At 43.0% G+C, this 71,890-nt stretch overlaps 1 protein-coding gene across 4 annotated transcripts; it reads right to left on the reverse strand.

Annotated features, from left to right (window-relative positions):
• Positions 1-950: 950 nt before the first annotated feature.
• DCAF1 (DDB1 and CUL4 associated factor 1) lies at positions 951-58,780 on the reverse strand. Of its 4 annotated transcripts, XM_067303281.1 has the most exons (25): positions 58,742-58,780; positions 53,239-53,356; positions 48,059-48,135; positions 47,253-47,326; positions 46,195-46,308; positions 44,122-44,259; positions 42,835-43,338; positions 41,550-41,651; positions 39,109-39,267; positions 36,351-36,530; positions 35,277-35,486; positions 34,154-34,323; positions 31,889-32,013; positions 29,480-30,740; positions 28,315-28,513; positions 27,510-27,592; positions 26,512-26,596; positions 24,906-25,139; positions 24,320-24,413; positions 23,573-23,677; positions 22,659-22,732; positions 21,484-21,588; positions 6,551-6,806; positions 3,167-3,220; positions 2,255-2,334 (listed from the first exon to the last, which is right to left on the reverse strand). In XM_067303281.1, the coding sequence occupies exons 2-24, from the start codon at positions 53,346-53,348 to the stop codon at positions 3,201-3,203; spliced, it is 4,479 nt and encodes a 1,492-aa protein (XP_067159382.1). In that variant the 5' UTR covers positions 53,349-53,356; positions 58,742-58,780; the 3' UTR covers positions 2,255-2,334; positions 3,167-3,200. The 4 variants fall into 4 exon arrangements, 3 of the variants coding, with proteins under 3 accessions (XP_067159380.1, XP_067159381.1, XP_067159382.1); XM_067303279.1 differs by lacking the exon at positions 3,167-3,220 and having other exon boundaries at positions 951-2,334; XM_067303280.1 differs by lacking the exons at positions 3,167-3,220; positions 58,742-58,780 and adding an exon at positions 55,869-55,991 and having other exon boundaries at positions 951-2,334.
• Positions 58,781-71,890: the final 13,110 nt, after the last annotated feature.

Raw genomic sequence — 71,890 nt, forward strand, 5'->3', positions numbered from 1 at the left:
GGCCCAAAACAGCAACAGATGCAGCTGCTCACAGCTGTGGGATAATGCCAGAACTAGCTATAAACATCTGGTACAGCATCTCCCCTCTGTTATTATTAATCGAGTACACTCTTCATAATTTTTTCTTTCCTCCTGAGCAGCACAATTGCTAAAGTGAGGTTGCATAAGGCTTTTTTTTTTTTTTTTTTTTTTTGGTAAGGCAGAGGCTGGCTTCCACAGCTCTTCCCTGACATATCCGATTTTCAATCCACTCATTTAATCAGAACATTGCTCCAGCTGCTGGTCTTAAATGCTGCAGCAATCGCAACTTGTTCAACTTACTCGACTCTGTAGGGTACAATGATCCATTAAAAGGTGCAGTTGAGCCTTTCCTTTAAATTATTAACACCTAGCTCTGAATAACTGCATTAAGTAGATGTGATGCCGGGGGAAGAAAAGCTATCCATCCCTGGTACTGGTTTAGAAAAGGAAACAAAACAAAACAAACTCTCCTCTTCCATTAATGAAACCTTGAGCCTTAGTTGAAACGAACATGATCCTTGGTGCAAAAGTTGCTGTAGTGTTGAGGAACGAGAGGCCACCAGCTCCCCGTTCCACCTAAAACGCTATTCTGAAAGCAGCCAAAACAGCAAAAAGGTAAAAAGTTACGACAGTGGATGTTTTCTGAATCCCTGGAAATAAACATTGCATTGAACGGCCTTGCCCAAGCAAGCAGTAGGTGTGCTCACCCTTTACTTCTGACTCACAGAAGTAGCTGTGCAGCTGTGTGCCGTAGAACGAAATCAAACACTTAACTGCTTTTTTCCCCCCCTTTTAAGGGCAGGGCCTCTTGGCACGTACAAACAAGAGCACCTAATTTGCCTTCTGCTGGGATAGCCACAAGGCAACGTACATAACGCCAAAGCGCACATGGAGGGGGAGGTCCAATAACCACTCCAGCGTCCCGACGCACCGCAGCAAGGCAGCGAGATTCCCCTGCGGCTCGCCGCGCTTCCTACCGTCGAAGCGGAGGGGAGATGCCGGTTCATCTTTAAACAAAAATCACAGCCTGGCAGTAGCAGCAACAAAGGCTGCCAGGCAGACGGAGGGATCTGCTTTGAGCCCCCAGGTGCCATGAAACATCACACAGCTCCCTGGGGAGCGGAGCAGGTGGAGTCCGCACCCTCTGAAATCTCAGCCCTTGTTTACTTTGCCCGCCCTTCCTTATTGCCGCTGTACCGTGCCGCTGCCCCGCGCAGGGCTGCGCCGCTTGGGTGCGCAGAACACGTGGCTACAGCTCACAGCCATAAACAGGAGACGGGACTTGTATTTAATTTTTTAATAAATACACTTTACATTAAAGAAAAAAAGGCCTTCAATTTGCAGTTTCCACACAGAGGGCAAAAGGAAGAAGAAGAACAAAACAAAAAAAAAGATTAAAAAACTTGAACCACAAAGGGGGGAGGGGAGAAAGAGGGCTCAAACTTCAATCCCAGATTCCCATGTCTCCAGGAATATCCAGGCTCCGACTAGGCCACGCTGGGATTTCAGCCGCCCACTGTAGCTGGTATCACAGCGGGAATCTCCGCTTGAAACAGCCTGTAAGTTCAGTTACCAAACGCCCCCAGGGCTCTTCCCCAGAGGGCCAAAGCATCTGAGACACATGGGCTCGCGAGCAGGTGGTGACACCTGTTTTCTTTTTTCTTTTTTTTAAAAATAAAATCATATTTAAAATAAAAATATTCTCACTCCTCAACAATTTTAGAAATCATGATCCTCTTATTTCATTTAGTAGTTGCATAAAAATGCCTCTTTTTTAATTTTAAACAATTTTTCTCCCCCAAACCTACCCCAAGGTAACAAGGTACTACATGAATACAAAGTTCATCCCCTCTTTACTAGAACACCTGCCTTTTTTTTTTCTTTTTTTTTTTGGTTTTTATATAAAACTATTTCTGTTCTTTAGGAAAGAACTTTATACAAAGAAAATATATTGTGAAATATCTTCAGAAGTTTCCTTGAAGAGGAGAGTCATCTCAGCCTAAAATAAAAAATAAAAAAAAAAAAAGCCAGAGAGAAAAGAGGCCTAACCCCAGGTCTCTTTATTGGGGAGCTTCAGGCTTAGCCCCGAGCCTCAAACTGACTCAAACCAACACAGCGGATGGGCTGGAGTTCCTCAGGTTTCACCAAGAGGAAAGGGGTTGGGGTGCTCAGGATCCGTTTCCGATTTGGTCTCCGGTCTTCTGCTGGGAAGGGAGCGCCTCCTCCTGCCAACACCCTGCCTGGCCACCGCTCCTCACTCGTTCAGCGACAAGATTATGTCGTCCTCCAAGTCGGAGTTATCCGAGCTGTCAGCTGAAAAGGAGACACACGGGTTACGTTTGGTGCGTGGAAGAACGCAGCTGTCAGGGCCGCAATGCCATGCAGCTCCTTCGTAGCTATAAGAGATGCCCACCACCTGCTTGAGACCAGCAACTCCTCGGCAACGACAGAGGCAGCCAGCACCATTAGCGCATCTCAAATCGAGCAAAAGCAGTTAGCAAATCCGCACCAGAGCTTTCGCCCCGGTTAAAACCCAGGGTCAGAAGGACTGGAGCAGCTTTAGCAAGCGCAGTTCCCATTAGCTGGCAGTGTTTTCCCGTGACAAGATGGGGAGAAGGACACCAGCAGCAAGTTACCCACGTAACTGTTGTGCTGCCTGCACAACTTAACTGTGCACATCTAAACGCAACAGCTCTTCATGCTGCAGGGGCAGGACAGCGCTGGCTGTCATTCCTCACGGCCAGCTTGACAGTTCCTCCAACCTGATGCAGTGAAACATGGCCTCTGTATAACATACACGGGGCTAATTCATTAGGCAGCAAGGTGGCCCCCGTATGCTCACAACCAGCACCTTCCTCTAGCAACCCAAAGGTTACTGTAGTAAATTTAATGACGTGGCACTCATTAAAGGTGACCTGCAGCCTGTTTGTGAGAACTGGGCTTTTGCTGGTTTTCTCCTTTGGGATACAGAATGAAGACATGAGAGGATTTGCCAGAAGTAGTCTCTCTCACACACACACACACACACACACGTGCACGCATATGCACACACTTGCTTTTTAACTTAAAAACAGAGAATCTCTCCTCCCTCAGCTGTGCAAGAGGGAGGCGGTAGCAGCTCCGGCAGCGAGGTCTCCTGCCTTACCTTAGGTGACGAGGGCTCTTTTTCTGAAGTGTATTCATTGGATGCTGCAGTTAACTAGGTGTTAAAAATAGTTAAGAAAAAAAAAAAAGAAAAAAAAAGACAAGACTTCCTCTCAGCCATCTCAGTTACACCGCATCTCTAAAATGCCTGTCAAGGTTAGTAAGGCCTTCTGGAAGGTTCACCCCCTTCTCAAATGCTTTCCTTAAAAAAGAAAAAAAATCACAGGCAAGCAGCAGAGGGCACAACCCCTTTCCCCCCACTCCCTTAAGAGCCCTCTAATGCAAAGAGAAAAACGGAGTGCCAAAGGGAGCCCGACACGTGCTTATCCCACACTGGCAATCTGCGGATGTAGCTAAGTGCGCGTGGGTCCTGCACGCTCCATCCCTTGCAGGCCTGCCGGAGCACTTGCAGGAAGCCTGTCCTTTTGCTGATAAGTTATTTGGAAGCCAGTGATCTCTGGTACCAACCCACCTAGGGTTTGCACCAGTTCTCTGATGCACCCACTTCTGGAGCCAGACTGGTTCAAGAGTCCGGTATTTCCTCACGAAGAATAAGCACTGGAAGAGCAACTGCTGCCCAGCTGCTTCAGGGGAGGTATGAGACTGTCCAGGAGCCAGTGCTCTTTAGAGGCTGGGCAAGGAACCGCAGCAGCGCTCGGGAACACTCCTCCCCACGCAGCCAGGGGCCTTTCCACTGTGGCCAGTGATTCACTCTCCAGTCTCCCCTTCCATCATATTGAGCCTCAACTGAGGGATATCAGTGCTCCCAGAGCAGCTACAGCAATGCAAAGGGGAGCTGGAAAACAGCAGCCAGTGCTGCAGCACACAACAGGAGGGTAGGAAGCACAAGGGAGATCAACAACCCAGAAGCTCTGGAGAGAAAGAGCAGCAGAAAAAAAACTTCTTTAACACTGGAGGACAGCTTTGAAAAGGGAATTCCTAACGTCTTACGCTCCAGACCGCAGTTATAACTGCTTGGCAGAAGCTTACAACTTGCCTGGAAGTTGTCATTGTAGATTATAAAACAAAAGCTCAGCAAACACGGGTGAGCCACACTGCTGCAAGACACCAAGCATCAGCAAGAGGTGCTGAAGGGCATCATCACAGACCCTCGAATACAGTGTAGTCCCAGGGCGGGTTCTCTCCTGGACACAGGTGAGTACTCCATACATTTCTTCCGGTGCTTCCCTTGTGTATTCCACAGGGACACCCACTGACCCAGGAACAAGCTCGTGAAAGATCTGCACAGTGCACAAAAGTGCCTTGGACAAGACAGGCACAGATCTACCCTCCCCAACACGGTGACATAGGAGGAGGAAGGCAAATTCATACTTAAGATTTATTTCCATAGATTGTTCCTGAAGAGGAAAAAAACCCTCTTACAAAGCATGAGGACCCAAAGTCACTCACTTCCCTCTTTCAACTGTCCTTTGAATTATTTTGTTCTCAAGCACAGCCACTGTATCTTATGGAGGTTCAAGCAAAATACACCAAGAAGAGGAAGAGTTCTACATTCATCGCCATGCCTCAGGCTTGTACTTTGTAACAGTGTCTTGGTCCTCAGTGCTCTTACAGCTTCTAATTCAGGGCTGCAGCATCAGCAAAGGAGAAGGAAGTTATAATCGTTCTTGCTGAGCGAGAAACAAAAGCAAGCCAGGTGAAGTTGATGTTACAGAGAGGAAAGCCACAGAAGCCCCCCGAACAAATCATGTGCAGGGACTGGGCATTCCTCAGCCTGGCAGATGCTGCATTCCCTGCTTTTAAGTTCCCCAAAATTCTGCCAAACAACCTCACGACCAAAGGATGGTTTGGCTTCAGCTCTCCAGAGATATCAGACCAGAAGTTCTGATCGAGTGGTTGTATCCATACAGGGTGTACAGACGTGGCCATTTCATAATGAGCAGCGCTTTGCAGAGCACACTTGAAATAACTATAAACGTAATGTAGCCTCCAGTTTTATTACCGGAATGGTTATTGAAATTACTGGCCTGAACTTCCACTCTGTTCTACCCCTGGATAATTCAAGTTTCAACACTCTGGGTGCTCCTTTTTAACAGCTCTGGCCCTGCACCCTCTGAGGAAACACAACTGGAGCTGTGTCAGGAAGGCTCCCGCCAGCTATTGGGACAGGCAAAAGTCTTGCTAAAAGCTTGTTTACTTCTTCCTCTCACAATATATAATGCCCAAACATTGAAGTGCAATGCGCTGTTAACGAATTAGAGCCATGAGAGCGTCATGTATGGTCCTGGATGGCACATTTACCTCCCTCAAGAGGGCAGCAGACTGACTGACCTACAGAAAAAACTGTCAATCTGACAGGCCATGTCCCCAAAAATCAGAGGACTGGGCTGCACCATAACAGAAGAGGGGAACACAGATGAGTCTGCCAGCCCCAGTGGTGCCAAAACAGAAGCCTGACATGCTTAATCCTCCATCAGATCAAGAGAGAAGCTTGATCCCCCCCATCATCACAGGACTTCAATCGCCTCACAAACTGTAATCGTTTACCCTTAATCTTCTAAGATAAGGCAATGATATTAACCCCATTTTATAGCTGGGAAATTAAAATAATAATAATAATAATAAAAAAAGAAGTGATACTCAAAAACACTGTTGCAGAAAAGGGAGCAGAATCTCAGGTCAAAGTCCTAAGACTGATGCTATCTTACTCACCTTCTCTTTCTAGTGAAGCCTTTTTCCAAACTGAATTGCCAGATGAAGAGTTTGGACTTTTCTCTGTCTTTTTTACACACACACACACACACACACACACACACTTTGTTAACTTTTCAAGCCTCTGCATCTCTGGACTATGGAATGCCAGAAAAAAAATTTTTTTTCAATCTTATCCCCCAAAGTTATGTTAGCATCAGAACAGTACAGCAAAAAGAAAGCAAAGTTAAAAATGCCCCGTTGGCTTTGCACTTTAAGCAACTGAAAAAGGAGAAAAAATAGCACCAAGGAAAAAAAAAGGCTTTTCTGTCCTTAAAGGTATAAAGGAGACAGAAGAGAGGTGAAGCAACAGTTTTACCAGCGTGCCCTTAAAGAGCAGGGCAGGCAAGCATTCAGAGAAGGCTTCTTCCCCTGGAGTTTTCACAGCCTGCCTTTAAGTTCTCACACATGCATCTGGGAGCACTTGATGAAAACAGGTATCTGCCTTTCCAGAACTCGCTGAAGCTTTTTTCTCAGTTCAGAGCTGTTCTTACCAATAGACTACTCTAAGAGACGATGGGGGAATAAGCATGAGAATTTGTGCCTTTTATACCAGGGAGGAGGGAATGTCATCTATGTCAATCCAGGGAAGACTTAGATGCTGCATATTTGTAAGGACATTACACAGAGGACAAGGTCACCTCCAGTCACCAAGCCGGGCATACACACTTACTGTCTCCAAGAATCAGCTCGACTTCCTCATCAGCATCAGAATCTTCATCTTCACCCTCATCTCCCTCTTCCAGAAGGTTGGCAAGCTCCTCATCATCAGAGGGAGAAAAATCATTTTCTCCATCCTCACCAGCATTCTCATTGTTCTCATCCTCCTCCAGCTCAGCTTCCAGCAGCTGGTCTGTATCTAGTTCATCAAGGTCGTCTGTATCGTCATCATCTTCATCATCATCCTCTTCCTCTTGCTCTTCTTCCTCCTACAGAGACAACACAAATAGTCCATTGCGGACATGAAAACAAATGCAAAAGGAATAAGGATAATTGAAGAAAGCAGATCGATAGTTTTCGCTTCTCCCCACACCCCCATTTCACCTATTCTTGTATTATTACACTTTCCCTCCACACCTATGGAACGTGATGCATGCTGGATTCATTTGCAGGCCTGCAGAGTCTTATCTGCCCAAGGCAAGTGTAATACAGATACCACTAACCCAAGCTCCCTTCCTAGCCATGAACAAATGTCATCAAAGCCTGCTTTTGAAAAGGACATGCCATAAGGCCCTGTAATCCACAGCTCTGTTGCCAGTCTTGTATAAACTGCTCCTGTTTCAACTGTACCAAAACCTCTATTTTGCATCAAATAGCATGCAGCATGGATGTTCAGTCTCAGTCATTCCTGACTTAGATGAGAAATGAGATGCAGGGAAAGATACTGTTTTCGACTCTGTATCCCATAACATCTTCATAGGCAAGTTAACGAATTATGGGCTAGATGAGCAATGAGGTGGATTAAGAACTGGCTGAACGGCAGAGCTCAGAGGGTTGTGATCAGTGGCACAAAGTCTAGTTGGAGGCATGTAGCTAGAGGTGTCCCCCAGGGGTCAATACTGGGTCCAATCCTGTTCAACTTTTTTTTTTTTATTAATTATCTGGATGATGGGTCAGAGTGCACCCTCAGCAAGTTTGCTCATGATACAAAACTGGGAGGAGCGGCTGATACACCAGACTGCTGTACTGCCTGCCATTCAGAGGGACCTCGAAGGCTGCAGAGATGGGCAGAGAGGAACCTCATGAAATTCAATAAAGGGAAGTGTAGAGGTGCAGCCCTGCACCTAGGGAGGAATAACCCTATGCACCAGTATGGGCTGGTGTGTGTGTGCGTGTGTGTGTGTGTGTGTGTGTGGCCTGCTGGAGAGCAGCTTTGCAGAAAGGGACCTGGGGGTCCTGGTGGACTGGTTGACCATGAGCCAGCAACGTGCCCTTTTGACCAAGGAGGCCAATGGTCTCCTGGGGTGCATTAGGAAGAGTGTTGCCAGCAGGTTGAGGGAGGTGATCCTCCCCTTCTACTCAGCCTTGGTGAGGCTGCATCTGGGGTGCTGGGTCCAGTTTTGGGCTTCCCAGTACAAGAGAGACATGGAGCTACTGGAGCAAGTCCAGCAAAGGGCCACTAAGATGATGAAGGGACTGGAGCATCTCTCATATAAGGAAAGGGTGAGAGAGCTGGGCCTGTTCAGCCTAGAGAAGAAGACTGAGGGGAGTATCTTATCAATGTGTACAAATATCTGAAGGGAGAGTGTAAAGAGGACAGGGCCAGACTCTTTTCAGTGGTGCCCAGCAACAGGATGAGAGGCAACAGGCACAAACTGAAACACAGGAAGTTCCATCTGAACAGAAGGAAAAAAACGTTTTGACTGTGAGGGTGACTGAGTACTGGAACAAGTTGCCCAGAGAGGATGTGGACTCTCTATCCTTGAAGATATTCAAAAGCCGTCTGGACAGGGTCCTGGGCAATGTGTCTAGGTGACCCTGCTTGAGCAGAGGGTTTGGACTAGATGATCTCCAGAGGTCCCTCCAACCTCAATCATTCTGTGATTCCTCTATCAATCCATGATAAGCTTAGACGATAGAACTCAGCAATCTCATCTTTGACATTTACCTGTGTCTTTGTTTTTCCTACTATCAAACCATAAGAATTTGCATTCAATAAATCAACTGAATTTCTTATTCTACAGATCAAATTCAGAAGGCCAGGTCTAGCGGAAGAGACTGAATGCAAAGAGGCTGCTACAAACCAATCATTCTCCCAGGCAAATGAGAGGCCAAAAGTGCCACCACAAGCCAAACTGCAGGAAGTCCCAAGAATGAAAGAACAGTCCCCTTTCAATATTCCTGCACATCTCCTCATAGTCACACTCTTTTTCTCCAGCTGAACGCTCTCATGTGGCAGGAAGGCAGCTCTCAAGACATTCAGCCTTAATTGCCCCTTTATCTGGGGAGGGAACACATTTTGCAAAATTATGAAGCAGTTACGATACATATCTAACAACTTCACTAGAAGGTTTAGTATGGTCTTCAAGCTCACTGCACTCTTACACTGTGTGGTTTAGACCGCTACGTTTTCAGATCTACAGGGAGAAAAGAACAAACCACACTTTCATTCCCCCTAGGCCACTTTTCTTTAGTCAATGTTAAAAAAAAAAAACAGCCAAAAAAACCCCGCACACATTCAACATCTGTCATCGGCAAAAGCAGCAAGGCATGCCAAAAAGCCTGGGCAAGTCCTATTGTTCTGTTACACTTAGGAAAGGCTGCCAAACCTCCTCTACTGACCAGAAGTGCCTGCATTATTTAAAATAAAGATTATTAAAGAATAAAAACATCAGTTTGCTACATAGATATCCTTTTGAAAAAGTTTATATTAAATGTAAAATTAAAACAACCTGTATTAAGGCCTAAGCTTATTTTAATCAATTACAAACTTTTTATCCAAATGCCAGGTCAAAGAGTCCTCAAAGAAAAGGACACTGCTTTTTGCTTTGTATACACACAGAGAGGAAATAACTTTCACCTGCAGTTCAAGATTTTAAACAGAAGTGCCATATTGTGTAAAATTTTCTTCCTTTCCAATGAACTACTTAAATAAACTTCTTTTGTTGTTCTTGAGCATAAAAGCTTTTGTCTTAATAACTTTTGCTTTTGTTCTATGCAGTATCAGGAGAGAGACCAGGGTCTTAAACTTTACTATTCTGTTCAGAACTGAGAATCTGATTAAAAACTGAAATGGCAGGAGAGTTTATTTTCCTTTTTAAGGCTCTAAACAACCTGGAAACTGGAAAGGAAGTGATCAATATATTTAAAGAACCTGGAAAAAAGGAAGCCAAATTTTACAGTGTCTGGAGATGCAGAGACAACTGCAGACTTTAGGAAAAAGTATATGGTCTGGGAGAATCATTAAGAGTCCAGGTAATTCAAACTTAAACAGCTCCAAAATGAGTCAGGTACTTACTTTGCTTCCACACCTGTGGGGTTTCCAAAACGACTTTTCCAAACAGCTAGCCCATAATGACTTAATATTATGTCAGAACAATACTACTAAATTTGATTATGTTTCATATTTAATGTATTTATTACAAATTGAAATAATATTTTACTAACACTTTCACTCAAGCTTAAGGCAAGCCATACATAGCAGTACTGCATCCTTCAAATACGGGATGAAACAAAATACATTTGTATAAAGATACCTTCCGGCTGACAAAAATAAGAACCAAGTTACTCAGAAAGGGCATATTTAGCTGGAAATTAACTTTGAAGGATTTTACCAACCAGCAAGGAAAAATCAAGGAAAAATACAAATAGAAACAGATCAGAGAACTGAAATGACTTTTTTTCCTTTCCAGTTTAAATTACTTGATTTGAAGCACTTGATTAAAACCAATCCACACTCATTCACGCTCATTTAAAAACCTGAGAATGGTTAAATGAGATCTAAATGATACCTGTCCTCGGTGAAGCAGAAGAGAAAACAATGTGAAATCCATGCTACAAGGAGTTGCACGTGCATGCGAGCACTGCACAACGCACACATGGCAGATTCTTAGTGAACCGAGTGAGTGACACAGACCACAGTCCAAGAGGAGTGATCTCAGCTATCGAGAAACCCATACCTTGTCATGTTTTGTTTTGTTTTAAATATAGAACACATACAGCAACCAGGAAACTGTGGTACTTCTGTTAAGTAACAGGCAAATTAATTCTGCATTAGTTTCTGAACACTCTCCAAACACAAACTGCTGTAGACACACTGCAATAGGCCAGTCTAGAAACACAAGGCTTGCAGACACGTGGTGAGATGTTCCTCAGGAAACTAAACTGAGCTTCTGCATCCCCCGAACAAAGTTGTGGGACAGAGCACCGTGAAATATTTCACTTTATATTTCCTCAGATCCGACACCATCACCTCTAAACCATCTACAGTCTGCTGATATCTAGTCTGTATCCTCATCAGATACCACAACCGTCTCATGTAAGGGATCTGCACACAGATCAAAAACGGCACATCTTCCCCAGGGACTCCTATGTGTATAATGGGAAAAGGCAGCAAAATAAAACCTTGTGCAAAGTCACAAAGGAAGATGGGCAGAAAAATTGTTCCAAACCATATCTGGATGCTAAAGGAAAAACCTGCAAAGCAGGCTCTCACCTAACCCAGCAGTAGCCCCCAAGAGCTTTGGTCAAACATTACAGTCAATGACACAGGTGCTGCTAGGAAAAAAAAAAAAAAAAAGAATCAGCATGCAAATCTATACAGACAAGCATGCACCTGTGCATACCTTTATTATTGGAGTAAACTGATCCACAAAACCTGTTGACTAGCATACTCCATATTACTTAACAAAAAAACAAAATCAAGGAACTTGTTTTAGCCATTGCTTTAATTCCTTTTAGATGCCTAAAGACATTTTTTTTAATTTGGGTGGCTCTCTTTGTAAAGCTGCTGAGATCAGAGCTTGAACTGTTCATGGAGTCCTCTCATTCCTTCTCTGCTGCTTTAGAGAATACTGTCTCTTCCCTTTCCGACAGCAACCACTTTACAGCTGCCAGTTGTGTCTACAGATGGTACAAGGGCAGTACTGAAGCATCACAAACTGACCATCACACAACCTTCCCTTCGCAGTGGGACATAACAGAACCCAGCTTTCGAATTCAGGGTGCTGCATTGCTACCCATGCTAGTTACACACAGCTTCAGGCACATGAATCACTTGTAGATACCTAGTCTAAGGATTAATTTACGGGAGCTTTACTTTGATACTTAGATGCTAAGCCTGGGACAGTTTAAAGTGCGCACCCACTAATCCCTAATGAGACTTAAATTCCTAAGCATCTTTGATACTTCTGAAAACGCTGCCCTATGTGATTTTGCCAGTATCTTGTTTTTAAAGATTAGTAAATGCTGTACGTGCGTCCACACACAGTGGACAGCGACAGAACCCCACAAACTCCAATCCCAACATTGCTGCGGCAACTAATCATTATGACTTACTTCACTTACTAGTTTCAGACAGGGTTATATTTACAAATACTAGGGTTTTTCAGTGTTATCTTGACAGCACTGTACCCATCTTGCTCTTCAGCATTCCTAACATATAAAAATGTCAGCACAAACAAGTTGCAATGAAAAATTCAGTAGAGTACCCATATAGCTGGATGGCCAGCTCTTCTGCTTTTCACCAAATAGAGCACAGCAATTTTAATCAAGGAACTCTAATCTAGGAAATGCCTACCCCATTTCATACACAAAACAGCTTCTGAGCCCGACTTCACGGCTTGAATACTTGCAGTGCTGACTTCACCCCACTTAAAACAAAAAGACTGCAAAATAAGGCAAAAAACACAGGCAAGGCTGACAATGTAAAGCGAACAAAAGAAAAGAACAAAACAAAACCCCAGCTGTAATTATAAGGGGATGGTAAAGGAGGCAGCTGCCACTTTGCTAAAGAACAGCTATCCACAGATTTAAGTAGAAGTACACACAGGGACAGGCCCCAGGTTAACTTGGAAACTTAGAAACTGTTTGATTGAACTAATGAGTTAATTTGGGGGAAGAAGAAAAAAAAAAAAAAGCTAAATTAAGACTATACAAAGTATTTGTATCAGTTTAACTCAAAACAAAAGTCTTAACAACATTAGTAAGCACATAAAGCACAGCATTATTAGTTTTACATTTTAGACAGGTATAAAAGATGCAGGTCATCAGTTCTTCTAGGACAGACTGCAAAATGAGACATTTAAGTGTCACGCATCTTAGAGAATTCTCCCAACACTAACTCAAAATTCACTAGTTCACCTACACAGTAACAAATACATCATTTCTCAACACACAGCCTAGCCTCTGTCTATGCCCCTGGACCTAATGTGAGGATGACTAGGAAGGCAAAAATTATTCACATCAATTTTTACACATGCCTGCATACAGGCAGATTTACATGGACAGAAGCAGTATGAGAAAAGCTGGACATCTAACTTACAAAATCAGAAGCGCTGATTACATAGCAAAGGATTATGTCAAGATCATCTCAGAACAAATTAACTCTACTAACAGTTTGCTATCTTACGTAAAGATTCAGAAAGCCAAATAGATTTGGCTCAGTTGGTTTATTGTTTATAATTACAAAGGAAAAAACACAAACATCCCCTAAAGGAGTGGCATATACAGGGGGTGGCAACACTGTAACAAAAAATGTTTGACCTAATTCTTCATGTTGCCAGTATTTATATCCTGTTCACAGCTCAGTAAACACACTTTGCTCTGGTTCAAGCTTTACGTTTGTTCTTCCATCTCATCCTTGATGCAAGTTTGCATGCACTTAAGCATTATAGACTTTCTTACTGTTTTCCTTTACCCACTCATTTTGCATGTACAAAATTCATTAAATTTGTCTTTTTGGCTAGTATGAGGTTTTGATACTTAACGTCTACATCAGTGTTCTTCTCTTAATAAAACAGTCGAAGGCTCAGTTACTCATCGGTGTCCATCTCTTATAGCATTCAAATGCTCAACAAACCGCAATCTCTTTCACTGACAGAATACCAAACAAAACTGTCCTTTTTTTTTTTTTTAAATAAGCAACTTTGGAGAAAATAGCATAAACAGAAGGTTGAATTCAGGAATTTCTGCACCACGTTTTATAGTTCTAATGTTAAACAGCCCAATATATAAATGCAAAGGTTGCTTAAGTTACTTCTTAAGGCTGCATATAGCTGCATCCCTTAAAAGACCATTTCCACTTGCCAGATCAGATCAAATCTTCACACAATGTAAATCTGCACAGGTTGGTGATATCAATGAATCTACTGTTGCCTACTTCTAGATGGGGTCTGAAAAACCAGCTCCCACACAATCAAGTATACAGAGTGTTATTTTACTCAAACTGTAGAGGCATCACATAACCCTGTCGAAGGACCTGCTTTAATGAATGAGGCATTACTTAAAACCAAGACAGGCAGTACAGTCTGAATCATGGAATAGGGCAGGAGAAGAGAGTTTGAAGCCTACTCAACTCCTTCCCCAGCTGGCTTTGATTTCTGATCTAAGAAACAACCTCTCTTTCTTCTAGCATATTGCTGGAACTATCAAACATACTCAAAAAGATTGTTTACGATGGTTCAAGAGGCTCTTGATTTGTAGGTCCTCAACATCTCAGAACACAGGACATGAAGGGAACTTCAGACTCTGGTCCATTAAAGACCACTGAATCTACGGTGTGCTCGTCAACATGTCCCTGAACTTAAGTGAGCTTCTGCAAACTAAACTGCACTGACCCAAGGCTACAAAAGAGTCCAGAATTCCACCTTCTGCTTGATACATGTTTTACTAAAACAAAACACAAAAAGACTTTGTACACTGCTCTCTTACAGTCTAAGTTCTCAGAATGCTTTTGGTATGATTTTCAGACTTTGCTCACTTGCACAGACAGTAAAAAAAGCTACAACAGAAATAAAAATATACCAGCTTACTTTATAAGCAGTATTAGACTTCTGATGCTCTTACATTTCATTTCTTGAATCCAAAGAGATATATATATATATATATATATTTTTTTTTATGACTACATGAACAAAACTTGAGACTACTCAACTGAATATTACAAAATCTCTCAAATTCACAATTAGGTTGACTGTCAGTTGCCAAGAGAAGATCCCACAGGTCTCTTCTGATGTTGATACTAGGTTTGGAATTCTTAACTCAGTTTTGAGATTTACAGGTCGCTAATTTTTTTTTAATTATTTGCCATGGTTTTAGCTGTTACCAAAAGCTTCATCTTTTCATCTAATGGTTCATTCACTTTTTCCTTCCTCTGCTAAGAGCTGATTCAAAGTCCAAAACAAATATTTATTATGTCACTAGTTCTCTGCCCAACTTCCTCCGTTCCTGCTCTCGGTACCGTTCGGCCGTCACCTCCTAGCTGCTCCCTCCCCAGCCCCGTGCTGGCCTCTGTTATTGCTTTCAAGTCAACCTCTCCCCTGCAGATGCTTTCCAGCAACACAGTCCCTCCCCTGAAAGCACATTCCCTATGGGTCCCCTCAAGAGAGGCACCTCTCAGTTTGAATCCTGCTACATTACACTACTCTGCTCTTATCTACCGTTATTTTAGCCTATGAGGCCTCCTTTTCCCTACCTGCAAAATGGTTAATCAAATGTCAGTAAAAATTTTCCCCACTTTCTCAAGCCTTTTAGCTCATATTTAATTCACTTCTGGCTATTTGTAGCTCTCCAAGTCTAGTGCTGGTCAATATCTGCCCTATAAACTAACACTTCTTCTGAAGAATCTCTGCTGCTGTTTTCTTTCTGTAGTTATTACTTTTTTTTTTTTTGGTAAAGAAATTCCTATTTCCCAGAGCCCTATTACTTTGGTCAATGTATTCACTTTTGCACATGGCATCCTAGTGTCCTACTTTTTCCTCTCTTACCTCCTCCTCTCCCAAATTTCTCATAAGCAAAGAGCAAACTCATTTTTAGTAAACTGGTCTCTTCCAAAGGAGGAGTATTATTTTAATTGCTACCTCTTTTCCGACATGGGAAAGGGTTTTGCTTTCATAAAAAGAATGTATGGTTGTCCTTCAGATACCAGTTTACCAAAGAACATTTTTTTACTCCAGAGAAGCAAGTCTCTCCCTCCTCCAGTAATTTATCTTTCTCCATAGACAATTCTTGTCTTATCTTCTGACAATTGTTCCCTTTGCTTCCAAAGCAGCATCTGTGTAGCACATTAGTCGCTTCTGGTCCTTTGCTATGCAATTCCCAGGAGAGACAATGTCTGGTTTTCAGTCATTTAGAGTTTCTATCCAATTTCCTCCCCCACCCACTTCTTAACACTCCCTGAACAATGGGCAGTGGAAAAAGCTTAAAAATAGCCAACTGCCCTTCTACCTTCAAGCACATAATGTTATGTCCTGAATTACCTAGTCCCCTCTCCTTCCCCTCAGCCAGCAAGCCCAAGTTCACTTCCCACTATCATTCAGTTAAATTCATCCTAGGTATCAGAGTCGTCACGCCACAGGGCTGCACCTACCTGTACCTTCTTAGCTGCTTTAGGGTTAGAGTTTCTAATTCTTCATAGGCATGAGGTCCCAGAGCTAAAAATGCAGAAGTCTAGCAACGCGCAGAAGTTAGTACAAGTAACAAGCAAGGAATCTTACCATAGGCTTCTAGGCAGATGGAGATATGGGCAGATGTAATACAGGAAACAGCACACACAGCATACAGTATGTCACAGAGGCAAAAATGGAGTGAAGAAATAAAAAGCAGTTATTCTCCTGTATAAGCAGGTTTAGCCTGTCTAACAGCAACTACTTACCTGCTGTGAATGAAAAGGCAGCCATGACACAGATGCACAAAACCTTGAAAGCAACTGGACCTCTGCTGGATTAACACATTCATCTGACTAATGACCAGTCCTCTGTTTTGCCCAGGAAATGCTTTTGTCACAGCATGAGCATATGTATCTGACAAAAATTTAATTTTAGCATCACCGTCCTCTTTGAGGAAGTGTCCAAGTCACCACTCTGCAACTGCTGCATTCCTTAATGCTAGGAATAAATGTGTTTTAATGTGACACTCTCTGCTGGAGGGCTCAGAAATACTGTAAGGATCCCAGAACTAGGTGCAATTTCTGAATCTGCTTCTCTTCCTTCCTCCCATGATTACACACACACACACACACACACACACAGTTACAAAAACAAGCCCATTCTTCTGGCTGCTTGACAGAACTTTTGCATGCAAAGGCATTTTAAAATTTGGCAGGTAAATGAACTGTCCCGCTACAGATGGAAGTTTGTTCCTTTATTTTCCTCAAACTTCTGGTCGAGATTTCTTACTGGAGCGGAGGCAGTTTTTATTTTCTTGGATCACAGCTACTCTGGGAATTTCAGGAAGATGTGTTAGGTGAAAGTCAACTTTCGATTTTTTGTTACTGAACAGACAGAGCATGCTCTTATCTCTGCTGAAGCAGTTTTACTCCAGAATACTAGGCTTAGCTTTCTGAAAACTCCAACTAGTTTTTCTCCTACAAGTTTCCTCTTTTTGCTCTAGCTGACAGCTAGTGAAACTAGAACTGAAACAACAGAACAGGCTGAAGCAGCAGCAGCAGCATTTGTTACTGTATAAGAACCCGGCAAAAAGTGCAGGTACTGCTAAAACTTTTTTCTAAATACCTGTTTTGGAGGATGTCTTTTCAAAATATTTGTATGTCTTGTAAACAGGTCTTTGATGAAAACCATCCCTTTCTTAGCCTCACTGGCTAAAGCCAGAGTTCAAACGTTCCCATTAAGGTGTGCAAGAAACACATGTATATTATTATCAGTTGAAACATTTATCTGAAAATACTTGTTCCCAACAGAGCGTGGGTTCAAAATAAACCACATCTTCAAAAGATTACATGGACAGCTCCTGAAAAACCGTGGCCCCGATGACATAAAACAATCCAAGCAGCTTGTAGTGCCTGGTCTGATGGTTCTTGAATACATGTGCCAATAGGGATTAAGGGTTTTTTTTCCCCTGAGCAAAAAAGCATCTGAACGATAGCAAGCCTATATCAAACCAACAGCAATAAAAATACAATGGAATTGCTGTTGCAGACAGAAAGTGTGAGAGCCCTAAAATCAAAGTATAAACTCAGCTCACAAAGACCACATAGAAAGCTGCGGGAAAACATTCTTCACACCGGCCAAGCCAGATGTTAGAAATCTCTTTCAAGAATGTATTGCCTCAACTCCACAGCTTTCATTTCATACCACCTAGAATTTTCCAAACCAACCCCAAAAGACAATCGCACACCAACCATCACCATTTAGAGAGCCCCGAGGCCCTGAAGGATGATTCTGAACAGTTCTTCAGTTCTGGCAACAGAAGTGGAACGCGCTTTATAGGACAGGGCCAGCTAAGCGAGGCAGTCTGCTGCTGAAGCCTTAAATCTCTCTGAACATGACAATAACCAAAATTCTTCACAGATGCAACCTCACCCACATCATGTACCACAGAGGGGGAAAAAAAAAAAGAGTTCTTATTAAAGAATTAATTCATAAAAAAAAAACACGCTATGGTAACTGAAGAGGTAAAAGTGCACAGACTGAAAATTCTGTAATCCACCCAGATCATGTCATCTGGACTTAAGTTTGCAGTTTTGACACCACACTGTCGTAAGCCAGTCCCCTTGGTTTTGGCTTTTCTGATCAATTAATATCTCTGTTCTAGCGTCTGTGCCAGTAGCTCAGATACCCATCCTATTTTCGTGAAGTCTAACCCTCAGGGAGCATATCAAAACAACGGCAAATGAAGGAGGAGGAGGGTTTTGCCCATGTGCTAAAAATGGGGCCTATAGACTGAGCGTGCAAATACCTGCAAGCGAGAGTGAGACTGCCCGTCACCAAGGGACCTGTTTAGATACTGTCCCAACAGTGAAACACACAAATGGTTAATGAAAGCACAAGGTAGAAAGACTAGTATTTTCTGAGTAATATGTCCAACAGCAGAAAAAAAAGCTCACAAACTGGCTATTGCTAAGCGTGTTTCCCTTTCACCTTCCCTCAGTTATAGTAAGTATAGACCGTAGAGGATAACATCCAAAGATTCAACATTTGTTTTGTGTAATGGGGCTCGATGACACTGCATTACTGGTCAAAACTAGGACAAGGCAGCTTTCCAGAGATCTAATATGAAAGGCTAGTACAGCAACCACGGAAGCATCCATTTACAGTGATGCTATTCTCAAGTATTTCAAACAAAACCACAAAGATTTACTGCAACAGCACCGCACACAAGCTAGCCAAGTTAGCCGATCATTTAATCCAAGAGTAATTTATGTGACAGATCAGTTGCTTTTACAGGGATTGGTTTGAGCAAGGGGGAGTGGTGCAGTAGTTTTGTTTCTTAACTCAAGTACGTAACGGAAGGAACTGAAAAACATCTCTAAGCTGAATACTGCTGCTAGTTTCATTTGACAGACTCCAAATCATTGGCTCTTCAAAGAATCTGTCACAGCTATCAGTGGACACTTGTCCAAACTGACATCATAGGATGTCAAAAACATCAGGCAGATATCTCGCCCCACAATTCACGGGGTTAACTTGTCTCGAGCCCAATTTCGGAGTGATTTTGTTCTGCACACAACTTCCAGGCAAGGCTTGCCCAAGCAAACATGCTCCTAGTTGAGAACTTGTTATTTTCTGTACAGAAAAAAAACACAACTCTGCACTCATGGACCTTTTGTGGATGTAGACCATACACAAAAATACATGCACATAAAGTCAAGGAGTGAAGATACAAGGGCCAATCGGATTAACATCTGCTCTAAAAATCCTGACCAAAGGGATGCCAACTTATTGTTGATTTGCAGAGATTGCTCCCCACGCTATTTTCATGAAAACAGTCAGAAAACATCTTCTCTTCGCCAGAAGGTGTTTTACAACATCTGTGAGAAGTCCCAACAAGTCTGCAAGTTTATTTCCAATTTTTCAAAGCCTAAACCGCAGAAAGCAACTGAGCAATTAGTATCTGAGCAAGTCACACCTGCATATATTTAAGCACGCGTATGCACACAACTCCTACTCATCAGGAAACAAATTAGCTGGTTAGCTTTAACAGACAATTGAGCCACAGAGATACTGTGGGCAGTGTCTACTTCGGAATTTTTCTGCTCATTGTAGCTCAACGCAGGATGTTTCTATGGAGGCAAAAGCTACATTTTGCAAGCCTAAGAGATCACTAAGTTTTAGACTGGAACATGCATAGGGTAACAGCAATGAACAGTTATGGGCCAGAGTGAGATTTTTAGTTTATATTTTGCTAAATATATACAGATTTCATAGAATTTGGGCTCATAAATACTGTTTACATTAAAATTAAATCTCCCTTAGTAAAGGAGCTTGATTGTAACACGCACTAAAAGTTACTGTCTAGGAAACATCTAAAACCCTTAGAAATGAGGGCCATAAAAAGCAGCAGTTATGCATTGTCAGTTAGTCTCTTAGTTTGCAAATGGATGCCAGAGCAGCTTTGTCTGATGATTCCATAAGCTCTTCTGGAAAGCTGTTAAAATACTTAAATTACAGCTGGGGCCACCTCTGTTACAGGAAGTCTTCCCATTTGATGCATGTGTGGTGCCTTATCTTTGCTTGCTACCTAGTCCCACAGCCTGGAACCAACAGCATTTAGCACTGTGTTCTCTTATGCAAATACAGACCTCTGCTTAAGTCCACACTTACCAGCAATATCATACAACTGTGTGTTGATAGCTGCTAGTTGATCATTGCACAATGCAAATCTCAATTTCTGCTACAAACTATTTTTTGAGACTTATTAAAAAAAAAAAAAAGAAGAAACTTCCTAAAAGATGTCAAAAAACATTGGCAGTGAACACAGAAATAGAAACTAGTGCCTATTTAAGGCAAGCACTGGATGGCTACAGTAATTTTCTTTCCCATTGCTTCACAAGGAATTCTATTCTTCACACATAGTAAAAGATCCTAAACTGAAGCCATCCAACCTAGGGCTAGACACAGCGGCTGATGACTTCCTAAGAATGCCAAGCCTTCAATTGCAACGTTGTAACACACAGAGGAGAAGACCTCAAACTGTGTATACAAAACATAACCACTGCTTTGTCTTCAGAAATACAGTGCAATTGTAACAATAACAATTAATTGCAAAGAAAATTACTCTTTCCAGGGATCTGCCGTCCAGTCTTCTGAGCTAGAAAGTAAAAGTAGTTTTAACCTAGCAACAAGAAGATTCAGAGACAGAAAGAGTATCAGAAGTCCAGCTTTCCATACAGTCTGGGAAAAAGAAAAAATGAAACATTACCTTCTTGCATTCACTGGAAAAAGGTGAAGTCAGCTTTTCCCACAGGAAATACAAACATATGCTTTACTAGAATGCAGACACCAAAGAGCAGAGAATAATGCATTTAAAAACTTTTGGGGAATTGAAGCATACAGTCTTTGCCTGTTCTAAAACACCTGACCCCAGAAAAGCTACAAATCTGTCTTCAATTCTCATATAGTATATTCTACCAACTGTATCCTGAGGAGCTCTTTTAGCAGGTTGTCAGAGTTCAAATGGTTGATTTAAGAAGAAAACCAACACATCCCCATGCAAATTGACAGGTTTCTTAAAAATTCTTAAAACATTCTGCTATGTAGAAGTATTGTGCAGTTTCACTGCATCAATCACAAGCTGCATCTCATTTAGAAACTGGTGACAAGTTATACAAAACTATGAGATTTGGGCACACTTAAACTGAAAAAAGAACCCCCCCCCCAAAAAAACTACCGGCTGTACTGGGTGTCAAAATATTTTGAAAAACAAGCAAAACAAACAGCAAGGTTTCTGATGAGAACAGAAACATTTAGGGGAATTAATAAATGAACTATAAGCTAGCATGTCAGTTTACAGTGCACTATTAATGTACACTCAGGTCCTGTACAGATAGTCTTAAATCACACTAAAAGCAAAATGATTTGCTTCACATTAGGGGAAACCAAACGAGGCATTTGTAGTTTCTGGCTAATAAATATACAGTACACAAAGCCTCCCATGTGTAAATGGATAACAGCTAGTCTTGAACAACCAAGTTTATACTGTACTTCTCACCTGATCTTCTTCTTCATCCTCTTCGTCTTCTGCCAAACGCTGCCTGCCCACTTCATACAGTCTGCAAACCGTATCCATGTTCATGGCATCCATGCTCCCTTGATTCTGAAGAGAAAATGCCCAATATACAGCAGTTAGCCCCCAAAATAAGTTCTACAGTCCAAGGCTACATCTGATCTCAACTACAAAAACATTACCAAAATCCCCATTTTTAATTTTTTCATCTAAGTTTGGGCATTAAGCGCTGGAACCTACCAATAAGACATAGTTCAGCTATTAGGCATTTGCGACTACTGTAGGTATGAACACGATCTGACTGCTGGGGAGGGAATAGTTTTATATAAATGTTCCTCGGTTAACATTTCCAGGGGTTCCTATAAGAGCAAATTTGCGTATCTTGGCCTCATCACCTTAGCAACTCCAACTTGAGTATTTAAAAGAGAAGCTTGTCTTACTACAGATTCTTGACTCACATTTTTAGGTCTGTAAAGACCATAGGTCCAGTGGTTTACAGAATATTATGCTTACAGGATTTTAAATTAGTCACTACAGGTACAGAGCAGTTCCAAAAAATTGAGTGCTGACAGCATTTCATCAGTCACAGAAGTGGATGTATTAGTTGAATCTAACCTCCCTCCTAATAAACCAAATTTTTCACTCAGTAAATTCTTGCTTCAAATCCTTAACTTCTGCAAAAACATTGCTAGGAAGACAAGTGAAAAAAGAATGGGTTAAGAGAAATCCAGAAAAAAGCTCCATGGGAAGCCCCAGAAAGATTGCATTTCCCAGGTACTTGATATAATACCAATTTCAATAGCAAATTGTTCATATAAATCAGAAAAAAATGCATCTCTTTCTATGCTTATGAGGAAGAAACTGTCTTCTGTAGAAAACTTATTTTAAAGTGAGAAGTGTTTGAAGAAGAGAGGCAAATGGGTTTGGAAGTCTGATGAATCAGAGACAGAAAAGCAAGAGTGTTTTTAAGCCAAAGCTGCAGGTGGACAACAAGAAACTAATAGCACCTTTACCATCATCATCGTAACACCACTGCATAAAACATGAATTTAACAGTAGGAACTCCAGAATCATCGGTTCTGAAGGTTTTAAAAAGAAACAAAAAGCATTGCTCTCAGACTACAGCTACAAAAACCAGTATTTATTCTTAGCTCCTTTACCTCAATAACAGCCAGATAGCAATCCTTGCTGTCCGTGCACAAGTCAAAGATATTCCGTTTTACATCTATGGTAGCTAGAAGACACATTAACACATTAAAAAAAAGAACTCAGTGGTTAACTGCAGGTTATTTAACAGTTGATAAAAGAAAAGATCTAACAATACATGTCTAAAAGCAGATCCTAAAAAGCTGGGAAAAGAAGCAACAGCTGAAATAAAAGTGAAATGAACATCTGCACCTAATTCAACCTGCAACAAAGAACAGAAATGTTGGAGACTGTCATAAAAAATAGCCAGATAACTTCTTAATCTGGTTTCCACAGTGCCTCCTCCCTTGATAATATATTTAGTGGCTTCTCTCAAGCACAGTAAACAACAGATAATCTTCTAGGATAGGTGGCAACTAGGGGACTGAGTTATGAGCCATGTCTCCTTTCAATAGCAGAAGCCACATCTGTTTACGTCTGTGGCAGCAATTAGCTCAGCTCCAAGAGCTTTGCAAACTGGAGGCCAAACTGACAGAATTTTGAGTTACCAGCATGGGAAAATGCTGATGGGAATAGGAAAACAAAATGAAAATAAAAAAGGCCCTTCCTGAAACAAGATTAATGACATCTTGGCCAAATGACCTACTATCTTAGATTATGTCCTACTTGGAAAGGAGGAAGGAAAATAAAGCCAGAACTGCTGACTCGTAGCTTCTCCAGCAGGTAAGGAAATTACACACTGAAAAGATACTATAGATGAACCTATTTCAGTGTTGAACACAACACTCATGCTTCGATCGAAAACGTCACAGCAGAGTTTGTTCTGTTGCATGCACAAGGGAGAGGAGGAAGGGACCGTTAATAAGCAGAACTTTCAGTAAGCCTTCAAACCCACAGACCAAGCTGTCTGATCCTCCTTTACTCTTACCTATAGGTTTATAATCAGTTGCATTGAATGTCCTGAAAGAAGAGCCAAAGGGACTTCTCATTCTCTCCTCCAGAAGGTCATCTTCATCATCTGCCTGCAACATAGCTGAAACAAGCAAAAATTATTCCACGAGCCCATCTTCCATTTGTAATGCTACCTTTAATCAACTCAAGATCAAATCAGACTCTGATATGAATTTCATTTTTATTTAATACCTTTGGAAGACTCATTTAATATCTACTCTTCCAGAGTTGCCTGCCTTAATACTGCAGATTATTAAAACTAATACACAGAGGACAAAATTCTTTTCTCAAGGATCATCAGATCTGCCGTTACACACATTTTCCTTTTCAATAGGTTGACTTTTAATCTCACAAATGAGTTGCGATATCACTGATGTTAGAGAAAGCTACCCAAGACACATTTCCTTTTGTCAGCAATCTGGGTAGCATTAATTACCTGGAAAAAAAAAATTGAGTTCACACATGCCAGTGAGGCCTAAAGTTAGACAGACTGAAGCTTCCAATTTCACTGAACAAGCATCTAACTTATAGCCAGACCTTGTATGCGACACCCTCGCATTGCTGCTACACTGGCTACATTCGCTCGCATGGCACAGCCCTCAACTGTGAGAAGCTGGGCCTTATCTGTTTTACCATAAATAAATGAGAGTAAAAAGAAGAGCCAGGATACATCTCTAACCAGAGGTGGTCAAGGAGAGCAATGTAAGACTAAGAGAAATCCTACCTCCATACATAACTGTGCCAGTATAGTTGAAGACCACACGACACTGATCCAGTGCAGGTACTGTGTGTAGCAAATGGAAAGTTCGGAGGTCCCACTGAAGAACATAGGTTAAGGAGCAACAAACAACTGAAAGTTCCTATTTCCTTTTCAACTCAGTGGTAAACAACCGATTAACAGCATTCAAGAAACCTTGTTGCCGTACTCTTGCGAGCATGATAGGACCCAAGTCTCATTCTAGCACCATAATCCGTTAAAGATGTTAAAAATCAGAAAGTTTTTACTCAAATGTCATTCCCAGTTCTCAGATGTGAATGCAGCAACTTCAAGGCAGCTTCTTGGTAAAGGAAGGAAATGGAAGAGAAAGGAGATATCACAGAGTGTATACGGGGAAAGGGAATCTCTCTCTCAAGTACTTCCTCTAGGCCATGTCAGGGGCAAAGTTTGCATTTAAATTAGCTTGTTGTTATTACTATATATGGCCTATAACACAACAGAACATTTATACAAATTCTGCAAAAAGCTACTTGTTCAGTCAAACTTAAGTTATGTCCCACCACATCAATTTAGCACTGTGGCCAAAGGATACAATTTCTGTGTTGACTATGACCTCTAGCCCATTGGGATGGAAAACACCACTGATGGTCATGTTGAATTTGTCAAACTTGTGTATGGCTTGTGCTGATCTGACATCCCAGAGGACACCATCATTTAGGACAAGGTCATCAGTGGGGTTAAAGGTGGCACAATTCTTCTTGTAGTTGTTGGCAAGATCTGGGTTAAACAGAGTCAATAGCTTGTTGCCAGTCTGAATATCATAGATCTTTTAGATTAAAAAGAAAGAGAAAGATTAGTCACAATGTGCAATGTATCAGTACCTAAAAACACCCCATGTTCCCCCTTCTAGATTGTTTCTAGAATCAACGCAATGCTTTTTTATTTGAAGTGAGACCATTACAAAGGTAAAATCCTTCCTGCTAGTCCTTTAACAGTTTTTCACAGCTGCAACCAAGTCTCACAAAATGTTATGGGCAGTACTTAGCTTACTGCAAGTCCGCCAACATATTTCAACAAGACTAGGATTAGCTCCAAAAAACCCCCAACCTCATTGTGAAAAGTGGGCTGGGAAGCTCCAGACAAGAGGTACCACTTAGCCAGAGTCTGTTCCAGAAACAGAACCGCTTTCAGAGCAGATGGTGTTTAAAAAACATCAAAACTCTAAAACACACAGCAGAAAAAAAAGCCGGAAACTATGGGAGAGGAGTTAAAATTCCTTGTATTTACACTGAAGGGCAACTTTCTAAGCTTTGCCCCAACAAACAGTAAAAAACTTCAAGGAAGAAAAAGGGGTTTTATCAAGTACCAGTGCTTACGACCATTTCTCAGATAAGTTTGATCAGCAACATCCCTCAGAGCTTCCTTCAAACTTACACAGAGGAAAATATTCTCTAGTATTGGAAAACAGTCTATTCACCAGACAAACACAATATATTTATCTGGAAGTCAGATCAGTGTAAGTTAAAAACTGGGCAGGAATGGATAGTTTGCTTAAACACAAATATTTAAGCAAAGCAAGAGCAATAAATAAAAAAAAATGAACAATCTGAATAAAGATATTTTAATGAAGTGTAATTTATGTAAATGCTTTTTCAAAAAAGACAGTGCCTATAACGAATGCAAACTAGCACCAAGGAGAAGCAGTCCATCCCTAAAGCCTGAGTCTGTTGAATTTGCAGATATTTGGACAAAATATTACAACAGCATTCTCTGAACTGGTAAATTTAAATTCAGGACAGCTGTAAATTATGGGGGGAGCAGAAGAAAAACACTTTCAATAGCCCATTTCCCCCAGCTATTGATCAAGCTACCATTTATGGCGGAACATTATTTTTTAATTATTGGAAAAAAATATGGCAAGAGAGGCAACTTAGGAAAAAACATGTCCTGCACAATCTCTCTTAAATGAGCAGACCAAAGCAGATGCTATAGTTGCCCCAAACAAGCAGAGGCAACACATAAGGCATACATTGCACACCCCTTGTGCCACAACTCTATCACGCTCTTTCAAAGCTTCTCCTCTAAAGCCTCTTAGTTCACCAGTTACAGCATCATAGCACCCAGATCTGTTAACAAATGCTCTACGAAGAATATATTCTTGTCATAGCTTCACAGCCACGACTTCTACTGGTACTTACATGGGCAATGTCTCCTTTTGTGCCAATGACCCTGTCCTGAGAGTGCTTGCTGAACTCCACATAGTGGTCATCAGGGAAGGAATGCCTGTAGATAAAGTCGGTGAGAAAGTCAAGGAACCAAAGGTTCAAATTGCTTGTGAGAATCAGACACTACCACAACATCTCCAGCAGAGGTTCCAACAACACAAAAAACCCTAAAGTCTAGAAAGGACTTTTCTTCTCCAGTGATCATAGCACATCACAACTCTAAAATGCTCCACTGGCATTTGCAGAAAAGTACCTATCACAGACACATAACCTTTACAGCGGATCGGTGAAAAAACACAAGCAGCAAGATCACAAGAGCTGTGATCAAATTACTACTGCAACAGGGTCTGCCATGGACATAACACTTTATTTGTTGGAGCAAGCAATGCACAGTGATGTGAAAAGGAAAAACACATGCAGGTCTGAGCATATTAAACTTTTTACCTGTAGAATGCCCTCTAGCTGACTTTAAACAGGTCACACCAAAACTGTTGCTTATAACCAAGGCAGACAACAGTAAAAACCTTTTAAAAAAAAAGGAAGCTTTTCCCTTCCATTTTTCACGGGAACAAACAATGGTAAGTTCTGAAATTAATTTAATGTAGCTTCCTTTACAGTATCCAGGCCTAAAGAATTCACCATGCAAATCACCATGCCAGTAAAATTTTGTAACTGGCTACAAAAATTGCCGAGATAATTCACTAGCATGAGACCGACATTTCTTTGCCTTCAGAAACAGTGATTTTACTCATCCATCCTGGAGTAAAAAGCATTTCAGGAAGGTAGATTTTTGCAAAGCTGCCTGTATCCAGTGAAACAGGGAAGACAGTAACATAACACAGGAAGCATATTTTATTTTTCACCACTGACATTGTGAGAGCTGTGCTATACTGTTCCTTCAGAGTTTCTTCTTTGGGACTCTGCCTATTCTAATTGCAGCATACCCCACAGCTGGATCAGAGTATACCTACTTCATATCAAAGACAGACTTCATTCCCCACAATGCAGACAGAGGTTGGCTCCATGTAGCGGATGTCAGCAATAAAGATCCATCCTGCATTTCCAAATGGGAATGGTGGGAAGGACGAGAAAAGAATGGCAGAGAAAACACAGGTTATCATTATATCTATACACTTTAAGTTGGATTTACAAGATGAATTTAAGAACTACAGCAGGTTTTGTGCTCGCTAAACTAGTCCTATGGGACTAGTCCTATGGCACCAGTCTGATTTCATATATAATACAAAGAGCCCTTGGCAGACAGGAAGAAAAACGTTACAGGTAACAATAGGAATGATCTATGATGTTAAGAGCAGATAAAAGCAAGAGAATCCCTGCCTAAAATACGATGCCTTGTGAGTGGAGTTCACTTTACTTATAAATCGCATTACTTTTATTTCCTCCTAGAACTATCCCCCCCCCAAATTTCTTTCTACAACAAAGAATTGTTATATAAAACTCTGATATCTTATCTCATCTCTTTCCTAAATACATTGCCACTTTAAGCATTTTCCCACATCCAGAGATACGTATTCGTTATTTACAAAAGCACGCAGCTACCATGCATCTTTTCTATTATCTTGGGAAGAAAAAAGAATTTCTAGAAACCACAGAGAGGGAACATGTAACTATTACATTGCTGCCTCTAGTACTTTTATGACAGGCATTGCAGGTCAGCCAAAATTTTGGATTTACATATTCAAATGGGCCTAAAATACACCAGGATTTAGGCTTTGACAGTTTCTACAACTCAGAAAGAGGTCTTCAACTACTTACTCTGGATGGCTCAAGGTGCGTGATGGCAGAGTTATGGCAGTTGTAACTGGCCTCTTCCTGTCCACTGAATACATTGTAGAGTTTCAGCTGCCCTGTGCAAGTACCCAGCATTAAAAATCGTTCCCGTGCAGAAAATGCACAACAAGTAAAGCCACTTTCATCCTCATTTGCTTCCCGGAACACAGAAATTGGACGGAACCTAAAGAAAGTAGAAATACAAGGGTGACCCAAAAGACAGGAAAAAAAAGGAAAGACGAACAGCTCCGTGACGATCTTAAGTCCAGTCCCTAAAAGTTACGTAGCTAAAAGCTGTGACTTTCTTCTGGGGAAAACTAAATGTCAATTATAAGACAACTGCTCAACAGAATATATGGTGTTTGCAATGTTTCGGGCTTTGTCTTGCAAGATTTAAGCACTTCCGTTATAGCACATCACTACACTGAAGCACGGGAGGTCTGTCTTCATAGTTGGATTGATGGAAAACCTGTAATGTGGTCACCTGGAAAAACAGACAGCTAGCAAAAATCTTCTAACAGTCATGAAATGCTCAAAGCCACAAGGCACGGCCCGTCAGCTAAATAACCTCCTGTCATCATCATTTTCCAAGGTGATGTTGGCATTACTGTAAAGATCCTTTCCTCTGTGTGTCATCTTTATTTTATAAACTTTCTATTACATCCTCCAGTTTAACCCCAGCAAAGAAAGGCCACACAGAAAGGCTAGCAACTGGCAGTGCTGCAGATTAATCTGCAAGAGCAAAAATAAGGAGCCTGTTGTCATCCATTTGTCAGTAGGCCTTGGTCTGCCAGCCAGCCAACCTCGAGGCTACGCTGTCCGTCTCTCTTGTAAAATTAGCATTGCATATTTACCTTCCAACAGGGGACAAAGAGCCAAGAGCTTCCTTGGCTAATGTCGCTAACAAATTATCATGACGCTGAAAATACAGAAGGCTACTTTAGGTACTGAGAATTACTACTAAGGAGCAAGAGAAACAGAATAGCTTCTAAAATTGCCTGTATCAGAGCCCTCCCAGTCGTCACTGTCAAATTAGAATACTTGTCGGTCCAAGGAGACTCCACTGTGGGACTCCACAGCCTGAATCCAGGGAAGGCTTTTTGGCACAGGCGACACTCAGAGGAATCAAGAAACATTTTTTCTCCCTTACCTGCTAAATATAAGGTGTCTATCAAAGCAGCCACCATCCACCCCTCCGTACTTCGGAAAGGCCGCCCTGCGGGTCAGCCGTGAGGTAAAGTTAGTTGGCGCTTGGCGCCTCTGTTTTGGCTCAGGACACTGGTGGGGAGTAAAGAGAGAGAAAGGGGGACAGGTGGCAACAGGGTTCTTGCAGCGGGCATGCTGCTCCCTAAGGTACTCTGTGATTATACTGTCCAGCGTGGGTGGGGAAGGAAGGTGTCTGTCCAGCTGCTTTTTGATAGCTGGGCTCTGGCTGTAGGCGCCATGGTCCGATTTTTGTCGCAACACTCTGATTTTTCTGCCGTTGCAGGGAGACGGCCTCTCCCGGACAAAGCTAATCCTGCCAATCAGAGGAGAGTTGCTGGCGTAGGAAGGGCCTGGAAGGGCAAGTGGACCTTGGGATGCAGATGGCCTGGCCTGAGCATGGACAGACGTGGCAGTGGAACCTACAGAAGTGTGGCTACTCAAACGGGCTGAAATGCCATTAGCTATACGAGGAGTGCGAGGCAGGGCCACGGGAGAGGCAGCAGCCGCAACAGGGGTGAAAGCAGACGAATGAGACGCTGCAGTCATGGGTAGGTCAGCCTCTTTAGTAAGGACAGATGCAGTTTCTCCTAGGCCCTTTGAGATGAGATGGTTCCGAATCAGGAGCAGCAGCTCCTTCTCAGGAAACGTGATCCTTGACTGGGCCACCACATCCGCTTTCTGCAACCGAGCGAGGGAGACATCTGTGCCAATCAGCAACGGCTTCCCCGAGACGCGCTCTATCAGCTCAGCAGCGTATTTGCAGAATTTGACATGCTCACTGCGCTTGTCCTGAAGCACGGGCTCCTTCATCAGCTGCTGAATTTGACAGCTGCTGAAGAGGGGGAGCTTGCTGATGATCTGCCGGACAGTACTGCTGCGCGAGAGCCCCACCAAGGCTTTGCAGGCTAACGCTCGGATCTGATCTGCGTCCGTGATTGGCATTTTTATGGACAGCAACGACAGCAGCACTTTGATGCCGTTGTTGGACTGTACCACATTCCACATCTTTGCTAGCGTGTGCTCACTGCTCTTGGGGGCCTGAGGAAGCTTTCGCCGAGGAGTTCCGGAGATGAATTTGCCAATACTGGAGATGCGATTATCTGGGCCACATACACAGTTGATGATGATCTGAAGGGCTGATTTCTGAATCTCTGCATCATGAATGAAAAATTCACCCTCAGCAACTCCAAGGATGATGCTAATACCTAGTGAGAGGGAAAGAAATACTTCAATACTCTAAATATATCTTACACAGTTCATCAGACGAGAAGGGGAGTCTTCTACAAACCTGAGGAAAATATGTAATTCACATTCACTCTGAGACCTTTTGAAGTAAGTTTTTTCCTTCTAACTAGCCTAAGAGACTTTCTTCTACCTCCCTGGCAAAATATTTTCCTTCACTGATGCTCCTCTGCTTCATCATCAGTAAGCAGGGAGTCAAATGTAACCTTTCAAATGGGTGATCAGGCATGGCCCAGGTTTGCAACCTTTGAGATATCTGGCACACAGAAAGAAGCAGGAGCATGCCTCTGCGATTCCTGTTACAGAAAGCAGCTCTCTTGTATAAATATTAACAAGGTGGAAATGAAGGGGAAGGAGACCTTGTTATGAAGGGAACAAAAAAAAAAAAACCCACAACCAAACAAAAAAAAGAAACCACCATTTCCTAAATGAGTCAAGGAAAAACAAAACCCGGTATCAGAATTTTTTTTTCCCCAGCCAGAGAGGTCCTATTATTTTCATGTCCCTTTCAGATCAAAACCTTCAAGAAAGGATAGGTGTCTTGTCCAGAGAAAGTTTTCATGCAAAAGAAATTGCCTCCTGCCTACACCTAGCACTCCCCGCTTCCACCTTTCCCTCCTGCCTCCTTAAACAAGTCAGGCCCCATTTAATGCGTAGGTCTTGGATCTGGTCCAGACACATCCCATTCATTTGCATACCGAATCTGCAGGTAGCCAATTAAAGAATAACTCAAGCAAATACATAACAATAATTATTCCTCTCCCATATTCCCAAACGCCATAACCTCAGGAGACCTAAATTTCTGGGAAGCTGAGGGAACCTAGTAGTCCCATTACAAAAGGGGATTTGCCTGCATTTGTATTTAATGAGGTCTTGGAAAACAAGTGAGTCAAAGGCCATACCTCTGAATTTATAATCCAACCACAGTGCCAATCATGACACCATTTTAAACCACAGCCTGCTCTACTGTTCATTTGCATCCCCGACAGTAACTCTGAATATATGAATTATTTTAGCCCTTGTCTCACCGTAGGTGAGAAATGGCCAGCTGAAACACCACGTAGAAGATGACAACTGATAGATGTCTGTATCAAGACCACATTCAGCTTACCCACAGTAGAAACAGTAGATCCAGCTTCATCTAATACATCCACAGGTTCTGCCAGTTGCAACTGGATTTTAGGAACCACAGTCAGGATAGCTAGTACATCCAAAGCATATCTTACTGTGTCATTCCTGGAAGATGACAACAGAAGAATGTCTTAAATGTGTACATACAGAGTTGTTTCAATGACACAAAATAGCGTTCAATCTACCCTACTCCAACAAAAAGAGTAAATCAGTCGCATCAGAAGTTTCTGAAGATGCCTTTTGATTTTAAAAGCTTCCACTCTACAAGGGCTCTACGTTTGTCCCTCAAAGGCAGCAGTGCTCACAAGAAAACATTGTAATCTAGTATATGCAAAAATAAGAGTGTTAAGATGAGTATCTGCAAAAGCATTCTAAACTAAGATTCTCATTCTAATCTAATTTGACATCTAAGTTGGAAAATTACTGCTGTCTAAAATATTCCCTAGCCAGTCAACTCAAAAGGAAGTTTTTCTGAGGTGAAGGGAAATTGTGTAGCAATAAGACACACCATTATGATACAAAAAAAGGCACCAACTTGGGCAACGGTTTAGAGAAACACTGGTATAGAAGATCAAAAGAGCCATCGAGTGAGAGGTGGAAGAGAAAAACAATGCAAGAAAATCTAGTCTGAGACAGCACATTAAAGCAGCAGAGGGACTTAAGATAAGAATGATAAAATTTGGAAGAAACCAAAGAAACTCTGCTATCCTAAAAGCAGACCCAAAGAGCTGAAAAAGCTTCATATCTGAGGTAAGCATAAGGTCACTTTACTTTACAGTTACTCAGTAATTTCAAACGGCTACGTCCCATTCTCCTAATCCCCAAATCAGATCATAAAATCAGACGTAGCATGGATTTTTAGTAACAAACACTATTTCTAAATTCAACAATCCAGATAAAGGAGAGGAGCGAGGAATACATGCTGACCTATCAGCCACAGACTGAGACAGCACTGACCTTTTGGGGAGAAAGTTTAGGGAAGGATATGGGGGACCAAGGCAACAGCAGCTTTTACTACACACAAACCCCTCAGCTGAGGGAAGGGGGAAGGTTTGTCAGCCAGTGTGGCAAGGTAGGAGTTAACCCAGGCAGCAATTAGGAAAGAGCTGCAGAGAATAAGAGACAGGAGAACAGAAACTACCCAGGAGAGCACAACCTGAGAGGAGGAGGAGGAGGCAGGGGACTGCAGAAGCAAAACAGATTTCGAGAGCTTTCAAGTCAAGTTAGGCAAGGAGCTCCTGTAGACAGCAGAGATCAGGAAGGGGGAGTCCTTGGTGATGAGCGTACAGCTGATGACAGCTACCTATAGCAGACACTGACTCACCAGCAAACATATCTCTAGAGAGGACTACACCTTCACCCTTGGGAGTAGATGTTCATTAGGTAAACAGAGGCAGGAACCTTGTAACCATCCTCCCTTTGAACTGCGGACAGGATCTTAACGTTTTCCTATCAGAGCTTGGTGCAGCTCTCTCTCTTAGTAACAATATGGATGCTGAAGATTCAGGCGGGGGGGAAGGAAGGGAGCAAAGAGGTGCCATGGAAACTTAACAGAACATCATGGTGTCCCCACAGCACGTCTGTGGCCAAGACAGGGGAGAGAACTTAAAAGTAACATCACAAGTTGAGCCTCTCTACAAACTCATTGGTGGTATTTCAACTAGGGACACTAACCCGAGCAAAGCACAGAAACAATCTTCAGCCTCTTTTTCCTCTCTCAAACGCTGGCTTGTTGCATACAACTCCCTCACGCAGTTATACCTACTTGGTAAACTTCAAATGCCAACAAATCGGTGATACACAATGTCCTTCCTTGAGCCAGCTAAGCTTGGACATCCAAAGGGATATTCCACCCCCCTCCAGAATTAAGACGTCTTGATTTCACCCTCTGTTTTAAAGGTTTTCTAACCTCTGATAATAATGCAATTAGTACTTCTGCAACAAAAAAGTAAATAAATTCTGAGACAGAGAAAATGGCACAGAAGAATGACTAAGCTCTACAAAGATGCTGATTTCAGAAACCTTGTGACATCCTCCTCTCCACCTCATGAGTTTGATCCTGCTTTCCACAATGTTTATTGTCATAAGCACTACGCAACTATACTGCAGGCTCTGCCTAAACATTATGTGCCTGCCTCAGATGCTGTCTCTAATAGAGGGAGGAAAATCTAAAAGTTTTGATGCCTTGCCTAAGAGTCACAACTTGCTGCACTAAAGAAATGCAGTACTACAGCAAATAGCTCACCTTGCATAGTACGTCTTCCAGTTGCACGCTATTGAAATGAGCTGAAGCATGAGCTGCACGCAAGACAACTTGAGAAAGACCTCTGCGGGCTCCCAGTAGAGCTGTGCTGGACCATACTCAATGAGGAACTCCATCATCTCTACAATCTGCTCGTGAGTGTAGGAACAGGCCTGTAGGGGAAAGAGTTAGAAGCATTAGAAAGATTACAAAGGTTACAAACGTGCAGATCAAGCTCTTTACTGCTGAGAATTAACTGAAAACTGCATCCACATCAAAATTGAGAGGCTATTGCTCTTCCTTGCAGATTAAATACTCACTTTGTGAGTTATTCTCCAGCTATTAAAAAAGAAGCAACTGCTGCTATAATAGACAATAATAAGCTTAAGAATAAAACCCTTTAAGTTTCTTTGCTACTCTAGAAAGATTAGATGAATTTAGAAAAGTTATATTAAAATTCCAGGCTGCTTTTAAACTACTAATATCTATGATATTTTCACAGAAACCAAAGGAACTTATGTTTTATCATTCCAGCATTTCTGGAAAATCATCATAAACAAACCAAAACGAATGTGCTCCCTCAGAACATTCGTTTGGCCAGAAAATTCATTTTAAAAATCACTTTGCAAGAAGAAGGGAGGAAAAAATCATGGCCAACACAAGTGTCTCCCATCTCATTTCTAAAAAATATGGTGTCCTACAGACACATTTGATTTGTCATTATGAAATCATAAACTCATATTCAAGTTTTCCTAATTACGCACTTTTCTGTAACTGCAGATTATGTCCTTTCAGAGCTTAAAAGCATAAAAAATTCCATGAGTATCAAAAGAAAAACTTGCTTTTAATAACTTTAACTTAAGTTTTTGAAATATGGCAGTAGAACCATGAGAGAAGAGCGGGAACCCTAATCAGATAGAGTTCAGATGCACCTCAAAGGCTTTTCTGCATTTTTTCAATGGCAGTGTCAGTCCACAGGGGTAAGGAAAAAAGCACGCACACACACAACCCCCCCCCATCAACTGTCTAGTGATTCTGCTGACTAGAAAGAAAATCCACGTATTTCTGCAGCTCAGATTCACTCAAAAACCACAACAACATTAAAAGCTTGCAACATGTTGCTCACCTTGTAGGGGGGCTGCGGATGGACAAGAATGCCACCCTCAGTGCGCTGAAGCGACTGCTTCACTTGTTCAAGTTTGATGGCAAGGTGAGCCTCAAAGTACCTTCGCAAGGCCATGCAGGTGTGTTTTCCAGTCTGGCGACTGGCAAAGATCTCATCGTCACTCAGGAGGGCTCCTTGGTCTTCCAGGTTTAAGATCTCAAGAGTGCTTATCTACAGAAAGAGTTTAGGGGGGCAGAGAGAGAGAGGATATTTCACCAGCTCACTCTCCAGAACAAAAAGCACCTACAATTCTCAGCTTAGATTGCTATAAAAGTCATACACAAACACTCTCTTTAGACAGCTGATGAAAGCTTTTTCTGTTCCGACTGCTATCTGCTTGCATTAATAGCAAGTCTAAAAAGAACCGTTCCCCCTCCTTTGCCATCTATGAAAAAAGAAATCTAGAAATCACATGAGTGTAGATCTGGAGGCAGTGTTGTACAACTAAGCATTATATTACACAACACAAAGTGTGTTTACACCCTGCAGTGGAGAATAGTGGATGTCCCTGAATTAGCACCAACCTAAGCTGTTATGACCACGCAACAATACCATGCAGACGGACCAGCTTTTGCACAGAAACAGTATAATTAGATTTATACGGTACCGTGATTAACACGATCATAACGCAGCACAGCACAAACATAGCTCTACTTCTCCTGGAACCAGGCTGGATGTGTCCGCACCCAAAAGGTGCATGACAACACCACATGTGCATATGGAATGGCAAGAAACATGTGAACTACCACTAAGCCCCTGCTATTTGAGTGAACACTACCTAAGGCAGAAGTTGCACCAAAAAGCTCTCAGAAGGTAGCAAGTCTCTGGACAATGATTAGAACAAAAATAAATGTTAATAATAAAAGATGAAGGGATCTTCATGTCTGTTGCACAGAAAACTCACCATCGTTTCCCCATCTCTTGGGAACCGAGGAGGGGGGAACGGGACAGAATTCTTCACAGTAAGTAACTGTAAAAGGTGCAAAACCTGACACTAAAACAACGTTCAGCATGTAAGAAGGCTACAAGCCTTACCAGGTTAACCAGACGACGGAGACCGTCATGCCTGTCAAAGAGTTCCAGGACAGCACGGAAGGAGAAGCAAATGGAGAAGAACATGGTAGCATGGCAGCAGCCTGAGGCATGCGAGCACTCCATCAGCCATAGGGTGTAGTTCACTACGTCCGAGAGCACGTTATGGGGATGCATGCACACCTAGAAAGCAAAAGAAGATTTGTGAGAAGGACTACAAACAGATTGCAGAAGAGAAGTCAATTAGTCTGAGGAGAATGAGGGTTCTTTGAGAGGCAAACAGAGAGGGGACAAACGTCCCAAGTCTAGATGGGAGTAACTGTTCTCTGAGACATGAAATAGAAGTCCCAAGTCCAGACCAGTAAAAGCAGGCCTCAATGGGGCTAATATGGTCATGATATGGCAATATAAGACCAGTTGCTACTGGCCCATTCCCAGACCTAAATACAGTAATAACAGCAGTCTTAAATGCAGTATAATTTCAGAGAGTCTCTCTGCACTGTTTTAAGCTATCCAAAGAGAGCACTCCGTTAAAGCCAGGGGAGGAAGAGTCATTTCCAAGGAAGAAACAAAAATTCCGCTGAATGTAAGTAACAACATCATACACTACACTGAAGTTCTAGCAAACTTCAGTAGCACCAAAGTCTAGGGGAAGCACAAGGATCATCAAATGCAAATCTAAAGCTTGAGCTTTCGCTGCAAAGTGACAACTTAGTTGGTCTCTTTCTTTCCTCAGATCCTGTCTCTGAGACGTGCAGACCACGTGCTCAGAGCTGAGCTTTTCCATACATTTGTTAGCTTCCAATAATAAGGAACTTGGAACCCTCTGTTAGGGTCAGTACCAGTGGGAACAGCGCAGGGAGCTGAAGCATTGGCACCAATTGCTTTTATGCAAAGTTAGCAGATTTTTTTTGGTCTCTTCTCTGCTGGCATTAGACATGCACTCAGAGATGACTATATTCCCATATCCAGTCTTGCTTCCGCCCCAAGATCTGAGGCTTGGCATAGACTAAGTGGCAAGGGACTGCCGCTTGAAGCTGGCTTCCTCCAAACTCCAAAGGCAAGAGAAATGGAGCACAGAGGACTTGTGCTTGCCCAGAGCAAAAATAAACCTGCTCTACCTGCCACCTGTCGATATTAGGGATACCATGTCACTGATGAGACAGTGTCACTACAAACAGCTGCATGTCTTTATAACACGGCATGAGGATGCCATGGAGAAGGAATCCCCATGCAGCACCCTGCTGTGGGCTTTTGGTTTTTCTTTTGAAGAACCATGACAGCAGCAAGTGGAACAAAAACAAGGGGGGGGCAGAGGTAGGGAGGAGAGCAGAGAGTTTTCTTATGACAAATATCAATGTTCAGAGAAACACCAAAGCAGTTCATATACAGCCAGGGTCCACCTTACTGATATAGCTGGCAAAAAGAAGTGGACAAAACATTATGCACGTTTCACCTTTCGTGCCCTCATAAGGGAGATAAAACAGAGGGCACACAGATGGTCCTGTCAACCTTGATTACCAAAAGGTTTTTGAGCTCGCTCATATGAATGCCTGCAGAATAAAAAGGTCATCAGAATCCATACTGATATGTCCTTAAAAAACCACTACCCTAGCCTCTATGCATTTAATAGTGTTAAGCATGTCAAATCAAAACAGAGATTCAGGCAGCACCAGAAACTAGGAAAGAATATGCAAAAATGTAAAGTTACTAGTTTAACTTCTTCTATCTTCAACTGAAAGAAAAAAAAAATATCCAAACACTCCCAGTGACAGGCCTGGAAGCAGAAGTCATCACTCTGAAAGTGCTTAAGGCTGCAATTTAGCAGTTGCCTTGAATGAGTCTTAGAGCAGGATGCTCCCACATGCCAGTACTAATGCTCACAAGGCAAGGACAAGCTGAAAGTGTGCCGATTCTTTTGGCACGACAGCAGCTACAGCATAAATTGGATCATTTCCTAAATGTGGATCAGCATGGAAGTGCTGCTGCCATTATAAGGAAAGAAATATAATTGCCATTTAAAGTATCCGGGAAACTGAAGCTTAAGGGAAGACTGCCATACCAACCCGTCTGAAATGATCCTCATGAAGGAGCACTAAAACTGACAGGAGGAGCCTTTTATGAATTTCTTTTCATGATAAAACATGAGGTGAGGAACTTATCTTCATCATCAGCTATTTTAACATTTATAAGCTCAGGCCACAGAGAACCCTTGATATCATTTAATTTGATTTCCTGCCCAGTGGAGACCAGACTGCAACGGAGGACCAAAGCAGGTCTAACAACATCAAAGTTACACTGCTGTCCTGAATCTGTCCAGGGACAGCATAACACTGAAGCCATCAGTAGCCTGTGCATGGAAAAGCAATCCCAAGTATAGGAGTCAGCTGGATCAGATGGGAAAGGAAAGACTAATGAGAATGGAGTTTTGGGGTTTTTTTTGTTTTTTTGTTTTTGTTTTTTGTTTTAAAAGCAAGAGGGGCAAGAGAAGGGTGAGGAGGGGGAAGGATGCTTTGAGACAATGCCCTCAAAACAGAGCTCTTCAGCTACATTCCCTGGGAGCTGAAACCCATAAACAAAGCACCCTCAAATGCACCACTATTTATATACTTCCCATTGACTCTGCGCATACCAAGGTCTTAAATATAAATTTGCTTTTTAGCTTAAGAGATGTTTATTCACCGTTTGAACTTGGGTAGGAAGAGCAAGTCCCTCAAAACCATGGGAATCACTACAGTTCTATTAAAAGAACATCTCTTACCCTCTCCATGGCATCTTGATTGTAAGACAAATAATATAAGCACATGGAGACCCCTGTGGCTGCCATAGAAGGACGTGGGATCTCTAGCAATTTTTGCACTCCTCCATGAGCAACAAACTCCGTCGCAAACTTGTTGTGCAGCAGCAGCGATGCCAAATGCTAAGGAAAGATGAAAGTGGATTAGATTAGAATTCTTCAAACTGTTGTCCGCTCTCCCTCCCCCTGGAGGAAGGCAGATGGCAGAAAAAAACAGCACCCCTTGCTTTGTCCCTTTTTTTCTGCCTCCCATTATACTGAATTGCAGAATGGAATATTTAGCCAATATATTACTTCTATATGGCTTTTACAGTAATTATGTCTCCCTAACTATTACAAGTGCCATCAGTACAGTAAGTTATTTTGCTTGAATATTGCCTGAAGAGATTGTTAAGGTTTTCCGCCAGAGTGCAATTTAAATGAAGCTTAGATATCTATTTCTTGCTGGTGTACTCCAGAGACAGGAATTGAAAGTTGCATAGTGTTGAGGTTATCAGCAGCCCTGCTAAAAACAAGCAAAGATATCACAAACCTTTCTCCTCAACTGATCACCTTCACCTGTTGCAGATTTTGGGTATGAGCTGGTACTAACTCCAGTCACTAAATATATAATTCTTGCTTCCTAGCTGAGGCTAATCTAGGCTAAACTTATGCTGTCAGAAAAGGCAGTCCTGCCTTTCTTCCCTGTTCCCCTGTTTCTGCCTCTTCCCTTGTGCCAACACTAGCATTAAAGCAGTATCTAAATTAACGTCAAACTGATCTGTCTGAAAACTAATCCAGGAAACAAAACAAAAAAGTGAGCTTTACTCCAGACTGGCTCCTTTATCTGGTTCACTATACGGCTGCACAAATGTTAGGGCAGGCACGAGGTAGGAAATGGTACTGCAGACATCTACTGATTAAACAATCACAAAAGGAGTGGAAAAAAGCCACTATCTCTTTTTTAAAAAGATACAGATTTGGTGCAGCTGTTATTTGTCTTCTAAAACAGCACTCGTATCTAATCAGTGAACTAGAGCCTGCTAATCAAAACTGCTGCACTCTTTCTTTGGTCAGAAGAGTTGCCTCTAACTACACAGGTACCTGTATATTCTTTGTTTTCCCTTTGTAGCTTTTTTGGGGAGGAAGAGGAGGAAAGCGGAAGGGTGTCCCGCATCAGAAGCCTGACAAAAGGGTTCTTGTACCACAACAAATCTGACCCAAAATTCCATGGGTTAAGTTGGCACATTATCAGTTACAGATAAGGAATGCTGTTTCAGGCTCCACACAAGAAGTGTAACTTATTTAAGAAATAACAACACAAAGGTAAATGACAAGCAAAAAAGGCAGCTGTAGCAGGTTGTTTTACACTCGCTGCAAAAGGAATGCAGGAAAAGCGGAGCGATTCAGAAGTGATCCAATGGGACACTAAGCATTCTTCTTATTCGTTCTATATTAACTCACTTGCTAAATCACTACGAAATATTCAAGGTTGCATTCACACTTTGTGTATGCCATATCGCTGGCAAAGAAAATTTTACAAAATGAAGGTTAAAGGCTACTGTTAAAACTCAAGTGTGCAGCTGCACTGAAGTTTACTGCACTTCACTGTATTACCTACAGGCAATACTAAAGGTAAACAATAAGAAGTAAAAGGTAACCACTGCACGCACACACATGCACACCCCCAACTCAGGTAACCTACACCTTTTGTGGGAACACTGTTCCTTGGAAATAAATCCTTGGACAAATGACAAATCAAGGCATTAACGAGAGAGAGAAAGATGACACTGGAGGTCCAGAGAGAGAAGTTACTGCAAGAGAGGGGAAAAAACTCACAGAAAAAAATATAACCTGTGCTGCTGCTGCATTACAGGTTCAGATAGGGAGGGATATTTTGTGTTTTCATTTCTTGGGGGAGATAATCTACAGATAGCTTCATATGAGCAATCATATTTTCAAACATCAAACACAGAGGCGTCATGCTGGAGCTTCTGGGAGTGAGCTGCTTATGCTTCTTACGCCTTACAAATGTCCCTTGAGATGACAGGCAGTGGAATAACTTAGGAGTGCCATCTAAGGGCAGCAGAAACACAAGCGTTTGATAGAGAAAGGAATTATCATCATCTTCAGACAGATAGATGGCAGGGGAAATTAATGGCGCTTACCTCACAATTAAGACCTTTTTATCCTCCCCCCTTTTTTTAATGTTTCCGAATTAAAAAAAAAAAAAAAACAAAAAAAAAAAACCACAAAATCCCAACGCATTCAAGTTGAGTCAAAGCCAATTCCAATCCCAGGGCAGCCTGTAAGATGCACAGGCCTAGCGGAGGTGAGCATTCACCTTTGACACATGCAGCAGACACGCACTCACAATGTTTCACAACGTTTATAGCAAATTTTTTTGCATTCCTAAAGTAGTTTACCTTAAGGGCTTCAAAAGTGAGCAGCACGTCATTGGTTCGCTTCAAATCGATGTAGTACATCATCAGCTCTCTTGATCCGAGTTGCATAAAGATGGGTAGCAGCTGAAAAAAATTAATTAGGAGGCTAGCTGAAGGTTTCATGGGAAGGTCAAGGTCTGGTTTGGTTTTTACTCTCTCAAGCCCCCAATTTTCCCCTATTAGCAGATACCTGTTATGAGAGGTCAGTGGTAACCAGCTCCATCCATAGGAAGCAATAAAGGTTAACAGACCTCTTGTAATACATCTGCTGACTGCAGCAAGGTGCATGACAGCTGCCACACGGAAATCTTAAGACACTCCTTCAAGTGCGGCTATGGCAAGTCCACACAGATACCACCCTGGCGATAGGTTCCACTTTCCATCTGTGCAAAGACAACTACCCGACAACTGAACAGAAAAAAACAGGAGAGCAGGGCAACAAACCAAAACCCTTGCATAATTCTTTGTGTAACAGCTTTATAGTATTAATTCCTATTTTTATATCCTATTATTGCTGGCCTATGAAGCGATCCAGTCAGCATGCAGGGGATTAAGGGACAATGTTTCTTCGGCTCTCTCAGAAGCAGGACACACAAGTGCGCGTGCACACACACACACAAATGCATATCACAAAGCAAAACTGTGTTTGTTGCTTTGTTCCATCTCAATTCAAATACATCCAGCTAGAAAAATGATTAAGCAGAGATACAGGTGGTCTGCAGACCTGGGCTAAATTGAGGTTTATGGTAACACAGGGAAAAGGAAACGCTCTTTGGTAAATCTGATACAGCCCAACTATTTTGTCCATATTCATAACAACAGCTCTCAAAAGAATCTGTGTAACGTGGGCACTGCCAGTTCTTATCAGAACTACTGCTGAGGTTACACAAGCCATTTCATTTAGCATTTCAGTTTCATATTTCCTCAGAATTTTAATGTGGAGTCTAACTCCCCTAGAGTAAGCAGGGGAAAAAAAAAAAAGTGACTTGCCCCGTATCATGTAAACAAAACCTAGAAGTATACAGAACCCAGGAACTGAACTCCTAGTGCCAGGCTCAAGCTACTAGACCTCACGCCTGCTGGATTCCTAACACCCTTATGACTTCAAACAGTTTGAAAAAAATCATCAGCACCTTAGGAAAGCCTACTGATCTCAGTCATATCAGAGCAATGTAATAGTTCTGCAAATTCTTCACCGCAATACCACTTGTAGTTTCGCCAGGATAATTCAAGCACAGAGTGCTTCCTCCCACCTTCATATGCTCACCTCTTGGTACTCCCCTAAGGGAGTCAGGTACTGAAGAATAAGCCTCTGCTCTATGGCAGGAGTCAAAGGGTAAAGTGTATAATTAGTGCCAATCACCCACGGGGACATTTCTGACCAGCTGCTGTTGGACAGTTCAACAAACATCCGCTCCGGTTCTGAAGCGGAGAATCCCAGCTTTTGCTTGGCCTTCCGGAAGCCGTCTCTTTCATGCTGTTTCCCCGATTTGCTTTTTCTCAGGCCCCCATCGTCCAGTTTCGTGGCAGAGTTTACTCTGCTACTGGTCTTGTGACTCGAATCAAGATGAAAGGAGATCTCCATATCCCCAGCAACTTCCTCTTGCTCTCCATCTACTGCCATCTCCCCATAATCCATATCCACAGCCTCTTCATCCAGAGGCAGCAGGGGATCCGACGGCACTTTTCGAGGACTGGGACGCTTGTTTTCTTGTTTCGTAGTCATTTCAGTAACCTGTAACTCTCGCAGTCGCCGAAGCACCAAAGCCACCTGTTATACAAATAAGCAAGCATGAGAACACTTTCTGCCTTGAACACGCAACTCACACTGGCCATATTCTTGCTTTTAACATCCGACCAACTCCTTAGCATAAAATATCAAGCATGCTGTGGTGTATATTTGGCCCACAGAAATAATGGTTTAATAGCAAGAAGAAGACTCCAACCCTTTTTGTTATAACTACTTTCACTACAAATAAAGTATCAGCCCGCAGCCTCCTTTTGACTGAGAAGGATTCACCTGTGTTTTGACATGCTGTACAGAATCCCGAGAGCCAAATTTGCCTATCCCACCTGCTTCTAAGTCATTTCAATCGCCGATATAAGTCAGAAAGAATCAATACTAAACTGGCAAAAGGTTTAGAATAAAAGTAAACAGAATTTCATATTAAGTTGTCCCATGTTGATTTATCTTTAATTTTAAAGTCTCAGTCCAGTACCTAAGCCACCACATGCAATAATTATGGTTTTAAAGCAAATTTTTCAAAAGCTTTAGGGGAGCCAGGAACATAAGACCCATAAGAAAGAATAGTATTTGCTTTCTTAGGTTTCCACAGGCATTTTTAAAAACACAACCTGGGCAACAATAATCAGGCTGCATACCACAAGATCAGCAAATGCATGGCTGGGAAAAGACGCAAAGCATGAGCTGCCAACTCTTACAGCTATTACTAGAATGACTGTAAAATCCATATATTAATTCATGAACAACAACAAAAAAAGGGTTATACATATCTGTCCTCTAAAGAAGAAAAGCACATCAGTAGATCATTACCAGTTGTGAGTTCTCATCCCTGTAATTTGCAGCAATATCTTGGTTTTCCATAGCTCCTCCCAACAGCCCTGTTGCGTACGTCCTCAGTGGCTGATCAGCCTCTCGCGCCCACTTAAAGAGGTTTTCAACTATGCCTTCCTAGAATGAGGAAAGTAAGAAAGTAATTCCAACAGTTATACTTCAGTTTTTCCTCCTTGGCCCCAAGGAAAGCATCTGTTGGTAACAATTCTTCCTGTCTCAAGTAATGATTGGGCTGGATTTCCTGCTGATTAAGTTATGAATCAAAATTTTAAACTCTTGGGAAGCAAAAAAAAGAAGAAAAAAAAAAAAACTTAACAGTGCAAGCTGCATAAAACTATTCCCAGGCAACAGGTACCCGGCATCAAGATTTGCACACCTGCAGAAATCTTCCAGAGTGGCAATTATTGCCTAGAAAGCGGCAAAACACAAGTTTAAATTGATTAGCCAAACAAACAACACCAGAAAAAAAACAAACAAACCAACCAAAGTGCTGGTTTCACTCATGTAATTCCCCAGCAATTTAGCAGATTTCAAAGGACTGGCATTGAATATATACCAAGTAGAATAAAATTTGGCTAAAGTTCTTACATTTCACTAGAAGCTTCAAAGCATACTAGGGCCAAATTGAGAAGCGACTTAAATAAGCAAGCTAGCTGTTGCCAGAGGAACTATGTACATTAATGATTACTCATGAACCCAAAGAACAATTGTCAACACGGTCACAAATCCAGAATGGTTTGAGAAAAGAGAAGTGCATGGAAGTATATCAACTGTTACAAATGAAAATCTTCATGTTAAATATAGTTAATGATTTTAGTAGTAACAAATTAGACAGTATTTGAACGCAGCCTGACATGCATTTTTTTAACCAGCCTGGATAAGTGTAAATTAAAATTAAAGTAGTCAATTAAAATACAGCGGGTAAGAATGGAAGATTCCATTTTTTTCTCTAAATCATTATGGGACCTTGAAGCAGCATGTAACACATTATTAGCTTAACAGGGATCTTGCACGTGGTTTGGACCAGTATAGTTACAACATGATAAAAGATCAGCTAAAAGTAATGATGAGCAGGCATATATTTCCATGAGAACTCTCAGCTCACAGATTTTTAAAGCACTGACTATTATATATTTAAATTCATATTATTATTTAAATGCTCTTAAATCATTAAAAATCAATGAGATGTGAAATACATTGGCCGCCAGAGGGCCTCTTTATGACTGTAATAATATAAACTCTTAAAACAGTGCATTTGGTTAACTGTTCTAAAAATCTCCTACATCTAAACACCCAAAGTTACAGCATGGAACTCAGCATAGGTTCTCTAGTTAAAAGAAAAAGAAAAAAACCTTAATGCAAAATTTGACTTAAAAATTTAATTTCAATTCACATAGAGATTTTTTATCTCAGAAAAAAAAGTTATATTCGAATCCTCCCTAAATAGCAAATTATCGTTTTGCTTTTAACTTTTATGGATCAAAATCTCTAAGCCATAACCTGTGGACAGGTCAAAGATCTCAAATTAAATTCAATTCACATAGGGAGCATATTATTCTTCCCTCTTATGTTTTCAGAGCTCATACTCATAATTTTAACAGTAAAGAAACTCATTTGGGACTTTCATATGAAAGCAGCATCTGATTTTCAAATTTAGGATTATCTTAATTTTACAGACAGGAAACTGAGGTTTAGGAGTAAAATTACTGGGTGAGCCTACTACAGCAAGACTTAGCATTCTGTATGGCCTGCTCCATACCCAGGCCCATAAAATATCAGTTCAAAGGATAACATTTCCCAAAACATTACATCAAATTCCAGTTCCTCTGTTGCATGAATCAGTCTCCATTATATCTTAGAAGCTACGGACCACCCAAGATTTGGTGAGCCGAACAAGCTAAAGAAAATAAAAAAAAACATTAATAAGACAGAATCGATCATCTCCCAGAGATAGAACTTCAATCTTTCTTTTTACTGATTTCTCCTGTTGGAGGAATTGTTGGGGTATGCAATATGCCAAGTTTATGAATCAAGCCTTAGTCTAAAGGATACCTTTTCCTGAAAGACAACAGCAGTTTCCAGTCCCGGCATGATGTCCAGAAGAAGTCGGCAGGCAGCAGTGTTTAGTGGAGGTTCTCTGCTTGTCATCACATAAGCATTCACTAGCTAGAGAAGATCAGGAACAGCATTGGTTTGAAATTCATCTCTGACCAAAACCAAAGCAGTGAAATCCTTACAACTCCGCAGCAGTAAAATAATAAAATGAAAAATATATGTAAGCCCTGGATCTACAGGCAACAAGTGTGTTAACCTGCTCTCCTGAATGCCTCAGAAGTTGAAATAACTTCTCAGAGAAACAGAATTTCCTTCCAATCTGCTGTTCACTGACTGAATATCCATCTTGAACTGATTTGTAAAGCCAAATGCATAAAAATACAACTGAAGTCTGAACAGAAAAATGGAATAGCTGAAAAAATATGCACTTCTTCAGTGGCATCTACTTTTGCTTATCACTTACAGTCTAAGACAGAAAGCTATATGCAAGCAATCCGGCAGAATCCCTACAGCAATATATATCGATACAGATATTTTAGGGAGACAAGGGTAACAAAAGTTCTAGCAATAAACTGGTGTTACAAGTGTAGCAAGGCAAGAGGAAAGCGAGACTTTTGCCTCCTAATCCTCTCCCTAAGTCTCCAAGAACTATTATACTCCTCTGCTCTTACAGGCAGCCCAGCATTTCCAAGTATTTAAAGGTAGAGACTCTAGTCATTGGAATTAGTGGTATTAATTCCCATTATGAAAGTTAATTATGCTTTTAAATTTGTATTAGAGGAGCAGTAATTTCTTTAGAGTGATAAACTTTGAGAAGAACTAATTCAATTATTACTATAAATATTCCAGCGCTCCTGAACAGCTAATAAACACCCCCTTCCTTGAGTCACTTTAACAGTGGCAAGCAAGTCACGGTTTAAATCCAATTTAAGAAACACTGTTACGAAAGAAATAGTCCCAACACCAGCAAAATTAATATTAAATAAGCACAAAGTAGACAGAAATCATGAGAAGGTGGCAGGGATTGTCAGGTGCAGTTCTCAGGGCAAACCTACCGCATTCATGAAATCATCATTCTTGAAAAGTATCCTTAGCAAGTGACCAAGCATGCACTCTGGGTCTGCTCGACCTGCAGGAGAAACAGGAAAAGACTCACCTAGCTACCTCAAGACTTCAAGATTGATACTGAATTGCTATCCTCAAATCAATTGTGCAATATTCTAGTTAGCAGAACCTTTCTCAGAAGGAAAATTACAGGAGAAATTTTAAAAATCAGTAACTGAGTTAATATTTCTTCTAGTAGGCATTACCTCTGTAAAATAATGCCCTACTAATCAAAGCATAACAGATCTTGTCAGCCCAAGAGTGTTGAACTGTCATTTCTGTGGACAGTGAAGATGTGGATGTAAGTCAAACCGTCTCCAGTAATTCGGAAATAAATCACCTCCCAAAAAATCCCCCCAAAAAAACAAAACAACAAAAAAACCATCCCAAAGCACTACACTTACCCAACGGCAAATTCAAGGCAATTCAAGATAATTTGAGATGGACTACCCTCTCTGTCCACCTCAGACCCGGTATTTCACATTAACTTGTTAACATAATCATACCCTTATTTCCTAAATCAACCTCTGAAATACTCCTCCAAAAGTCTACCCAGAGCCTCAAAATGTTGAAAACAAACTTCAAAACTGTCAGATATCAACACTACAGAACACAATTCCCCAGTTTGAAAGCAGTATCAGACCTTGATAAGCAGCAGAACACGTTCAGGCTAGATTTTGCTTACTTTTAAATATGAGTTAACCAGGTACCAGCTGAGATAGAGCTGGGGCTGCCAAAGACATTCAGCAAATCTTACCTGGATGTCGGTCATCAAATGGGTCTGGATCTCCTTTGCGGTACTCTTCAGTCTCCTTCTCAATCAGCTCAGACATTCTACAGAAAGAATAATAGAAAATGAGCAGAATCCACACTCAGTCTTGTCCTCGTAGACAGCTCCTCAGTTTGTCAATATACTATAAAACAGCTCATCACTCTCCTCTGAACTGTGTTCAGTGCTATCAGAGGATTTCAGACTGTCCGCTAAAGAAGAACGAGGAAAAAGAGACTTGTCTTTTATACCTCATTCCAACCCACCCCAAACACACTCAGCCCATATCAACATCCTGGCGATGCACAAGCGTACTGCTCTGCAGGAGGCTGGCTGCCAAAACTCCAAGAGGGGAAGCAGCGAATACAGTAAGTTTTCCTCCTAGGAAATAGGTAATTCCATCCTACTTCATTCGGTTCTAAAGAGAATGAAAACAAAGCTTATCCTGCCAGAAATCTCTCACTACTTTAGAAAGCTCTACTGAGATATAATACAGATGGGCCAATACCTTTCATTTACTCACATTAGAGTCCTAGTGATGTTCTACGACGCATCCTGTAAGAAACTCCCAATATTGCACTTTTTTTTTTTTTAAACCTGCCTAACAGTTGGAGAAGGCACTACCAGTGAAGCAGTATGACTGCCTCCGCTTTTACTAATGGGGTTCTTTTTACAGAAGACATAAGGCATGGGGGGCTTGTGTTATCCTAAAAAATAAAAGGAAAGAAGAAAAAGACCATCACATAGTCTCTCTTTTGCAGTAGGGTAAGTCCTGAACGGGTGACTTAGTCCTCCTTCCTATTCAGTCTGTGCAGGGGCACCTGCTCAAACTCAATGATTTTGTTCTAGTTGTATCCCTTCAACTCCATCCAAGCTCAAATTTTTACCAGGCGTGTCAGCTTTTGTAACAGCTAGGCCAAGGAGAAACTCAGCTGGCTACCCATTCGTAGACCTTCAAATACTTTAAATGCTCCTCTGTATCAGCAAACTATCAGAGGCTGTTTTAAAGTTAAGCCTTCCCCTAAATTGAGAAGCAGCCTCAGCAGATACAAGAAATCCTATGCTCTGATTTACTTAGAATAAGCTATACAGGAATGAATTATTTCTATTTAAAAGAAATGAAGAACAGGAGAGTATCTCACGGTCAAACAATAAATACTCCTATAGACATGCACTGTCTTTCTTCAAGAAGCTTTCCAGCAGAAGTACGTAATGTTTGAGGTGAAATAAAGACTGGGATTTAAAAAGCATTACCAAATTCATCTTATTCCCTTGGTATAAAACATCATTCCCTCCCCTCTCCTGAAGTCTAGAGTGGGGTGCAGAACCTATTGTCAGCACAGCAGTTTAATAGAAGGTCTTCATACCTCAGGGCTAGTGAACTGACTACAGTTTATTATCAGGGTGGGAAAATTGCGGGAAGGCTGCAGGAATTCCTGGAAAAATATTTCTTTCACTTACAGATTTCCCTTGCAGAATGCCAGTGACTTCTGCTCCATTCCTGTTACCTTCCAGAAAATATCCTGTGCTGCCAGGAATGATTAGAGGCAAAAATGTACTTAGTCTTGCCTTTGTGAACTACACTGATTTGCCAGTGTGTGCCAAAGGATGATGTTATAAAGCCTGCCCAGAATGTAGCAACAGCAAATTACCTTATTGGGAACAAGAAGGGTACTTCCGCGCTTTTCTCTGATCTGACAATTAACTTTCAGTAAACTGTTTATCCTGTGGGGTTCTAATATTTACTTTCAGTAAGCCTGAATCTGAAGAGATGCAAATTGTGTCTCTTGCTAACAGGTGGCACAGCTTGAGCTCTCACAGATTTCTGGCAAAAGCAAGTTACTTAAGTATGCCATTGCCAGCTCCTCTTCCCCCCCCCCCGAAGGAACTAATAGCTTGAGGGGTGCCTGCTGACAGACAGCTGGGACAAATGGGGAGTTGAGAAGCTGAACCCCAGACTTATCAGGTCTTTTTAGGTGATAATCAGCATTTTGAAAGTCTGCCAGAAAGGACTGACAAGCAGCCTGGAAAGCAAGTGTAACATTCTTATCGGTCCATCCTGTTTAGGTAGGCAGCCAAACAGCGTGCCAGTTGAAGCTGCTGACTGGTCCCAGGGACAACAACATTATCTCAGCCTAGATGAGACAGGCACACGAATCGCTGATTACAGTTTTTTGAGACAAGTAGGCACAATCATTTGGCCGACATAAATAAATAAATACACAAAACACACACACTGCTGCTTTAAAACTGACTTTCAAAATGCGGGTGGAGGGGAAAATCAAACTTGCTTATATTACCCTTCTCTTCATTAAAACATACAAAGGTGGCTTCAAGAAGATTCTTACCAGGCCCACAACCTCAATACAATTAAAAAAAAAAACACAAAAACAAAAACAACAACAACAAAACTCCTTTCCCCCTCAACAGTTCAAGTGTTAAGTCTTTTCAGCCCTTTTTGTTTGAGAAGTGTCTTGGATGAATCTATCTAGATGGTTTGTCAGCTCTTCACTGCAGGGAGAGAAGAACCGAATAACTAAGAAAGCTCATTCCATTTTCATAACACAGTTACATGCGCAAAGTGCTTTGTTGAAAGGGCTTTAGCAAAAAGCAGTTCACAAAAGTAGTTAATATTTACTCAGGTTGTGAGACTTCCTTGGTATTATGTTGAGAGTTTCAACATAATGTTGTTACATTCACAGTTTGCATGCACACAAAAATCTAAGTTTTATGTGGCAGAGGCAGGGGGGTGTCTTTCCCTCTTGCTTTTGTCTTATTTCTTGCCCATCTCTTTACAACTGCCTTTGCAGGTCATCTTCAAAAAGTTAATCAGATTCTCCTCATTTTCACTTGCTACAAACTGAGCTCACCCTGGGGGTGGGGAAAGAAGGGGCAGTGGGCTACATACAAGTATCTCTCAACTTTGCTACATCCCCACTGATCTAGACAGCATAATTTAAAGCAGTCCAGATATTGGCACACTATATGCCATGTTTGACTTGTGGAGATGAAGCCAGAAGGAATGATGTTGAGGTGCTGATTTATTCCCTTTATTTAAAAGGCTCTCAGGACCCCACGAAGGATCTGGCTCCCAGGATTTGCCAGCATGTTTCAACACTAGTTGCACCCAGACTATGAACTAATGCTTTTGAAGGATTTCATCTACAATTTCTTTGAAAACCATATAATATTATGTATTGTCATTTGCTGACACTGTTTTCTTACGTTCATACCTTCTGATAGTCCAGAAAACTAATTTATTAGTTAATCCAGAAAACTCACTTTGGAACTGACAAGTCACCTGTGGCCTGTAAGTCACCCTGTGGTTGTTACCGACCTACTATCGTTGAAACACTCACTACTGCACTCTCGCACATGCTGCCTCAGCATCATGTTTAATGGACTCCCCTCCACACAAGGAAGTTTTCTCTCACTTGCTCAGAGGGCAGGAGGAAGTAGAAAAATGTCACTCACCAACAAGTGTGACCACAGCTTCCTCTGTATTAAGTCTAAAACAACGTGCAAGAGCACTATGCTGCCTCAGCACATCAGCTAACAAAAGCTGGAGTTGGTAAGCACTTGTAATATCTCTTCCAACAGAGTCTTTTAAACCAAGGCTATTTCTGAAATCCTGTACTCCAAACAGAAGCATGGCTTTCACCGATACCTGAAACAACGGAAATCCAGCATCTTCCAGAGCCAGCAAATCCCCCTGCTCTCTACCTTAAATCAATCTCCACTAAAGCCAAAATACCCAAGCTTTCCTCATCCGTTTCAATCTGCCTGCTGCACAGAAACCTTGGGGATCCAAAGGAGGGCTATCAAACTTGCTTGGGCACAAATAATGGAGGGAACTCGAAGAGCTGAGCAGCAACAAGTGCCAAAATGCTATACACACAAGAAAATACATCTTTAATTTTAAATTCAAATTTCTTAGAACACAGAAACTTTCTGGCACTCATGCCTGCAATAAGAAGTCTGGAAGCAGCACATACAATTCTTTCAGGGCACAAATCAGACAACAAATACACAAAGATACACTAAAACACGTCTCATGTTTTTCAGGAAACCTGCTCATTTTTAAGGGCTTCGGATTGGCATTTTGCTGCTCATCTCCCTCTTCTGTGCTCCCTCTTATTCTTTAAGAAAAGTAGTAAAAACAGCACAAAAGTTTTACCAACTAGGTGAGGCATGGCACAGATCTGTGCAAAGAAGCTCCACCAGTCTGGTGCCGTTCCCATCGAGGGTCAGCTCAGGATCTGAGCACCGAGGTGCCTCACCCAACAACGCAGAACAGTGCGGTACAGAAGCCTGGGTTGTTCTTAAACTACCAGCAAACACATTAAAACCTTCTGTATATACTGTTGGCAGACCTGTGGCCTACCTTGAGGTAGGAGGAGGAATTGGGTGGATTTTCTGTGAAATTCCCCTTAAAGCAAGAATATCATCAGTTTACCCAAGAGAGGCTTGGCTCAGAAAGCCACAAATGTAACTGATATTCTGAATGTTCTTCTTGTAGTAGAGGATGTCTTATCAATAATGCTGCTGCTACCCACCAACACATCTCCCAAAACATAATTTATTGGCCTAGGGGATGTTTTCCCTCACACATACAACATGACAATGCCAGTCAATCGATGACTGGTTAAAAAAAATTTTTTTTTTTTTTGAGTTTTAACACCTCCCTTTAGGCATACACAATAAGCTTGAGTAAAATTTTCTCTATATGATCCCTTGAATTCATTCTATTGAGTCTCTCTCATCCTTTCATACAATCTGACCAATGTTATTACAAGAACAAACCAACCCACAATACCACTCTGGTGAAACAACATTCTCATAGCTTTCCTTCTTGAACAACATTTTTCAAGTTTCAGGCGAAGATATCAAACTTATCTCAACTATTTAATGATTCTCCCTGACTTCTGTTATTTCAGAGTACTAAATTTATGTTTCAGAGACAGTCTGCCTAAGAGCTTTGCAGTATAAAGTTCTTACCAAAATTATATGTATTTAAATACTACACTCACTGCACAACTTTCAGACCAAAGAATACAAATTACCAACAGCTAATCAGCTACTTAAAAACTTCAAGCAAAAACAGAGTAAAAGCAGCTCTCAAGCAACTTCAGATTTTTGAATTTCAGAATTTATTTACTGGAACTTACCTGGTGAGGATTGGGACCATGTCTTGCCCACTGCCATGTTCTTTCTCCCATTGCTCAAGCAAAGCAGTGAGCTCAGCTTTGGAGTCCACATGCCCAGATCCTGAAGTCATGGCTTAGCCTGAGGCAGAGGCAATAAACAAACAAAAAAGCAAGACGATTAGCAACAAATCCCACATAATTTTGATGGATTCATTCAAATAATCTAAATCAAAGATTAAAAGCCACTTGGAAGAGGCAAGTAAATATACAGCAACAAAGAATGAGAGAGAAAACTAAGCAACAAAATACTGCTGAATTTCACTTTAAAAACTGAAAATTTCTTTCTGGTCCTTTGTCTGAGGAATAAAAAGAACACGCGCTGATTGGAAGTAACCCTAGCTACAAGTGTGTTCAGAATTAAAGCCATTTAAAATTCTACCTGAATTCTGAATACCTGACCACAAGCTGACCTGAGTTAGTCCCGTTTGCTACTGCTCAGGGATTTACTTAAGAAACAACAAAACCAGGGCAGCAAGATTATGATCACCATCATTATTCCAGTTTAACACCCTCCAGACAGCAGTGAAAGTGAGAAGAACCGTATTAGCTTCACACTGCTGGGGAGGCAGAGGAAGGCATCGTGCAGCTGCTGGCACTGGAAGGAGCACCCAAACAGCAGCAGTCGGGGAAGGGAGAGGGTCTCCGTATCACCACTTGTTGAAGGTTTCCATGAACAGGCAGTGGCTCGATCATCGCAGGAAGGAGCACTGAAGCAATTACATCAGGTTTATCAGTTTTTAGTTGCAAGCCAGCAGCTGACAAAGGTTTATTTCCCCATCTTCAAATGTGGGCCCCCCCTACAGTAAGAGGTGTCTTGTTAAGGTACCATTTAATGAAGGGAACTCTCACGTAGGTTGTGTTTAAGCCTCTAAATTACCCAGATGTCATTTTTTGTTCCAGTCTGATAAAAATCTACTAGACATATTAACAAATCAAACTACAACATAATCTGTCTCAAAATACTGCCATGCCCTTAGTCTCCAGCCTGACAGGCTGGGATGGCTGTGAAGAGATGTAACTTTATTGAAAGACACTGAGCAAATCTGGAGGAAGCAACACCCAATCCTCACTTACAAGTAGGCCTCGTACTGAGAGACAGGGAAGCGGGAAGTAGAGAAACAAAAGCAAAAGAAATCTATTCACATCCAAAAATGCACAAAAATGTCCAGTATCTCATTACCCATAACATGGCCAATATCCATCTTGCCATGAGGTTAAATATCCATTTGTCATAAGTAAATCAGAGAAAGAACTTTGCAAAACAGTGTTAAATACAGCAATGTCACGTTTAAGGCAATGACTTTCACATCAGCTCCTGAAATATATATAGTCAAAGGAGAGACTGTAAAGGGACTCGCAGTTCAACATAGATTACACAAGCATTTATAGCCGAGGTTTCTAAAAGGAAAAAAACCAACCAACCAACCAAACAAACCCACCACTATTTAAGCAAGCTAGAGGTATCCAACACTCAATTAAAACCCCTTCTCAAATCAGGGAGTGAATGAACACCACCATGGCTCTACCTCCTGCCTCATAGGTGCTTTTGAATTTAATGTATTGTGCCTGGTTAGCTAAATGCAAGACAAGAAATGAAGATCATCCAGCTGAAGATGAAGCTGGCAGAAACTGCACAAAAATCATCAACCCAAAGACTATAGAAAAAAAAAAAAACCTGCAGCTACAAGACACCCAGTCTGAAGAACACCATTTTAATAAGCACTGTATAAAATGAGCATATGCTAACAAAAAACCTGCATAAGCATAAAGAAAAAGATGATGTTTTTTAAAATGGATAATGGTAATTACTTGTCATTTATTTAGAGCATTCATTATCCATTCATCACAAAACTAGACTGGGAAATTTGATGCAAAAGCATAAATCACTTTAGGAAAAAAAACCCAACACTGTCTGAATGCAGGCAACAAAAAATATCAAGATTGCTCACACACACACACACACACACACACACCCTTTGGAAAAGAAAACTATTCCAAACTCATACAGGTTCATTCCCTTTTTCATTAACTCAATAACACTTGCCAGCAGCATTTCTGAGCTTTTGAACATTACAGATAAACAACATTCAGCCAAATCTGCTTTGGGCCTCAGAACGCGAGTGCTGCAGTGGTAACTGCATTGAAACACTTCAGCCATCTCCACCTTCATTCTATACCCAAGAGATGAAAAATGTGCTTTGTGACCCCCAAAGCTTGTATAAGGTCTGCACAGGCTGTTCTGTAATCTGAAGAATAGTTGACTTCCCCTAACAACTCTTAATTATTTCAGCTAGAAAATAAGAAAGGTTGCTCCAGCAGTAACTGCAACAGGTCAACAAAACTCCAGTCAGGAAGATCACACATACATTGCTCACATTGCCCTGCCAGACATACAGTGCTATCCCAAAACCAAGTGGAAAAAAAAAATCTCAGCTCTCCCTAAAACCCAGAGCTCACTTAAAGCAAGTTACAGATCTAGATAACAGGTGCTGATACACAGCTATTTTCCTGAAACAAAGTTGAAAATAAAAGTGCCACCCCTTCTAAAGTTGCACAGAAATGGAAGTAAATGTTTTTGCAAGGTTTATTACCTATATCCAAAGGCTGATTTCCTCCTACCCAGCTTTTCAAAGGAATTTGACCATTCTAGATGGCACGGAAGAGAAAGCAGCAACAAAATCCACCTCAGAATTGTCTACTTCCACAGTTCTCATAGTAACACATACTGGTTGTAAAATATATATGGATAGAACATTAGGCAGGTGGATAACATTTTTAAATACAAGAATCAAAACCAATTGCAACTGTGCTCACTTTTAAAAGATTTAAAATCAAAGCAAAGAGCTCAAGAAAAAGGACAAGATCATAAACTATATGAACTAAACTTTAACCATCAGAAATGCACCTAACCTGTTGGAGAGGGGGCCTATGAGAACAACTCTGAACCTCACTATTTCCCTTGGACAACCTGGTGAACAAATTCAATTTCAAGATGTTTTCTAGGAACTAATACAACAGGGTGCAGCTATCTCATTTTGTATTTAAATCCATGTGTTTTTTGTAAAATAATTTTTGAAGAGATACAGCCCTACCTGTGTCAATTATAATACCTAATAGGAAAAAAAAGGTTTTTTTCATTGCTTAACCAAAAACCACTACTGTCAGAATATCACATTTAGATTCAACAGAACTGATATAAGCAAAACCTAGGGAGGCTCTGGCTTTGGAAGACAAACATTTATAACCTTATTCATTCACTAACTGTGAACATGTCCACTGAAAATCCACATGTGTTTCAGCACCTAGTGGTGCACACACTACAGCTTTAACATTAAACACTATTTTAAATTCCAATACCTTAGCAACATTGCTGTGAACTTTTTATTTTTCTGAACATAAAATGTAAAAATCTGACAAAAAAGAGAAACCCAAAGAAGCACTCAGATCCAGATACTTAGCGGTGCTCATACATTTTTGAAATCTCACTTCAGTAGGAGTCATACACCTTAGTACGTAGGCTCTAAACAGCTAAAAAACATGAGTCTTGCTGACCTCTAACTGCAAACCTTGATAAGAGATAGTCTAGTTCAAGCAATTCAGCTTGAACCTTTTGTTCCTCTACATATTTGAGCGTCATACTGACTGCAAGAACAGCACAAGTCATTCACTTACTGATTTTGTATTATGTTCATAAAAAGGATTATGAGGTTCTGAACACGCTGACCTCAGTACAGATAAGCATTTTAAAGTGTGAAACCTCTTAGGTGAAAATAAATCTATTTGTAAAATCTGAAAGCCTATTGACAGCTTGGTTACTTGGAGAACAAGTGCAAAACCCATACCTTAAGAATGTAAAAGGTAAATGAAAGAGCCACATTTAAAAAAAAAAAAAGCTTAATAAAAAAAAAATAAAATCAATTTTAATCAACTTTGTTGAAGAACTGTGTATTTAAATTCAGATGTGGGCAAGAGAGTTTGTGCATCCACATACACAGGGGCAACTCAAATTCTAATAACTACACTCTGGCCTAGCTTAAATAATCAAGTTTCGTATTGTTCTTAAACATGATTTTTAGTATGGCTGAGGAGACAACATAGATGACAAGTCTACAGTAATAATCTAACTACATAATGAAAAATTATGAACTCAGGAACCAGCATCTAATTAAATACATGGCAAGCAGATCAACAAATTTGTATGTTCTTTCCGTATTTATGTTTTAACACAAAAAATTCTTTACTTTTTAAAAATGCCTCTCATCAGAGAGGTACTCTTTAAATAGATGAAATACAAGGCAGCTATTTGGCTAAATCTGTTGACAGCCAGAAGCAACTATGCCAAAGTTAATGCTGAAGGGTAACGATGGCAACATAACTGTCAACACTGACAGTTCACTTGCAGAACAAAGTATGCCACAATCCTATCAAAAATCTTCACATCTACTGAGAATAAAATCATGTTTTGGTATCACACTTGAGTGAAGCTCTGAGGTCCTTATTTATTCAACTTCCCACTACAACCTCTAACACAAATCTGAATTGGCTGAGTTACTACAGAACAAGTTCTTTATATTGCTTTAAATATCTGTCCCCAAAAAATCATATATTTTTACAGCTAGAATATTTTTGAGGCCAGCTGAAAACAAGTAGTTATTCAGTTTCCTGGATTTCCTCTTTTACAAAATAAACCTGAAACTACATGTTGGTTAGCCAGGGCAAGCACAAAAAACAGGAACAAACTTGTGTTGTCTGCAGAGGCAGGTACAGGAGCAACACTCCACTTCAGCATCAATATCCCCTTACACAACTGGAAGGAAAGACGTTGAGACCTTACTTACCCAGAAGAACATAAAGCCTTTATCTACCCAGAAAAACACACTGCTTATGACAGATCTTACGGGGCCGCGCACTGCAGCGCGCCGCCGGCGCGGAGGCACCTTTCACGGGAAGGCTGGTCGCTCGGGCCGGCCGGGGGGAGCCGCCGGGGCTCAACCGAAGGCCGGGGAGGCCCCCGAGCCGCCGCTCGCCGCGGGCAGCGACCCGGCGGTGAGCGCCGAGCGGCGCCTCCGCACGGCCCGGGCGGGGGGAGGGGGGCACCGGGAGGGGGGCACCGGGGGCGGGGCGGCGCGGGCCCGCCGGCGAAGGACCGGCGCGGCGCGGGGCCGCAGCGGCCCGGCCCCCAGATCGCCGCGGCGTCCCCGCCGCCGGGGCGCTGACAGGCCCCGCGGCCCCCGAGACCTCCGGCGCCTCGCAGGGCGCCCCCTAGCGCGGGGGGGGGGGCGCGCACGCAGGCCCCGGCCGCCGCCGCCGCCGGCTCCCTCAGGGCCCGAGGCGACCCCCTCCCCCGCCCGGCGCGGAGGGAGCGGGCGGCAGGGCGGAGCGGCCTGCGAGGCCGGGGCCGGGGCCCGGCTCCGCCCGGGGCAGACGCGGCGCGGCGCGACCCGCCCCGCCCGCCGCCCCGTACCTGCCCGATGCCCCCGCTGGGTCGCCGCCGCCACCGCTGCCCCCGGCCCCCGCGCTCGGCCCCGCACACACCGCGGCGGCCGCGATTGCTATGGCGGGCACACACTTTGCGCGTCACCACGCTGAGCGCCGCGTCACGGCGCGCGGGGAGGCGGCGGGGGGGGAGGGGAGGCGGCGCAGGCCTCGCGCTCGGCCTCCCGGGAAACGGAGTTCGCGCCGGGTGAAGCCGGCCGCGGCCGCCGCGCATGCGCACGACGGCTGCGGCGCCCCGGAGGAACCTGGGAGTTGTAGTTCAAAGGGGGTGGGGCGGTGCGCGAGCAGGGGCGCTGTGAGGCGCTGCCATGGCCCCGTCCGCCCCCCCCCTCCCCCCCCCCGAGGCGGCGAGCCCCCGAGCACCGCGGCTCTGGAGGCCGCGGGCTAAGGGCCGCTTTCCTGGGAGGCCCACGAGCCGGTTTGCTCTGCCTTTCCCAGGCTGGCGCTGAGGAGCTCCCACTGCCTCGGCTGCTGCCGCCCCGATACCGGCGTATCTGCCAGCGCCAGAGCGGAGTGGCGAAGGCGAGGCGGGGGTCCCGGGCCTTGCCCCAGATAGCCAGGCCTCTCCGCGCAGATAGCAGGGCGGCACGCTGCCGTCCGGCCTCCCCAGCCCCAAACCTGCCTTCAGTGAGCAAGCGGGCACCGTCGACGGCGCTGCCCAGGCCCCGCTGTGTTTTGGAGGGGCTCTCGGGCACTTCCGCCTGGGAGGAGGGCGATGGAAGCAGCAGGCCCGACTGGTCTTCGCTCCGGGAACGTGATGCTAATGGGCACAGCCCTGATTCTGGATCAATTATGACTTTTTCTTCCTTTTTCATGTCAAGGCTGAATGACATTCAGTTGTGATTTGGTCACCTGCTTTAAGGTTACTTTCAGGTCGGCAATGGCTTGCTTTTGTAATAGGAGAACTTGAAGAGGAGCAGTATAGACAGGGCTTACGTGACAGGCATGCCTGCCTTAGCTTTTTCTCCCAGAGCCAGTGAATTTAGGGGACCTGCAATACTCCTCCGTTCTGATCACACACTCACCGCTTGGGCGAGTTTAACACAGTCACGTGTATCAGAGGGAAGAAGCGCAATGCAGCACAGGGGTATCAGCTTTGTGACTAGATGAGCGCACATCAAGAGCCACAATGGCTGTCCTATGGGCCTCAGTTCTCAGAGGGGTCCCCACAGCACTTCACAAGCTGGAGAAGACAGCTGTCATGTGTCCTGCTGCTCCACTGCAGGATTTGGCCTTACCAATGCAGCCCCAGGAGAGCTAGGGAGGCCAGTGATAATACCAGCACAGCCTCCCACACCTGGGATTTCAGTTACCCCCTAGCTCCAGTGCCAGTACAACCCCTCTGCCAGTCACCCTGCAGAGCTCAGGCACAGGGTGGTCACTCAGACTGTTCCTCAGCCACAATTAACAAAGAACCTGTCAAGTACTGCTCTGGGCTAGGTCCTGAAGTGGGAGATAAAAACACCACCACTCCTGCTAACAGCCGTGGTTGAGCTGCTTTACCTCTTTCTTATCTGCAAGATAGGAACATCATCCTACTTCTTCCCAGTTAAATGGGAACAATTTTTGCTAATGGCAGCTGAGCCCCCAATAGATGCCAAAATACCCACTTCAGTTTCTGTTCTGGGCCATGTCTAAAAGAGAACAGGAAGCAGAGACTGTACTAAAGCACCTCTCGGAGCCTGTTTGGGCCTCTAGGGCAAGCTTCTGTTCTAACATCCCAGTCCTTTCTCCAAGCTTTGGAGAGTTCATCCTCTTCCTAGTCTTCCCAGTCATCCATCAGGAGAAGCTACACACGTGCATTCCATGTGAAAGTGGCTGTGTGCAGAGAAACACCTCAGTGTTGCATGCCCCCTTGCCTGTTTGCTTTCTGCATGCAAAGCCTTCTTTTCTTCTGGGACCTTTTTCCTTGTGGGAGTAGCCCTGCCCTTTGAAGAGCGCTGTGTACTTTTACAATGGTAATAAGTAGTTGTTTTGCACTTTCCCTTACCCCTGGCTTATTAAGTTACCCGTGGAGAAGATCTATGCGCTCTCAGCAAGATTACCATCTCTGCGGAGGAGGAGGACCTAGAAAGCTATACTTCTCTCCCATGCCCCCATTGCTGTTTGGAGGATCAAAGGTATCGGACATGCCTGCGGCATTTTTACCCAGGGAAGAGCAGCCATACCCACAGCTGCCTCTCTCCCCCCTCTGCAAGGCACCTGGCAGCCTCTGGACTGGTCACAGAGCTTTCTTAGAGGAGACTGCAGAAATTAGCACTCCCATCTCTTTGTCACCTAAGCTCAAAAGGCTACAGGTTAAGGTTTTCAGCTTCTGTGACATCTATGTTGCACTAGAGATAGAGTCACTTCTAAGAGAAAGTTGGGATCAGTCCCCGGTCTTACCTGAGCAGATAAGGAGATGGTGTCTTGTGGCCAGCTGCTTCATTACAAGAGCTCGGTATGTTGGATGAATGGGTCAGCTAGCAGCCACCCTCTTGGCAGCTCCGCCACTGCCTCCTACAGAAGCTACAGTTTTGCAGGCAAGGCTGCTGTGCTCAGGCTTCCAGCTCCTGAGTTTCCAACTCTCAGAAGACCTTTGGCTAGGACTCACTGCAGCACCCCTGTTCTTCCCACAGGATGCAAGAGACCTACCAGCTAGCTTCTGACCAAACACAGGGCTGAGCTACCATGAGTGTTCCTTGCATTTGGCTTTTCCTTAAACATAACAAACCCCCCAACTCTCACTGCAGTGTCCTCTGGTAATTGTCCAGGTACTGGCAGAAGCTCTTCTCTTACCCAGGAGTTTAGTAAATAGCCAGAAACATGGTCCTCCCCCTGGGGATAGACTTCATGCACTGGAATCACTCCCTGCTGAGATGTTTCCTGCTCCCATGTCCACAGTACCCTGCCTTCATTACTCTGCAGCTGTATAACCCCCGTCCAGACAGTGTTTGGGCAGGTACAAATTCTGCTACCACAGCTACAATATTTGACTGTGAAGTCTTGGTTAGCTACAGGGTAACAAATGCAGGAAGGACTGCAGGAGTGAGAATCCTGGTCACTCATGGGCCAAGGAGCAGTACAAATTCACCCATACACTGGACATAGTAATCGAAGCCCCACCCTCATGCCAGTGCTTTGCTTTATACAACCAAGTGCAACAGGAGAGAGAACATCGCTGCGGATTGCAGATCATGAAAGCAAAGAGGCCAGCAGTAAGCTTGCATCTCCTGTCCTGTGGGCTTTTAGGGCTGAGACATGGCAGAGATAGAGCCAGTAGTGTGCAAGGAGGTGAAAGTCATTGCTGCATGTTTGCCTGCGTGGGCTCTCCAGCCAGAAAGACAACATACTCAGCTAGGATGGTCAGCGGATAGTAGCCACAACTTAAAGCTGAATCAAAGTGTGAACTCCCTTCAACAAAATAACCGCCTTGTCCTTTCTCCCTATTGCTGTCGTATCCCAGATCAGCTCACAATACCATGATAAGACCAGCAATTCACAGGGAGAAGATAAAACCACCTCATCAAGCTCTAATAAGCTTCTAGACTTAAGGAGAATTAATTGTGGAATCAGGGCAGACCAACCCTGGTAAGATAAGCCAGGAAGACATAAGCTGTGTTTCCAGAGGACACCTCAAGTACAGCTAAGAGAGGAAGTATGTGGCTGAAATCTCTCACTCACTCTGCAATGGTTGCTGAAAAATGTGGAGAGCCCCAAACCCAGCCTCCAGGCAGCAGGTTCATCTTACTGCCTGAACAAACCTTTGCAAGTGGGACTGCTTTAAGAGCAGAAAAAAAGGAGAAAACTTCTTGTGATCAAAAAGCTCCCAACATTCAGAGACGCCCCTCACCAATGGCTGCTCAATGAGTAGAGGAAGAATCCCTTTAGGCTTTCAGGAGAGTTAACTGCTTACCTTGGCCTCCAACCCAGATCTACACTGACAACATTTATTGACTTCCTACACTTCACCCTGCATTAATTGCCTGTATCTGCTTGTGGGAGTCAGTTTGCTTGTTACCATGTTTCTACTTGCAATTGAGTTTCTATTACAGGGTAGCTTAAACAGTAGGTAACCAGTTAGCAACTACCAGGCTCTGCTGCACAATTTTGATGCATGACTCACGACAGGTGAGTAGTAAGTCCAGTAACAGAGTTCAGTCCTTTCTCGGAACTTGTGTGCATCACACTACTGCTGCAGCTGCACGCAGCGCCCAGTTCAGTTCCCTGGCAGCACCAGGGAAGGGTACAACACCAGGAACTGAGTGCTTAGGAGGGTTTGAGCCTGCCTCACTAAGATGTGTGTGACCTACAGGGTGTTTCTCCACAACTCCCATGCCTCAGGGCACTGCACAAACCAGGCAGGAGGTCAGATGTCTGGGGAGCTGCACCTGGGAAATGCAGGCCATTTCTCCAGCAAGTGGGAGGAAGCAGGGAAGAGCAGCGCAGTGGGACCCTCTGTGCCAAGACAGAGCTGGACAAAGTGGAGGGAGAGCAGACATTGCCACAGGCTACCTGCCATCCAGGCAACATGGGCAAACGGGTCCAAAATATGTGCACCCAGTGCCCATGATAGATGGTGTGAGACGAGAGAATTGTCCAGTCACTAGGTGGCACACCAGGATCATCACACCAGGCCAGCATCCTCCCTCAGGAGGAGAAGAAAGAGAGCAAAGCAGCCCAAAGCACTATATAAGAAGCAATCATCTGGGGCTGACATGCTTGAAAAGAGCCGTGTGTGTGCACACAGTGAGCAAAAGCATCCAACAACCGGCTGGATAAATACAAGGTAAAAGCACAGACAAAATTCAGTCATTCAATGAAATTCTGCATGGTCTCCTTTGCTATTTCTCAGAGGAGCAGGAGGTAAGGTAGGGGGAGGAAGACCAGCTCATGAATGGAGTGCGAAGAGACAAGGCACAGAGGTGTGCAGAGGTAGATGTTGCTCCAGGGAATGCAGGTGACACCTCTCCTGAGAGCTGGGCCTGCTCCTGTATGCAGAGAGAGAACACTTGGGTGATCCCCAAACAAGGAGGCAGAGCAAAACATGGAGAGAAGTTTCTTGCAGCAGATCAAACTTTCTGCTTCCCAGATGGCGGCAGAGTGAGGGACAGTGGTAGCAGGCAGATGTTACCTACTGCAAAAGGAGTTCAAAGGTGGTTATTCAGAGTGAGAGGAGGGAGGGCTTGGCGAAAACTGCTAGCATGGTTTCTGGGGCAGGATTTTCTCTGGGTTGGAGCTGACACAGCAGCACAAGCTAAAACCAGCCAAAGTATTTATGTGGAGGGACTAGGGAGAGACCTATGTTTTGGCAGAGGCCCAACTACCATTGTGTGTTTTTCTGCTACTGTAGATCAGTAGAAGGAGTTCACCCTTGAAAGCATTACGAACTGTATCATGGTATCTGAACAGTCACAGGGTCTGCAGGACTTGACATCAGACAGGCAGTGCACCTCAGGCTCTCCAAGCATTTGCATGAATGCAGCAGTACAGACACAGGCTCACCAGCCAGTTCCCCTCGAGCAATGGTTTGGCTGAGGATTTAGCCCAGACTGGAGAGAGAAGCCAGATCTATATCTAGGAACACAGAAATGCAAAAGAATGTTGTTCATCAGCTCAGATACTAATGAGGAGGCAGCGAGCAGGCAAACAGATTTCTTCCAAACATACGCTAGTGCCAAAACCCTCCGCTCAGACACTCAGTCTGATGCCAACAGCACATAACTGCCTAGCTGAGCATCTGAATGACAGCACATCTGCGTTTGCAAGCTGAAAGTCAACAGGAAAGTTAAATAATACAAACTGCTTGGTCACTCTGTTGCTTGAAGTAAAGGTCCACGTGCTGGCTCAAAACTCGTTTTCCAGTGGCATGACACCTGAATCCTGACCATGCTGTACAAAAGCTGCAGGGCAGCCAGTACTGGGCAGAGTCTTGCTCAGATCTTTATCCTCACCTCTTAAGTCATGTCACAGCTTCAAGCAGATATGTTAGTACCTTTTCTCTCTCCCAAATCACTGTAAAATATTACTGCTGCATCCTGTAATGTACAGGATGTGGTACTCAAGGGATAACTATATGCAGCAGTGATCCAGCAGTTGGGGAAGAGCCTCTGGGAGAGTGGAAGTGCAAAGACAAACCTTTTGTGTGCAAAAAAATATACAAGGGAGAACACAAAGTAAGTAGGCCACAGTAAGTACAAAGAAGGTGGCATTATGACAGTCACACACGTGGTCTTCTGACTAAATTAACTCCTGTAACTGGAAATGAGCTAAAAGTTCATGCCTTCTGAGTTTTTGTGGTTTAACAAGAGTTTTCCTTTCTTATCTGTTCTGTTACCATATAAAACAACTATCCAAACAGCAAAGAAAACTCTTCATACAGGAGAAAACAAGAAAAGATTACATACAGCATGCTGTGAAATGCCTGCAAGAAGCACACTGGGAATATAAACAAATTTCTCCTAATGTTTTCCAGCCACAAGGATCTTAGGGATTACTTGGAACAGCAACAGCTTTTAGAAAACAAAGACTAAACACAACCAGGAAAAAGTACAGTTTTAAGACAACTATCCTTTTAAGAGGAAGGAGGTTTTTTTGCTCTCTTCTTGAGTGAGATTATCAGACCTTAAATCCAGAGCAGGTTTTATATCTGCCCTCTTTTCCTGGTGACTTCTCTCTACAGGAATTAAATGGGTCAAGGGCCTGTATGTGACAGTTTTGATCCATGGAAAAACAATAAGCAAATTAATGAGGATGGGCTACAGTGATTATAGGTACTGTAGATGTGTGTAAACAAGTTAATTTTTGATTTGTGAGTGGTTCTACTACTGAGGGATTCCATCAAGGGTCTGAGTAATAGATACATGATGTTTTTCACGTGTGGGTTCTCCAGTATTTGCTAATCCTAATCTTTAGCTTTATAGCGGTAGTGTTTACAGCTTTTAAAACTCTGTGGGATATCAGCTCCAATCAGCCATGTGTACCCAAGACGCTTGGACCTGTACCATTGTAAAGACTGAACATAGATCACTTTGCTCAGACTTAAATTCAGCCACATCTAGAAAGAAACACTGATGCTGCCCTAACAGCATATAAAATTCAACAGCTTTCAGCAGGGGAAAAATCATCAGTTAAAGTGAGGTAATTTAAAGCTGCAAAGAGGCAGGCTGCAGTAACTTGTGCTGGAGTTTACCCAAGACGCTTGCCCTAAGTTTCCCCCCCTATGAAACCTTTCATGTTTTTCACCCGAAAGGAATGACTTCCTCCAGCAATCTCTCTCTTTGTGCTGCCCTGACCTGGAACGGCCTCAAAGGCCCCAGAAACACTCTCAACATGACATTTCAGGGCAGCTTCTTACTGAAATATTTGGCATCACCAAGCCCACGTACCTTGGAAATATAAGAGGGCCTTGGCACAGGATGTTGACAGCAAGAGGCCCATATCCTCATGACTGTGGTTGACTTTGAGAAGTGCCAGCTCTGCCAAAGAGCTTGCAGCGCCTGGCCAAGGCAGCAGCACTGGCTTCCAGTGCTCTTCTCCTCTCCCCACCGTGCAGACAATGGTGCCCTTTCTTTCTTCTAGGTGCTACGTAGTCCTAGTTAGCAGGTGGGAAAATATATCAAGAGGGAAGTTTCATAAATTTCTTTGCACAAATGAAACGGAAGTGTTTGCAGGTGGGGGAGGAAGCAAAGGGGATGGGCGCTGAATTTTCAGGAATCCAATCTGGCGCTAAACAGCAAAGGAGAGAAATCTCACTGCCTGACTGTGCGTAGTTGCACTCGCGGCACTGTGTTAGCGATTGCGTAGACATGTTCATGGGCTTTACTCTTCGGAGAACCGGGTAGGTGGATATTTAGTTGCATTTATACGAGTCAAGTATATTTTATATAGTGGTCTGTTCCTTTGGGGATGCAGATAAGGGTTGTCCGTGTTCTAAAACCAATATTAGTAGGTGATAACCAGAAAAATATCCAAACATCCTCTCCACTTCTGAGGTGGAGTTAGAGGCAGCTCGGATCTCCAGTAACAATTGCAAATGGTAATAAAATGGTGATGAGAGCTCTGCACTCTCTCTCAAACCGAATGCCCAGCATATTCTCTTTACCACACACCTCACTTTGTAATGGAATGGGTTCCTGAGGAAGGCACATTTTTATCACATCTGGACACAAAGCAACAACACCTTGAAAAATCCTGACATTAGTACTGAGTGTTTACATGTACAGACATGGTACTAAGGTCAGTAGTCTGGGAGGGAAATGATGCTTTAGAGCAATGAGAAGTTAAAAAGATGGAATGAAGTAGTGAGAGATGTTTTATTGCTTGTACAGCTGTACGGACACCAGAACTCACAGGAGATTATAGGAATACTGATACAAAGCTTTGAGCCAGGAAGGAAGAGGGAGTCACGTTTATTCACCTTTTGAGACCATGGTGCTATTTTCCATCTTTTCCGTAAAGCACAGGTTTGCATCGTGGCTGTGTATTCTGAAGTTTATTTTGTTTTGTCTTCAGATTGTGGGAGTAAAGTCCTGGTTGCCTTGAGTAAGTGGGATGTCAGCAACCGGCATAATAAAGGCAGGATTTTACTTTAGACGTTCTGAATTGCTGTCATACCAGCCTCTCGCAGTGTGCTGACTGGGACCGTTCCCAGCCAGTTTCAGAGCAGACAGGTACATCAGGCCATGCTACCTGCCTGAGGAGTTCCTTGGGGTATCTGACCTTCCCCTGCTAGTTGCTGCTAACTAACATTATGTTCTCTTCTGCTGGAGAAAACAGCCTACAAGCAATGGGCGATGGGAGCAGCAGCGGATGGATGAATCCCTGCAAAGATGAATCCCTGCAAAGATGAACCCTCAAGGGACTGCTGCAGGGAATGTCATTGCCTGCTGCAGCTGCTGACAAAGGAAAGTTTTACAGACCAGCCGTGGTTACCTGCCACCCAAGAGATGAATATTCAGGGTTTGTGTTAGAGCAGCATTAGAGCAACATCTCCAGATGTAACCATATAACTCCCTGTGTGTCCCTTTCACAAAAGACAGCCTCTCCTAATAAGGGAGCTCCTGGGTCTTGCAGCTCCAGCTCTTCTGGGCTAATTCCCTCCTCACCTGGAGCTGATCAACATCTCTCTCCCTGCTGCCCTTCATTAGCTTCTCACATAAAATAAGAGCCTTGCAAAATGGGATAGAAGGAAGAATTTGCAATTCTTGCAGCCAGGCAAGTTCACAAAGTTACTTGGCTGGCTGTAGACACCCACAGTGCTTCACTTTTCTCGAAAAGTTTTTGCTGCTATTCCTAATGCTGCTTTTCTCTCTAGGTCCTCCTTGGCTGAACCTTTACTGAGGCTTTTGGTAACACATGGATTCTGTAGTCAGTGGAGCTGTAGCCCTTCACCTGTTTGTGAAGGAGAAAGCACCATCCTGCAGACACCTTATCATAACTCTACCTCTTATGTGTCCCTTCCTGGGAAACAGTGCCTGATGGTGGAAGTTTGCTCAGTTAGGAATAATCCCCAGGAGGGATTTGCAGCTGGCTGAGGGGGTTTTGCTAGAGGGAGGAAGAGCTAAAGGGCTGCAGCTCCCCTTTCTCCCATGTTATGGTGTTTGCTGCAGCACTGTGGTTCCCAGGCAGTGTTTTCTGGAAGGACTCTTTGACTTCACCCTGTGCTTCTGCCTCAGTGGCCATGTCCAGGTTTGTAAGTTGTGCTCAGGACCACTCTGCTCCCATCACCGATCTCGGTGCTGGTAAACTGTTGGGAGCACTTCTGTCCTGAACCTTTCTCATGAATTTGATAACTTCTTTCCTGTGCTCCAGCTGGGAGCTCAGCTCTGCACCCAGGCTGCATGCAAGCAATTTTCAGCCCAGAGTGTGGACTAGTTAAATATGACTAAGAAAACGAAAGATGACTAAGAAAAACAAGTTTGTGTATGCTGTGGAGCTATCTCCAGACTGAAATGGCTAAAGAGCTTTGCACATCTGCTGCAAAACCCCAAGAGGTGCACAGATCTCCTGATAATCTTGAAGCACCTTGGAAGAGAACCAGGCAGAGCCCCTGCTCCTCTCCTCACAGAGTTGAGAGCATGGCAACCAGGTTCAGAAACGATTCCTGTGCCTGGTGCTGTCGTGGGAGCCTGTACCAGCAGAAAAACCTTCTCTGCCCGCTGCTTCTCACCCCTGTGGAGGAGGCAGCTGTGCAAAGCAGTGAACAGAGCCATCTTCAACTCCCACAGCCGTCAGCTCTGTGTCTTGTCCATTTGTGACTACGTGTCAAAGCACATCGGGGTCACTGTGTCTGTGGAAGCTGTTGGCAGGTATGGGCAAGCTTGTCTGGGTAACCTTGGCTCCCATTATTTGGCTGATGATTTCTAACCCTCTCTCGTTGCACTTCCAGTTATTCTGTGGCTTCTTCTGTCTCTTCTTTTGTGGCTTTTCTTTAATTTTCCCCTAATACTTCACATAATTCTGGTTGCTATGCAGTGTTTCCAGGCTCAGCCATCTGTAACAATCCCCCACGATGGATGCGTGCAGCTTGGCTGCAGCACGGCCGCTTTGCTGATTAATGTGCCCTTTTTTTTTTTTCTTTTTTTTGGGTATAGTCATTTTGGATGCTTGGAAATAAACTGAAAATAAAACTGTTACTAATACCTTCCCCCTCCTCATGCCAATTAACTTCAGTAAATTAATCTTTTGCAAAATCATTCTATGTGTGGTCTAGACCAGGGTGCAAACAGCAAAGCAATACAAGCTGTATTACAATGTGGAGCTTAATTTGCTCTCCATTTCCCCTTCTCACCAGTGTCACACGGATGAGGAAGGTGGGCAGTGGGGAGCAAGGAAGCAGCATGGAGAACAAGCATGAGTTGGAAAGGGTTCACTTGGGCATCTTACATGAGTGCTGTGCTGGGTCACCACGTAGGGCGGCGAGGTGGAACCTCAGAGACAGCTTCCTCTGCCAGAAACTGGAGAAAGGGAAGGATCCGAGTCCTGTTCTCCCACACACTGAACGCGTCCCACGTGTCCCATACTGAAGACAGGCCCTGCAGCTCCCAGCAAAGCACATTAGCCCAAACCACTGCTGGGTGTGGATGAAGATGTGTGGGCGTCCAGCAGAGCTGCTGAGGGCAGGTACATCACAGGGGAGGGCAGTGCAGCAACGTCATGAGTTTGCTTTCCCCTCTTTGTGCCTTGGCAAGGCTGTGTTTTGGAACATGGTATGTGTCTGTGATTAAAAAAGATATAAACAATATCATGGGCATAGGTGGGGCTCTCAGTGGTAGTAACTGCCCAAAATAAAGCGATTAAGTCCCATTTAGCTACATTATAGCTACGGAAGGCAGCAGTCTTGAAGGTTATAAGTTTTGTTGCAAAGTCTTTCTTGGTATAGGATCAAACTTCAATCCTGCTGGAAAAGGCTACAGCACTGCTGGATTCTTTGGAGGGAGCTTTAGCAAATCACAGCTATATTTTTCTGAACTTCTTAAGTTGCTCCTGTGTTTAGGCAAAGTTGGTATCTAGGACTGCGCATAGGGCTGCTACCTCTTAGAGAGGGGACTGCAGATGTAACAGTCCAGGGGTGCCAAGGCTCTCACTGAGGGTCGAGGCTATTTGCCAGCCAAGGCCATCAAAAAGCAGAGGGGTAAGACTGTGGCCTCCAAAAATAAGAACCAGAAGTTTTCTGCTCCCTTGTGATGTATAAAAAGTTCATCTACACTGGGGAACTTTAGCAGATCCATATGTTTACTCCCCCTCTTCCCCCGCCCCCGCCCCCGCTGTGTTCAGCAAAAGGAAAGAGAGAAGAGTTAAACTCCAAATTTTATGTGAAAAGCTGCATAAGGTTTTAGCATTACTTCCCATTTTATGCATCAGGACACTGTGCTTGAAATAGCAGGAACTGTGTTCCCAAACAACTGCAATTCATAAGCAGGTCAAAGCAGGCTCCCATGGACACAAGCAGCCTCAAAATTACCTCCTTCATAGATATTCTTCCAAAATCTTCCTTCTGAAATACATCCACCACCAAAACTATTCTGCTAAATGGTGACCCAGAATTGAGTCTTGCATGACTGAAACCATGTGCTGATTAAGAGAGATGCTTAAGATCCTGAACCTCAGAAGCAACTTTGAAGCTGGAGGACTCAATGGAAGGGAGAGACACTATTTAATTTGATTTAAATGGATGCTGTTTTGGGGTTGTTTTTGAAATGAGTGAGATCACCTACTGTGGGGGAGAAGCAGACTACAATGATGTTAGATTATTCCAAAATTCAGATGCCACCCACTGCTGTAGGTCATACAGACTGCAAAGAGCATTGAATTATGGCAATATTTTCACAGAGTGAGGAAGCAGGAATAACTGGGCTGTGAAGACATTTTTCCAAAGATAGGACATGTAGGGATGGCAGAGCATGATGAATTGTGGATTTGAGGCACACTGATTTTTGCCATTAGCACGATTAATTTCATCTTAGACTCTACCAATGTTTCGGAAAGACATTTTGGCATCACAAGGAATACAGCTAAATAGCTATTGGTAATAAACAGGGAAGGACTTCAGAGCAGCAACACAGAAAATATAGGTGCAAATTGTGAGATGTCATGGCTTACATCTTGCTGTACGGAGTTTCATAACAGATATAAAGTGCTAATTGCTGTGCACAGAGGGCTAGGGGAAACCCCAGCAACACAGCAGGCTCTGTTTGATAGATGGTGTGCAATGGCTGCAGGACTCCACAGAGGATGTTACTCCAGGTGCAAGGGGTGTTGGGGAAAGAGCAGCCCTCAGTGACGCTCAGCCTGATGGGAACAAGCAGTTGCGTGAGTGAACACAATTGGTCTCATGTGGTATATTACCCTAGGAATATGATGCCAAGGAGGAAGCATTTTGTGCTAATAAGGAAAATGTGAAATCAACACTAATTCCTACATGCAGACTCCTTAAATCAAAGAATTTGCAGTGAGTGCAGGTGATCTAATGAACAAAAGATTAGCTCCCACAGGGAGAACAAAGGAGATAGTGGAGAGTGTACTAAAAAGCAAAGAGAAAAGCTGGCTCTCTTGTTTCAGGGCTACTGATTAACAGTAAACCCTCATTGAGTCTACAGGATGAAGGAGCAAATGTAGGTCTTATCAGCATTAATGT

The sequence above is a fragment of the Apteryx mantelli genome, chromosome 12 (genome assembly GCF_036417845.1).
Source record: "Apteryx mantelli isolate bAptMan1 chromosome 12, bAptMan1.hap1, whole genome shotgun sequence".
Taxonomy (NCBI): Eukaryota; Metazoa; Chordata; class Aves; order Apterygiformes; family Apterygidae; genus Apteryx; species Apteryx mantelli.

What these genes read in the sequence shown, in the direction of transcription:
- DCAF1 (XM_067303279.1), bottom strand. Translation starts at nt 53,348, where the DNA reads ATGACTTCAGGATCTGGGCATGTGGACTCCAAAGCTGAGCTCACTGCT. An exon ending in CCTTAGGGGAGTACCAAGAG is followed by an intron (nt 41,652 to 42,834) that starts GTGAGCATATGA and finishes AATTTTTTTCAG; the next exon opens with CTGCTACCCATCTTTATGCA. An exon ending in ATCTACTGTTTCTACTGTGG is followed by an intron (nt 30,741 to 31,888) that starts GTAAGCTGAATG and finishes CCCTCTCACTAG; the next exon opens with GTATTAGCATCATCCTTGGA.